General features: G+C 36.4%; 4 protein-coding genes across 5 annotated transcripts in view; 2 read left to right on the forward strand and 2 right to left on the reverse strand.

Moving 5' to 3' along the window:
• LOC107647457 (vacuolar-processing enzyme-like) overlaps nucleotides 1–4,300 on the forward strand; it is a 6,660-nt gene extending 2,360 nt beyond the window's left edge. The window contains exons 4-8 of the mRNA XM_088489303.1: nucleotides 383–561; nucleotides 1,154–1,202; nucleotides 2,671–2,883; nucleotides 3,845–4,054; nucleotides 4,169–4,300. Coding sequence (XP_088345429.1) covers nucleotides 383–561; nucleotides 1,154–1,202; nucleotides 2,671–2,883; nucleotides 3,845–4,054; nucleotides 4,169–4,300 — 783 coding nt within the window. The remainder of the gene's footprint in view (nucleotides 1–382; nucleotides 562–1,153; nucleotides 1,203–2,670; nucleotides 2,884–3,844; nucleotides 4,055–4,168) is intronic.
• Nucleotides 4,301–13,901: 9,601 nt separating this feature from the next.
• On the reverse strand, nucleotides 13,902–14,346 carry LOC107647458 (uncharacterized). Its single transcript, XM_016351531.1, has 2 exons — nucleotides 14,197–14,346; nucleotides 13,902–14,120 (listed from the first exon to the last, which is right to left on the reverse strand). The coding sequence occupies exons 1-2, from the start codon at nucleotides 14,344–14,346 to the stop codon at nucleotides 13,902–13,904; spliced, it is 369 nt and encodes a 122-aa protein (XP_016207017.1).
• Nucleotides 14,347–21,353: 7,007 nt separating this feature from the next.
• Nucleotides 21,354–26,825, forward strand: ATE1 (ATPase E1). Of its 2 annotated transcripts, XM_016306815.3 has the most exons (4): nucleotides 21,354–21,857; nucleotides 23,777–23,833; nucleotides 24,438–24,795; nucleotides 26,204–26,825. In XM_016306815.3, exons 3-4 carry the CDS (start codon nucleotides 24,486–24,488, stop codon nucleotides 26,404–26,406), a joined length of 513 nt encoding a protein of 170 aa, XP_016162301.1. In that variant the 5' UTR covers nucleotides 21,354–21,857; nucleotides 23,777–23,833; nucleotides 24,438–24,485; the 3' UTR covers nucleotides 26,407–26,825. The 2 variants fall into 2 exon arrangements, with proteins under 2 accessions (XP_016162301.1, XP_016162303.1); XM_016306817.3 differs by lacking the exon at nucleotides 23,777–23,833 and having other exon boundaries at nucleotides 21,359–21,857.
• Nucleotides 26,826–27,558: 733 nt separating this feature from the next.
• Nucleotides 27,559–31,226, reverse strand: LOC107605075 (pectate lyase-like). The gene is made up of 3 exons (XM_088491740.1): nucleotides 31,072–31,226; nucleotides 28,925–29,665; nucleotides 27,559–28,133 (listed from the first exon to the last, which is right to left on the reverse strand). The coding sequence occupies exons 1-3, from the start codon at nucleotides 31,170–31,172 to the stop codon at nucleotides 27,773–27,775; spliced, it is 1,203 nt and encodes a 400-aa protein (XP_088347866.1). The 5' UTR covers nucleotides 31,173–31,226; the 3' UTR covers nucleotides 27,559–27,772.
• Between the last annotated feature and the right edge of the window lie 40,863 nt (nucleotides 31,227–72,089).

Raw genomic sequence — 72,089 nt, forward strand, 5'->3', positions numbered from 1 at the left:
AAGTTTTTAAAAAAAAAAAACATCAAATTTGGTCTCTAATATTTTTTTTGGGATTGATTAGTCCTGTGCCAAAAAAATAATATTAATTTTTTTTGTACAAAAACCTTATTGTCCTTTCGAAGTAATTGTCAGGAGTCAGATTGAAATTTTTTTTGTCAAAAACTTCATTATCTTTCACAATAATTATCAATTTTAAGATAATTATTAAGGGCTATTTTAGATTTTTCTCTTGTTATTTGATAAAAAAAGAATCTTACATTTCCCTAGAAAAATCAACTAGATCAGATTTTAGTAAACGTAGAATTGTTTCAAGCAGCAAGTTCCATATATAAGATATTGAATTTGATGCATTAATTCATTTTACTGGAAAACAAATTAAAAGGTGATATACTTGGAAGCATGTGAATCTGGGAGCATGTTCGAAGGGATTCTAACGAATAATTTAAACATATACGCAACCACTGCTTCCAATTCAACTGATCCGAGTTTTGCTGCTTATTGTGATAATGAATATGACACTTGCTTGGGCGACGTCTATAGTGTTTCATGGTTAGAAGACAGGTACATTTAATAATGTTTCAATTTACAATATGCTAGGTCTAGGTAGGTGATTCATTTTTTCTGTTAATATCAGTTAATTTTTTTAAATTATTTTATTTATTTTAAATTTTAGATTTTAAATTATAAATCTAAACTATACAATTAGTTAATATTATCTAATTAAAAGTTCATTCTCTATATTTTTATCCTGAATTAATTTATAGTGCTTGGTGACAGGGGATTTCTAATAATATAAAAAAGTTACAATAAATAATAAACCACTAAAATATTTTCAAAAAATTTAGGTGTCAGACGAAATATATTGTAAAGAAATTTAAAAACATATAATAAAAATAACAAGAAAAGGATATACTTTTCAAATAAGTGATAAATAATTTACACATCTAATCTAATTTTTGTTAGAAATATTTAGATAATTATTTAAAAATAAAACAAAATTGATTCAAAAATATTTTTAGTGATTTACGCTAAACTAAAAATTTTTAAAATTAGTTCTTCACATAGAAAGAGCATAGCATCGGTTGATCTTTGTCCATTATATTATATAATATATATTATATTACCCATTATTTCGATTGTTTTGATGAGGCAGTGACAAAACTGATAGGAGGAAAGAAACTCTGAAACGGCAATATGAAAGTGTAAGTCATTATCTAAAGTTTTAAACTTTATCCATATGATGAATAAAATGGGCATGGTATAACGGCAAAAACATTTGCATATGATTTTTGGGTGGTGAAATTTTAATAATTAGGCATTGTTAGTGATCTTTAAAAATATAGGAATAAATAAAATTTAGTGAAAACTTACGCACAGTTGTCTTCATATGAAGTTAATAATTAAGAGTAATTAAATAACAATTTAATCAAATATATCAAATTATTTAATGATTTATAATTAACAACTTCATATAAACACAACTGTACTTAAATTTTTGCTATAAAATTTATCATTGGTAAATTATAATTTTTAATTTAAAATTTTAAAAATTGAATTCACCGATAGCTTATTGTTAATTTGTCATTGGCAAAAATTGCCCTTTTTTATTTTTAAATTTTTGAAAGGTGAATTTGTTGATAATGAATTTTTTTTTTTTTTTTTTTGAAAATACAATACACCAATAGCAAAATCTGATAATCATATTTCAGTAAATAACGATATTACACTATTCTTTTAAAAAATTACAAATCTCAAAACTATATACAAATTAAAAAATATGATATAACATAGAAAATTTTATTAAATATTTTAAAAAATACTTGATGTTCTAATAGCGTTAACCTTTAGTTTCAACTATATATATATATATATATATCTTATAATAAAAATATTATTTATATTTTAAAATTAGCCACTAAAATTAGTTATACCGTCATATATTTATATACAAATATATGAATTGTTTAACTCATTTTTAAAGTATATTTTATATTTTAATATATATATATATATATATTAAATACTGATTTTAATATATAACTAACAAAATTTTATAATAGGAATTAATAACTAAAATCACTAACACATCAATATTACCATAACACTGTGATAACCTTGCTATAACATATGCATATATAAGTTTGGAAAATTTTGAAATATGCCGTCGTATCGGTATTTCAGTAATTTTTAATTGTTGATATTAATTATAAAAAATATATATATAATATATATAATTATCAATAATTTTTAACCGTTAATCTTAATTATATATATTAATATATTTTTTAAGTGTACACCGGTACGACGATACACTTAAAAATCTTCCTATAAATTTACCTGCATGCACAATCTACGCTTTTTCTTTTTTGTGTGTGAGAGAGAAGAGTGTATTTGAGAATCATGAGAGAAGAGAAGTGTTTGACATTGTTATGGGAGCTACATATTGGTGCCTTCGATTTGTTTTATTTTTAAACAAACAATCACAAATCGGACCGTCTGATTTGTGATTTCGAAAATAAAAAAAATTTTATTGCTGAAATCGGACCGTCCGATTTGAATAAAACACCATATAAAAAAACACCTAATCTTTCAATAGCAATGTATTACACATATATTTAATCAATATAAAAAAAAATTAGCCCACAATCTATATGTTAATATAATATGTAGGTTAGAGAGAGAACATTACATTGGGACGATGGCTCCAGTTCTGAGGTCATGCAATATGGAGATAAAATGATCAGCAATGATTTTCTGGATAACTACATTGGTGCAAACCCTGCCACCAACAAGAATAGTAAAACGAATAATGCATATTTTTTTGATGCTCCAACAATATTTGTCAGTCAAAGAGATGCTACTATTCTCCATCTAAGGCACAAGGTTGGCTTTGTCGGATATCTTATTTATCTTATTTATATGAAAAAGTATATTTGTAATTAATAATTATTAATCTTATATTTTAAAAAATAAAATTTAAATAATTATTAATTAATATCAATTAACTAATATAGAATGCAGTTAAAAAATATTCGTTGGTATTACAAATTTTTTTAACCTTTTCTTAAATTTATTTCTTATATCTTATAATAAATATAATTTTTTTTTAAATTCTTTGTGTGCATACCACAAACCCACGTGGTCATTTCAATTTTTTTTATTATAAATATGAATAATCTAGGTTTTATTACAATTGTAAATTTTGGTTCAATTATAACATGTTCTCCATTCCTATATTTCCCCGCACCTTCTTCATTTTTCTCTCTTTATTTTTCTTCTTGATACTCAAATTAGATTTGCTATTATAATCAAATATTTATAGTAGGTGATGTAGTTGCTAATCTTGAGATAGATCGATGTTCATGTGGCACCACTCAAAATTTTTATATAAATATCTAGCTAATCACATATTTCTACATCAATAGATATTATTATATATTTATATATAGTGTGTTACAAATAAAAAATTACCTTTCATCATACCTTTTTACTTAATTGTCATATAAATGAACTAATTATTTTACATGATAATATAAAAAAAATGACTATGCTATGTGTACACTAAAATGAGCTACCAAAGTCAGTCATCAGTATAAAATATATGTTAGAATACAAATATACATTGAAAATAAATTAAACCACACATGTATTTATGTACAAATATATTAGTGGCTGATTTTAGTGACGGATTATAATGTGCAAATAGCATTTTTGTAAAAAAATTATACACTTTAATATTTACGTCAAAACTAAATTATTTATCTCGTTCTATTTTCACTTTGTACTTGAAATTGGAAATTAAATGTTGAAGATCAGAGAAAAATTGTTTGTTTATGATTTCAAGTTGAGCATTGCTCCAGAAGGTTCGAGTGAAAAATCAGAAGCTGAAAAGAGATTATTACTTGAAATAGCTGAGAGGGAGCAAGTAGACAATAACATAAAACGTATTGTAAATATCTTATTTGGAGAAAAGAGTGGCTCTGAGGAGGTGATCACTAATGTTCGTTCAGCAGGACAACCTCTTGTGGATGATTGGGATTGCTTCAAGAATTATGTAAGTGAACTTGTACGAGGTTTATTTGGCTATATGATGAGATGATAGGAAATATATTTGTCTCTGTTAAATTAAATAATAATCTTTAATTTCTTCCACTTGGGTTTCATGCAGATGAAAATTTATGAGAACCATTGTGGCACTTTATCAACTTACGGGAAAAAATACTCGAGGACTTTTGCTAACATATGCAATGCTGGCATTTCTGAAGAGCAAATGATTGTAGCATCAGCGAAAGCTTGTTAGATCATTAGGAAAAGCTAGCATGATTCTTAAGTTCGCTCATCTCAATCATTTATTGATGTCAATAACGTATTAATGATTGGCGGGGGAGATTCTCAAGTATAAAAATGTACATTAAAGAAGGACCTATTTTTATAAAGACGACTAAAATATTTTTTTTTTAAAATAATTTTTAATAATTAAAATTTAATATATATAATCGATTAAATCATGTTATTTTTGTTAAAATTAGGGCAGATAAATTAATTTGATCGAAAAATAGTTAATCAAATTTTGAATCGGTCTAAATAAATATTATTTTTTATAAAAATTTACTATAATACTCCTATTATAGAAAAAGACTAAAATACTCTTATTATATATATTAATTTTAAAAATTCTAAATTTTAGTCATTTTTTCTGTAGTTATAAGATTAAGATTTATAATTTTTAATATATATATAATAGGGGTATTTTAGTTAGGGATATTGTAGTCATTTTTACAAAAAAAAATATTAGTTTAGATTGGTTCAAAATTTAATTTATTAATTTTTTGGTTAAACTGATTTGTCCAGTCTAATTTTAATAAAAATAACATAATTTAATTAATTATATGTATTAAATTTTAACTTTTAAAAACATCTTTAAAATAAGATATTTTTAACATCTTTATCTAAGTAGCTCCATTAAAAAAATGGTCCAAAGATAGACTGTCTTTTCATAATTTAAACATTTTAATTAGTTTTCAATTATTCAAATAACTTAGTTATGCATGATTTTTGATATATTCTCATATTACTGATTATAAAAATCGTTTAAATTAATTACTTAGATTATTCGAATTCAATTAAAAAATTTTAAATTATGAATAAATATTTAATCCTTCAAACAAATAATCAGAATTAAAAAAGACGTTTATTTATTATTTAATTATTATATTCATCAATATTAACATCGTAGTTAAAATGGGGTAAGTATTATTTTGGTCCCTAACATTAAGGATTAGAATTGAAACCATCCCTGATCTAATTTTTTATTTAGAATGGTCCTTAATATTACATTTCAATTTAAAATCATCCTTTCTAATAATTTTTTTTTTATAAATGACGAATGTAAGGCCCATAATTTTTATAAAATCTTATTACGAACTAATTTCGATTTATTTATTCATTAAGTACTTTAATCTCAAAAGTTATTTTATTAAAGATAATTAAAGTAAATTTTGATTAATTAAGATTTCAGAATTTAATACTTTAATTTTTATAGATAAAAAAAATTAATTATATTATCTCTAATTTTAAATTAAAATACTTGATTGAAAACTAATTAACAAATTGATAATTAAATAATATCTTTAAAATAATTTTAAAGAATTAAATTAAATTTTTTATTAATACTTTATACCCCTAATTTTATTAAAATTTTTTAAACGGCTCTAACTCTAACCTTCTACTCCACCGCCATCCCCTTCCCCAAACCAAACACCCAGCTACTTTAGAAAACAAAAAGAAGAAATGGAAAGAAATAAATGTGAAGGGAGAGAGAGAAAGAGAGAAACGGAGAAAGAAAAGAGAGAAGAAAGGGCTGCGGCGTGAACGAAGGAGGGAGACCGCGTCCCGCTCGTCGCCGCCGCCACGCCCTATCACCATCGAAGCTGCGTTCCGTCGTTGTCAAGCACCACGTCTAGTCAAGGTCGTCGCGTTCCTTCCTGCCGCCGCCATCGCCATGCAGTTGCTGTCTAATCATCATCGTCGTCGCGTTTACCAGAATCGAGGCAGAGAGCAGCGCCGAGAAGAAGAGAGGCCATCATCCCTGTCATTTGTGCTCGCCGAGAGGAAGCCAATGGTCGTCATCGCGTCTTGCGCCACTAGCTCCGTCGCGCTTCCGTTGCTGAGTTGTTGTCGTGCATCGTCTCCGCCGCTGCCATGGTTGTCAGCGAGTTGCACGATATCAATGAAGATTCATAGATTGGGATTTTCCAAAATCAAGGTTTGGAATTTGGTGAAGATTAGTTCAGTGTTTGAATTTTGGAGGTTGCTGTTGCGGGAGTCACTGCCAGAGGAGGAGAAGGCCGTGTCACCATGATCCTGGCCGCCGGAACCACCGCCGAAGCTTCCGCAGTTTGGTTCAGTCATTACTCCTTTGTTACGGTAAGCGTTTTTATTTCGAAACCTTTGAAAATCAGTATTCTGTTGTGTTTAGTTAGAGATTCTGAGGTTTTGATAACGTAGAATCGAGTTCTGGTTATTGCGAATCGTGATTGAAGCTGTCACTGCTGCGGGCTGAGAGGAAAAAGAGTTTTGTCGTGTAGTTGAGTCGTGATCGAGGTAGGGGCATTTTCATTAAACTCATTTTTATTCTCAAGAATTGTTATAAATCGATATTGATGCAAATAAATATTTCTAGTGATTATGGATTCTTATGAATTGAACTGAGTTGTCTTGAATGACTTGGGTTTGAAACCATAGGAAAGAGTTTAAGAAAATGTTGGTTGACTTTGTTGGAAAAGAATTGAGAGTTGGAAAGGATTTTAATATTAGAAATGAGCTTGATTTATTGAAAAATGAATTTAAATTGAGAATGGTTTGAGATATTGAAATTGGTCTGATTTTGGAATTGAGTTGAAAGGAGTTTGAGAAATGGTTTGGTTGGGATCCAAAAAGGGTGGAAGAATCCAAGTTTTAGAGGAGATACTGCCCAAATTTTTATAAAATTGGAGATTTTGTTTGAAGTGCTTGTCAGAACGCTTTGGATTTTTAAAAGGATTTTATAATTTGAAAAGGGATATGTTTTGAGTTTTGCTTTATTTAGAAACGAATGAATTGTGGTTGATGAAATGATATTGAATGTGATTCTGATTGTGATACCTGGGTAGTAGCAAGGATGGTGGTTCGTCCCACTTGCTCCAGGTTAATGTATGAGATTTGATAATGATGATGCTTGATGTAAAATGAATAAATGTATGTTTGTGACGCCTGGGTAGTAGCGGCAGTAGTGGTTATTTCACTCGCTCTAGGTTGAGGTTTTAAACACCTGCCTGGGTAGTAGCTGCAGTAGTGGTTATTCCACTGGCTCTGGGTTAAGCGGGTAGTAGTAAGGAGGTTGTAGCTCAAACCCACTTGCTCCGCATGGGTGTTTCAGTCCACGGTTAGCTACCAGGACGTGTCGGGTTGGCTATATAACCGACAGATGATATCATCAGCCATAGGACAGGCATGCATCATATGCATTTGTATGCTTTGTTTGGGTTTGAATTTGTTTCGGTTTGCCTAATTTCTAAACTGTTCTTAACTGCTATTTGATCTATTTGCTGTAACTGTTATCTATACCTGTATTTTTCTTGTCTCTTTTGCCTATGTTTGCTTCTGATGTGGTACTTTTGAGATTGAGTATTGATGATGAGATGATGATTGCGTTGATTGATTATGTGATGGGTTGAAGGCCATGATTGGCTTCTGATTTGATTGGTTTCTGATTGAGATATTAGTAAAGTATGGAAAATCAAGTTGGTTCAGCATAGACTTAATGAACTTATGCTTGGAACAGGTTAGTTATTCATACCGCCTAAGAAACTGATTAAGATTTTCTTATAAGAAAATAAAGGTTTTGGATTTCTGAAAAATTAAATATTGTTTCTTTGAAAAGGTTTTGAGTGATTAGCCGTTGGTTATTAAAAGATTCATAAGACAACGATAATCACTGAGTTTGAAAACAGTTTTCTTATTAAATATCTTCTTATGGAAATTCTGAAACTCCGTGGTGAGACCATGTGGTTAGGTTCTCACGCCCCTACAGTTTTACCTTTTCAGGAATCGGATGAAGGAGCTTTATGAAGAGTTTTACTGCGTTTTGGTTTATATGATGTTGTATTAGTTAGATAATTTTTCTTTCCATGTCTTTGTTATTATAATTTTGTAAGAGGGATAGGAGTTGTATGTTTTATATGTATATTATATTATAAGCTATTATGTAAGGAGTCTTGTATATGAATCTATGCCAGTTTATTTTTTTTAAGATAAAGTATTTATTTTCAGTTTTCAAAGAAATCAGCGATACGGTGTTGAGTCAAAGGCTCCTATTTTAATATTAAGTATATAAAGTAGTCGTAATACTTCTTACTACCAGAGTGGCACAGCCGGAAGCGTAACATTGTAGTAGCGAGGGTGTTACAACGAAGCTACCCTTTTCAGCTTTAGTGTTGCGCGCCAAACACTTTATGTCTTCAATTCGATGTAAACCCTCAACGTTAACCACAACATTAATCACAGCGCTTCGTAAACCAAACCGATTGCAGCATGCCCTAACCCAGAAGGAAAGGACGGAAGTTGTTGTTGGACTGAAGAGAGCAGGCGAGTTCGAGCAACTGGAAGGAAGGGGCGCGAACAGTCAGTCAGGCAGTACTCGCAGGGTTTGCGTAGGTATGATTTTCCTCCTTCCTTTGACTACAGTAGCTCTCCTCGTAGTGGTTAGTTTCGGGTTAGAAGGTTTAGGTTTTGGTAGTCTGTTGATGGTTGAAAAGAGACCATGTATGTTGAGACTAGGAATTAGCATTACTGTGAAATAGGGAGGTCTATGTGATTCGTCTTTTTATTTTTTTTCTATTGTTGCAATATGGTAATGTGATCTGATAGTAATTTACTCAGGGTGTTGGAGAGGACAATGGGTATTTTAAAGTGAAAGTCTACCATGGAGGATGGTTTACTTATTAGAACGGTCCATTACAGTATGTGGGAGGAGAAACAATAGTGATAGAAGAGATTGATGGTGATCGGTGGTCCATATTTGAAGCCTATGCGGAGCTAAAGCAGTTTGGTTACGTGGAGGAGAATATCCCATCGTTGTGGTTCAAGGATCCGACACATGAAGATATGGAGGAAAATTTGAAGTTGTTTAAAGGTGATGCGGATTTGATTGCCATGTGTAAAATAGCAGAGTTGAGAGATTATGTAGAGTTGTATGTTTTTCACAAGGTTGAGGAGGAAGACGTGTTTCCTGCTGCTGGCTACATTGATGTTGGGGAGAAACATGGGATGGTTGACATATGTGAGGGGCAACAGCTGGTTGTGTATAGTGGAGTAGAGGAAGGGCGAAACCAATATGAACCAGGTGCTGCTAATTTTGGGGCAAAGCAGAGGGACAACGAAGTTAATAAGGAAGTTAAGTGTGGTAATTCTGGTGATAGTGACAGTCTCGATTCAGAGTATAAACCATCTAGAGAAGAGGACGACAGTGAAGATGATTTGCACTTTACCACAGTGATGATGAGCTTGATCCTGATGTAAGTAGGTTTCAAGATGTGAATGTCATGAATAAAAAGTGCAGGGCTGTGAAAAAGAAGGGTGTAGCAAATGAGGACTTTGAAAATGACGATGGAGGAAACAGTGATGAGTTAGATTTGGATCACGAAGTTGGGGCTGAGGGGTCCGATTTAGAGCAGGGAGTGAGGTATCTAGTTCACAAGGCACAAAAAGATATGAATTAATACGATTGGGAAGTTGGCACTGTGTATGCATCTCGGGAGGAGTTCAAGGACTCTATGACTGCTTATGCTGTGCAAACCGCAAGGGCAATCAGGTTTAGGAAGTGTGATATGAAGATGGTTAGGGCTGTTTGTTCGGGATACTTGACAGCTCCGCAACATGAATTTGACTCACACATGTACACAAGCACACAAGGTGGGGATTTTACACTCGAAATGGCTTGGCAAGGTGTTTAAGAAGAAGGTTGAAGCAAATCCTAAGGTGAAGATAAGGGAGATGGTTTCAAAGGCTCAAAAAAAGTGGAACTTGACTGTCACTAAGTCAATGGCAAGTAAGACCAAGCAGATTGCACTAGATAAAATTTAGAGAACCTTCCGAGAGCAGTATAAGAGGATTTATGACTATGGACAAGAGCTCTTGAGGGCAAATCCAGGATCCTCTATTCGCATACAAGTGCAGAGGTCCCCAGATCTTGATAATGAAGCACCAGCCTCATCTATGACCAATTACTGCATCTTCCAGAGGATCTACGTGTGCTTGGAAGCATGCAAGCAGAGCTTCCAGCATTGCAGGTCCTTCATTGGTCTAGATGGCTGATTTTTGAAGACACCCCAGGAAGGACAATTGCTCACTACAATTGGTTGGGATCTGAATGATCAAATGCTACCCATTGCATATGTGGTTGTAGAGGCCGAGACCAAGAACTCGTGGACTTGGTTTCTAAATCATCTTACATCTGATATTGGGCTTGAGAAGATGGGAAGATCCACCTTCATGTCTGATCAATAGAAAGTAAGCATACTTCATTTCATTTACATTGTGAATTATTGCAACTCAAGTCTCCCTAACTATATGCTCATTGATTTCATGAGTGCAGGGTTTGTTGCCAGCATTTGGAAGAGCTTTTCTGGAGTTATAGAAGTTCAAATAGAGCGTTCTCAAAGACTATGGAAAGCTGCCTTCCAGAGCTTTCCAGAAATATATAATTGTCTATACTTTGCTTCGGATTAGAAAGTCCAAAACTGGCATTTAATGCCAGCCATCTGACTAGTTCTGGTGTCCAGCGCCAGAAAAGGATTCCAAGCGGGAGTCCAATACCCAAAAAGGTTCCAGGACTGGAGTTCAACACCCAAGAAAGCCTAAGTACATGGATTTCATCAAAACTCAGCCTAAACACTCACAAAGTGGGTCCCAGAAATGGATTTTAGCACTAGATAGACTGTTTTACCCTTACTAGTCATCTGTTTAGTATTTAAAGTGTATTTTACATAATCATTTGAAAGGAGGGAGACACTTTTTACCATATTTTAGAATTCATGATTGTATTTCCTTTCAGTATGAGTTTCTAAGCCTCCTAGGTTGAGGGGAGGAGCCCTGCTGAGTCCTATGAATTAATAAAAGCATTACTGTTTCTCTTCGATCCGGGTTTGATTAATTTTAAGATGTATATTCGTTCTTCATCAATATGAATGCGTTGAAATGGCATAAGGTTATCACATTCTACATGGGTTCAGAGTGCGTCTTTCATCGGATAATGATGAACCACTAGCTTGAATATACGTCTCTCAGACGGCTAATCCACGACTTCATTGGGGACTTCTCGAGACATTAGTTCAGCCAATTTCTGGGGAGATTAGGGTCTCTATGGTAGAGGCTAGAACCCAAGGTGCAACATTCTCTGATCCAAAAGATTTGACCTTGTCTTTGGCGTTTTGAGTAGAATCATTAAGGAGAATGAACTGTATGAGCTTCACCCTCAATCAGAATGGATCCGCACTAAACCTGGGGTTCAGATCTGGAGGAGTATTGGCAGCTGCTCAAACCAGTGTCAATCACATATAGCCTGCCATTGAAGAAATCACTCACAAGCAAAGAGAACAGTAACACTAGAGTTAATTTAGAAAGGCAAAGCAACTCCAATCCTTTACCTTATCCCTATCACTGATTCCCTTCTAATATACAAAGTATTTTCTACCCCTTTTGCTTTATTCCTTTTATGGTTTAACCAAATTCAATCCAACAACCTTCTGATCTGCCTAACTAAGACCTGCAGGATAACCATAACTTGCTTCAAACCACAATCCTTGTGGGATCGACCCTGACTCGCTCAGGTATTACATGGATGACCCAGTGCACTTGCTGGTATAGCTGTACGAAAGTGTAGGGATTCGTGCCGCCATTAACGGATTAGACAAGTTTGCTGTTGACTTAGGCACTCATGAATGTTCATATAGAAGGTGGCAGATGAGTGGCATACCTTGTAGCCATGCTATTAGTTGCATCAAATTCAAGGGGATTGACTTGGAATCTTTTGTGGATGGCTATTATAAGAAAGAAGTGTACTTGAGGTGCTACAAGTCAGTCATACACCCGTTGAACGGACTAGATCTTTGGGAGAGAACAACACATCCTGATGTTATGCTATCTCCGTATAGAAGGCCTAGTCATAGGCCAATGAAAAAGAGGAGACCAACTGTTGGAGATGAAGAACAGAGCAGCCACACTCACTTGTCAAGGAAGGGGGAGAAACAAAGGTGCTCTATATGTGGGTCTGTTGGACACAACAAATGCAGATGCCCTAAACCTGTTGAGGATTTGGTATGATTTTTAATTTTTCTTCCTGCTAGGTATTGGTCTGTCTTAAGTATAATATTATTATGGTAAATTGCAATTGTTTATGTGGCCCAGCATTCAAAGAAGGTTAGCAACAAAGGCAAACAACAGAAGGGAAGCACCAAATCACAGCCTCCAGCTGCCGAGGGAGGAAGGAAGATTGCCTCTTTCCAGCCCATTCCTAAACTAGTTGTCAATAGGAAAGCTGCTTTAGCAACACAGCCACTATCTTCAACCCAGTCCAACAATGCAGCACAGCCAAAAAGGCCTAGAGGCAGGCCCAAGGGAACCACTAAGCCCAATTGTTCAACCAAACATGATCCACAGCCTAAGAAGCTTGTTAGCCCAATAAGTTCAGCACCTCCTTCATCCTCATCACAGCCAACCACCAAAACTCTTCCCTTATCTCAGCCAACCCTTGTCACATCTAGGGGTGGCAATGGGGTGGGTAGGGGCGGGTTTTTGCTATACCCGACCCCGCCTCGCCGTACAACAATCCGCATAGAAACCGCCCCGCTTCTACCCGCGGGTAGTAAAACGTTGAACCCTAACCCGTCCCTGCGGGTACCCGCCCCGCCCCTACCCACCCCTACCCGCCCCTATAATTATTAAAATCTAATAAATAAAATTAAATTTCAAAATTTATATAATCATCATCACATACATAACATAAATTAAGTAAAAATTTAAATATGTACAATATTATTAATCATTTACTAATTATTTTACATATATTATACATATTATATATTAAAATTATATATATTATATATACCGGGGCGGGTATTACCTAAACCCGCCCCGCCCCGCCCCTCCCAAGAACCCGCCCCGCTAAAACTCGCCCCAAGCGGGTAGGGGTGGGGTGGGTACCCGCGGGTTCTGGTGGTGTTGTCACCCCTAGCCACATCTTCAAGCCAACCTGTTGGCCACTTCTCTGCTAGGCTTTTTGGAGCACCTCACGTTTCTCCAAAGAAACTGAAGTTAATGGCAAAGTTGCCTCTAAGGAAATGGGAATTGCTTTAGAAAAATGGAAAACTTAGCATCGTATTGTCATGATTGTATATAATGCATGTTGGCTTATTTTGAGATATGTTTGTGTTAAGTTTCTGGTACTGTCAGTGTGGACTTGTTAGCTACTTTTTGTTGGTGATATTTTGCTTATGAGCATCTGACTGTTGTACTTAATTACTGGCTTAGACCAGCCAAACATTTCAGGATTAATTCTGGGTGTGAAACACTGTTTATTATGTATGTTATTATGACATTTACCATGTTGAGTTAAGTTTGTCTTTGTTTCATGTTTATGACATTGTTATGGAATTATTCAGTAATGGAACTTAGGTATTTGCCAACCAGAAATTCTACTCACATTTCAAGAACCAACCATGCTTACATAATTGTCATTCATACATGTTGAAACCAATTCAACATAATAGATTCAGGGAACCCACCTAATAAATAAACCCTAGCACAATTTACCTACAACAACAGCATCATACTCCTACACCCTTTTCATACCAGGTTTAATGAAATTACACATTGTGGCCTTGCCATAGAAAATTCTGCAACAGCAAATACAAAAACCCAACCCACCCAAAAAACCCTAACATAGCAACAACCATTAGCTTCCACTCTGCCGCTTTCGTTCTTGATTTCAGCGAGAAAACCTTCCTCCTCATTCTTGCAATTTCTGAGTGTTCCACCTCTGTCTCTAGATCTGCCCAACGAAAGAAGTTGCAGCCTTGATGCACCTACACATAACCACTATGTTCACTCTCCAATTCATCACCCAAACTGCTCAATTCAGAAGAAAAGCAAAAAACAAACCTCATAGTAAACACAGCCCCAGAATCTGCGACCAAGGTTCTCCTTGGTTCCCGAGGTTTGCAACACCGACCTCTCACTATGGGAACAAAGTAGCAACCTACCATGCGAGGAAGATTTGCTTCGAGACGAGGTTGAGTTTTGGGCAGCCATGGCGTTCTCCCTCCACGAGGTCGACGATGGTAGAATCTGCAATAGTGGGAGATTCACATCACTTTACCCTTTTTTTCCATTAGATATGTATTTATAATGCTTTTTCTTTTTTTATTATACATATTTTTATTATACTTGTTTGTTGTGATAACTACCCGTAATGATGAAAAGGGCATTTATGTCCGAAAAAAATAGAAAGAATGATTTTAAATTGAAATGCAACATTAAGGACGATTCTAAATAAAAAATTAGATCACGGACGATTTCGATTATGACCCTCAATGTTAGGGACCAAAACAATACTTACCCCTAGTTAAAATTGTGCGAATAAAGTACCAAAAAATTGTGTGAATAAAAAATATTTAAATAGTTTCTCTTAATCTATCGATGATTATAAAAAAATATTTTGTAAATATTAAAAGTAATTAAAAAATTATTCATTATGTATTTAATACATATTATTTTATATATCTTTTAATAAAATAATTAATTGTTAAAATAATTAAATTTATTATAATAAAATAAATAAACGTTTCAATAATTATTCTTTTTTGAAATAATATGAATAAACTTTAATAAGCACAAAAAATAGCCATTATTGTAGTTTTTAATATTTCATGCACATTTTGCATTGTTTTAAAAATTAGACCAAATCTGGCAAACCGATTAGTTCAACAATTCAAAATCCAGTTTACAGTTGGAAAATAACCTGGGAACCGGCAAACCGGACGACTCGAAGGATTCTTGGGTTTTTCCCAAAAATTGAAGGCCTGTTCCACGACATTGTTTTGGACCGACAAAAAGGAATGAACCAATCCTAACCTATAAACCTTCGAATCCCAACCCATTCTCCCTCCATAAAAACTCTCTTTTCTGTCTGTTTGAGCCGGCGCCTTTCACCCCGTCATCTCCTTGCTTCTATCGTCGCTCGTCTTCGACGCTTCCTCCTGTCACTTCGTCTTGTCATTCTTCTGCCGCTGCCTTAATCCCGGTAGGTCTTCTGTCCTCTCGGATTCTTGTTTTATTATTATTATTATTATTTTAATTTGCTTTCTGGAACCGTTACTTGTAATTTACTGTGTTTGAGTTGTTATTGCTGCTGCTATGTGTGAGGTATCAGAACTCTTTAGAGAAGAGAATGTGAAACACCAGTGGAGAGAGAGAGAGAGAGAGAGAGAGAGAGAGAGAGAGAGAGAGAGAGAGAGAGAAAGTTCTAGAAAACTCTTTTCATAGAGTGTGAATCAGAGAAAATAATTTCATTGACTGATTATTACATTGACTCTTAGTCTTATATAGTAGCTTTTATAGTAACTACTAACAACCACTAACTGTTCTCATAACTGGCTAACTAACTCTGCCAGCTCAGCTTACTGGTTCAATTGCTATTTATCCCTAACATCGCCCCTCAAACTGAGGAAGGTTGTGAAACCAATCTCAGTTTGGACCTGAGACATATAAATGCATCATGAGATAGAGGTTTTGTAAGGACATCGACAACTTGATCAAAGGAGGGAATATGCACAACATATGCCTGCTGTTGAACAACCCTATCCTGAACAAAATGCAAGTCAATTTCAAAGTGCTTTGACCTGCTGTGAAGTATTGGATTTCTACTCATTAGTACGGTGCTCTGATTATCACAGTACAGTGTAGGTGCTGGACCTTGAGGAAGGTGCATTTCAAGGGTACTCCTTAGCTTGAGGAACCATGCACGTGGAGCCTGCTTGAGGCCGTATAGTTCTTTCTCTAGCTTACACACTAAATTAGTGCCAAAATTGTAGCCGTCAGGTTGCACCATATAGACATTTTCAGAAAAATCACCATTGAGAAAGGCATTGTTAAAGTCAAACTGATGAAATCGCCACTGTCTCGACAAAGCAACTGCCAAGACAGCACGGATTGTCGCAGGTTTAGCCACTGGACTGAATACTTCCCCATAATCAAAGCTTTCTCTTTAATGAAAGCCTTTTGCCACTAGCCGCACCTTGTACTTCTGGATACTTCCATCTAATTGTCTTTTAATGCGGAATATCCATCGACATCCAATTGGGTCTGCTGCTGTTGAGGGATCTACAAGCTTCCAAGTTTTGCACTTCATTAGGACAGCATGCTCTTCGTCCATAGCTGCCTCCCACTGTGGTAAGGTAAGAGCCTGAGCAACTGAAGAGGGCTCAACTTGTGTGAGATCAAGTGAGGAGGAGCAAAGCTGGGAAGAGTATGTCATGGGCTTGAAAATACCCTCCTGACTTCTAGTTATCATAGGATGAGTGCGTCCAACCTTTGCTTAAGGCGTAGGAACAGCACGTGATGATTGTTCGGTTAACCTTGCATTACTTAAGGGAAACTCAAAAGTAAAGTTAGAGATACAAGTGTCAGCAGTGAATGGGCAAGAATCAGTACAAATAGGACTAGCAAATGACTCAATTATGGTTGGTGGAGAGGTTGAGGTTGGCTCGGATGAAACTGGAATTGGAGGAGGAAATATAATAGTGGCTGACTCTGGAACTCTTCCTTGATGAGTGGATGAATTAGATTGAAGAGGTGAGGACTCACGGGAACTTGATGAGGGTACTGCTGTGGCTGGGGAATCTGTTGAGGGTATTAGTGTTGTAGGTGCTGGTGTACTAGGGGGTGACTCATGAGGAATTTTGATAGGTACTGGTGGATGGCGCACATGAATAAGAATAGTGATAAGTTTGGTTGTATGAGGAACTGACGCCTTTAGATTTGAGTCCTTATTAAAAAATAGCAACTGAAAAAGGAAATTCAGATTCGTCAAAGACTACATGCCTTGCAACATAGAGTTTTCCAGATGGACAAAGGCACTTGTATCCTTTGTGGTGTGGTGAGTAATCCAAAAACAGACACTTGTGAATTTTAAAGTCAAATTTGTGTGGTTGGTAAGGGCGGAGATGAGGAAAGCATGAGCATCCAAAGATTTTAAGGAACCTATAGTCTGGAGCTCTATTGTTCAAGAGTTCATAGGGTGATATGTATTGTGTGGTGGCAGAGGGCAGCAAGTTAATGAGGTGAGTTGCAGTGAGGAAGGATTCATCCCAGAATTTTAAAGGCATGGATGCTTGAGAAAGAAGGGTTAGAGCAGTTTCAATGACATGCCGATGCTTCCTCTCGACTTTCCCATTTTGTTCATGGGTGTATGGGCAACTAAGTCTATGTGCAATCCCATTCTCAATCAAAAATTTAGTAAAAGCTTGTGAGGTATACTCTTTGCCATTGTCAAGTTAAAGTGTTTTAATCTTATGCCCAGTTTTGTTTTCAATCAATAACTTGTATTGGACAAATGCTTGCAGGGCTTGGCTCTTATTTTGGAGAAGATACAAATAGGTATATCTGGTTTTGGCATCAATAAAAAGAATGTAGTATCGAAATCCCGAAACACTGGTAATAGGAGAAGGACCCCATATATCTGAAAAGATTAACTCTAGAGGGTGGCTATAGACTATTTGAGAATCAGAAAAAGAAAGATTATGGAGCTTGCCTTGGCAGCACGCATTACACAAGTAGTCTTTAGGTAAAAATTTGCTTTTATTCATATAGCCAACATTACAACTTTGTAATACTTTTTCAACAATTCGTGCACTTGGATGACCTAGCCTCTTGTTCCATATATCAAACTCATACACTGACTTAGCATTACAGACAATGCCTACATTATTAGTGTTACTTGCTACTGTGGAACTAGATGTAAAAGTACTGAGGTTACAGACTCTATGAGTGGATGACAGATGAGGGTTCTTAGACCTCGAATTGCCTGATTTATTGCTTGACGGTGCTGCTCGTGCAAGCACTTCAACATGCTCAAAATGGTATAACGCTCCTCTAAGAGACCCCTTTAATAGAATTTCCTTGGTCTCCTGACATTTTACAAAACAATCAACAGGATGGAATTTAAAAAACACATGATTATCAAGAACAAACTTGGCCACACTTATTAGATTTTTGGTGATGGAAGGTACATGAAGCAGATTTAATAGTTTAAAGTAGTGAGAGTTGGTCTCATTGAACAGTATAGTTTTGCTAATACTATTTATACTCATACCTTGGCCATTACCTGTTAGCACTTGATCTGTTCCTGCATACTCTGAGCCTGCAATCAAGTTGTTTGCATCAAAGGTCAAATGATGTGAAGCTCCGGTGTCCAAGTACCAGGCTTTGTCAGTGAGAAGTGTTGTTGCAGGTGTAGTGGCTAAGAGAGCTTGAGCTTGCTGGTCTTGTTGTGGTTGGTGGAAGGAAGGGGGAGGTGGTGCTGGTGCATTACCAGTAGTTTGATGTGGATTCTGGAAATTGTGATTGAAGCGGTGGAACCATTCCCACACAGTGTGCCCAAATCGATTGCAGAGTTGACACTGTGGCTTAGAGTTACCATAGAAATCTGATCTGCCACCTCTAAAACCACCTCTTCTCCAAAATCTTCCTCTAAAATTCTGACCTTTACCTTGAAATTGTTGTTGCTGTTGTTGAAAATTAGGTTCATACATTTAATAGCTAGGTTGCTGACTTTGTGACCTTAGATCTACATTTTGTGCTAAATTCACTTGCATTGTCCCTAAAACAGTCCTTTTAAAACGCTCTACTAGTTCTTCCTGACCCACTAGTAGCGATTCTACTTCACTCTCAGTTATTTCATCAGCTCTAGCATTAATCATGGTTATAAAAACACTATAATCCTCATTCAAACCTTGAGTCACAACTTCTACAAATTCCTCACTTGAAAGAGGTGCACCTAGGGCAGAGAGAGCATTTGTTACCTTCTTGAGCTTAGACATGTACTCCGTTACAGAACCTTGTAGCTTGATGCCTTTGATCTGTGTTTTGAGTTACTTCATCTTTGATTTCAGCCGTTTTACAAAATATTCCTCCAATTTGTACCAGATCTCAAACGCAAATTCACAGTTCGCTACTTGACTTGTGAAGCTTGGATCTATTGAAGCAAACAGCCATGACACCAAGAATTGATCGTGCTGCTCCCAATCGAGGAACTCCTGAGTCTCGATCTCTGCTTGGCAATCTCCGTCGGTCCTGAATCGCTTCGGTATCTTCATCGAATTGAGGTGTTCCTTGAGTTTGTTGGATTTGATGAACGCCAGCGCTTGCCGTCTCCAAGGTACGAAATTATCTTCATCCAGCTTGAATGACACTGTGTTTATTGCTTGCGCACTTGAGGTTGCGGAAGCTTGAGGCTCACTTGGAGTAGCCATGGATAAGAACCTGAAAGCTCTGATACCATGTCAGGTATCAGAACTCTTCAGAGAAGATAATGTGAAAAACCAGCGGAGAGAGAGAGAGAGAGAGAGAGAGAGAGAGAGAGAGAGAGAAAGAGAGAAAGATCTAGAAAACTCTTTTCATAGAATGTAAATCAGAGAAAATGATTTCATTAGCTGATTATTACATTGACTCTTAGTCTTATATAGTAGCTTTTATAGTAACTACTAACAACCATTAACTGTTCTCATAACTGGCTAACTAACTCTGCCAGCTCAGCTTACTGGCTCAATTGCTATTTATTCCTAATACTATGTTTGTTGAGTCGTTTTTGCCTCAGTTGCTTTTTGTAATTTTTTGTGTTTTTGTTGCTATTGAATCTGTTGCTATGTTGTCGAGTTTTTGTATTTTGAATCTATTGCTATTTAAGCCTTTGATTAAATTATCATATCAAATAAAAAAGCCTAAGACATACAATACAAACAATTGGAAAATCCAAAAATGGACTCGTGTAATTTAATGAGTTAATATTCAAAATGGCCCCTGAAATTTGACTTCAATTTAATTTAGTCTTTTAATTTTTAATTGATCCAAATTGTACCATAAAACTTTAAAACGGGGCTCAAGTTGGCTCCACCATCCATTTCTGTCACAAAAAAGATGATGTGACACGATTAAACGATGTAATTTTACTGTTTGTGCCTAAACGACGTCGTTTTACCCCTCTCCCTCTCATTCTTCTTTCTCTTCAATGTCTAAACCTTCCCACCATTTTGTTGCCACCACCTTCAATAATACTTTTTTAACCCCACTATCTTCACTACCACTATCCCCTCCTCCTTCTTCTCCTCACCTCCTCCTCATCTATCACTCCACTGTCACCCCCACCATTTCTTTTTCTATCTCCTTCTTCCACCACCTCTTTAGCCAGAGAATACCACAAAAGAAATTCGATCATTCAAAAACTCTCACTCTCATTACAATCAAGAAAATCGATGACGAGTGAAGATTCAAAACTCAATCATCATCGTTGTCATCATTATTAGTTTCACCTGCATGCTCCACCACCCCAACAAGTAAAAGCAGTGGCAAGTTAAAGTGGAAGTAGGTTAAAATTTATTGTTGAAGCCATAGCTATTTGAGATCATAGAATCAAATTGTTCCATTTGTCATTGTATTGACTGTGTGAGAAAAAGAGAAGAAAGCAAAAGGGAGAGGGGAATTTACTGATCAAATTGAGGAGGAAGAAAAAGAAAAAGGAAGAGGTGAGGAGGAGGAGGAGGATGGTGGTGAAGTTGGGAAGGTATGATTGAGGGTGGTGGAAAGTTCAAACATTAAGGGGGAGGAAGAAGAAGATGAGGAGGAGTAAAACGACATCGTTTTGGTGCAAATAACAAATCACGTCGTTTAATCGTGCCACAAAAATTTTAGGGTACAATTTGGATCAATTGAAAATTAGATGGCTAAATTGAGTTAGGGATCAAATTTTATGGGTCATTCTGAGTATTAACTCGTATGATAAAGGAGTAAATTTATTAACGTGAGGAGAAAGCGGAGTGATTCTCAATATCTTCTATGATATTCCTGATTCATGGTTCTGGAAATCGAATTGAACCGGACCGACTAATCAAACTGATTCGACCAAAAACCAAACACTTCTACGGTTTGGTCCTAAAAATCCGCTATTTTAAAAACCATTTATAAATTGTTGAATCGGTCAAGAATCGGTCGGTTAGACCGAATCGGAATCCGGTTTATAGAAAGCGCGACGTTTTGAACTTAAAAGACCAAGAGAGAGATCAGAGTCCCTTCCTTCCCCATCTCTGCAGTTCAAAATTCACAAAGCTCAAAGTCCTAACCCTGAAACCTAGCTTTTCCACCACCGCCGCAAGGACTGCCGCCGCCCGTCCCGCTCCGGCAACGCAGTCGTCGTTTGGTTGTCCGCTCTTCTTCCTCATTCAAGAATCGCACCTTATTCCTCGAGCTGGGCGTCAGTCCCTGGTCTTTGTCTGCTCCGTCGTGCTCCTGCCGTCGTCCGTCGCGCTCAGGCACCACTGTCTTCGTCTGGTCGTGGTGCTCGAAGTTTCCAACCCAACAATCGCAGCTTCTTCCTCGAGCTCGGCGTCTTGGAGTCTGCCCTTCGTTTGCTGAGCCGCAGCACTTCCAATCCACCACTGTCTTCGAGTCGTGATCGTCGCCTGGCCTTCGTCTCCGTCGCGCTTCTGCCCCTCTGATCAGAGTGCTCAGAAGTCAGAACGAAGGTTTAGGATTTTGCTAGTGCTACTTAGGTTTGTTTCTTCGTTTTTTTTTTTTTTTAATTTTTCGTTCTTGGTTTTTTGTTCTTCGGATTAGGATTCTACTCAGATTGAATTGTTGAATGATTAGCTCACTGCTACTGTGCTGTACTCTGTTTTGTTGCCTTTTTTTGGTACTGTGCTGAGAGCCTGAAACCTTGATAATCCTTGTTAATCTTTGAAAAGGTTTGTTGCTGCTGTCTAACTTTTTATTGTGTTATTGTGATTTAATTGTTGGTGTTGTTGTTATGTAACTTTTAGTTGTTCCTGTTGTCCTTGTTGCTTTCTTTTAAATTTTAATTGGCGTTGTTGTTGTCTTATAATCTACTATAATTTGATTTGGTGTAATTTTCCTACTGTGTTGATCTTTGTTTTAATTGTTCAGTTATTCTCTGTTTATTGCTTTAACTGTTATTGTGAACTTGTTAATTTGCTAATTGTTCTTGTGTTGTTGTTCTTTTGTTATCTTTAATTTTTTTTTTGTTTTTGTTGTGATTTTCTGTTCTTGAATTTGTTAAGTTGATAATTTGCTAAATTGTTGGGTTGCTGTTGTTTTAATTTGCTAAATTGTTAGGTTGCTGCGATTTAATTTGCTGGATTTTCTTGTTTATTTGCTATATTGTTGTTGTGTATTTATTGTTGTCTTTGAGATTATTGCTGGATATTGGTGATCTTTGATTTATTATATGCTTCATGTTTTCATTGTTCTGTTCTTATGAAGAAAAAAACCTTTGTTTTCATTGTTTTGTTCATTGTTTGGTTGCACTGTCCCTGCTCTCGATCTCCGCTGACTTGCTGCCTCTCCTCTGTGTTGGATTTTTTTGTTTCAGGCTCTATTATGTGTTTGTTGTGCAACACTATCATTTTTTGTTTTACTTTTTGATTCAGCTATATTAAGGCAATATTCTCTATCTTTAACTTGTGCGTTGTGATTCAATCCAGCCATTTTTAATGGAAGTATAATTTTGTCAATTGTCTACAAATCTACATCAAATTTTTGTAGATTTTGATGATTGATGACAAACTTTCATTCATATTTGGATATTTTCTTTTGTTATTTTACTTTTGTTTGTACTTTAATAAGATTATAAGATTTTGGTTGATGATATTTCATGTAGTGTTTTAAATTTGGAAGATATTTTAAGATTTATATTAGACTATAGTTATATTTAAGGGTGATTATTTATAACTTTATTATAAAACGGTTTTTCTGGTTGAACCATAATTGAACCGGTTAGACCAATAAACCAGTAAACAGTAACTAGAGCGGTTCGATAACTGGTCCAGTTTTCAGAACCTTGTTCCTGATGCTCAAGTGCTGGGGAAATGTGAATGAGAATTTGACCCAATGACTAAACTAAGTGTATATAATCCTTTTATTTTAAAGGAGAACCACCTTTGTTATTTATTTTATTTTTATTCTCTTTGGATTTTTCACATGTTTATATTAAAGGAGAGGAAATTCTTGAAATGTAATTAGGCCATTTCCATGTGTTTGGCATGTTAACAAAACAACGAATTCTACTGAAATATGTATACCGTTTTACCTTCTTGTGATATGTCAACCTCTGAGATGTATCTCCTTTTCCCTTTCTGGGTTTTTTTTTGTCTGAGTCCATGCTTATCTATATGGGATTAAAGATTGTGGAGTGGCATCAGCCGTGTCTTTTAGTTTGTGATCATGCACACGTATATTTTCTAGTCAAGCATCTTATTGAACATCCTTTATGTTTATCTGCATTGCAAAGCGTTCTTCAAAATTTAAAGCTTACAGTTGAAAATTCATCGTATGTCTGTATCCTATCCTTTATTATGTATCATGATGCTCAAGGAATTGTTTAATTTTCTTTGCTCATGGAGTTCCCTAGTTTTCATTTTTTCTTGAATGCTAATATGCATCATTTTTTCCCCAGCTGTTCTGATATAACAAGAACAACAGTGACATGTTTTGCACCTGACAACCAACTTAGGTAAGTGTTAAAATTGTGAAGGGTATCTGTGTTCTAAGAATAGGAAACAAATACAGTGATGTTGACTTTCTATTTGTGCATTTTTTGGATTTACGTTAGAATATAGTTTTGTTTTTGTGTGATTATTTATGATTTTATTATAATTTACATGGCATTTTTTTTAATAGAGTTTTAATTCTACTTTCAATTATATATGTCATGTTTGAGTGTTTGCCTATTAGATTGATTTATTATTTTTCAGATTGATTGTGTGATTGCATGAAGACAATGAGTGGAATGAATGTTGTTGGAATTTTTGGATGTTTCTGGAATGTGCTATATTGTTTGTCTATTTTCGAATGCTTGCCCTTTTTTTGGAGGCGTGTTCATTTGTTAGGAGTATGAACTAAATACCATTATATATGTTTTAAAGTTAAGTACTAAGTAGTAATTTGGCCAGGCTTGAACACTATGCATTTTGAGCTATTATAACATAATAGTATTTTGATATTTCGTAATTGTGATTATTTTCTCTATTTGTGTTATTATGAGTCCTTGTAGGTATTTACATTTTGTTAGGCTCCTATTTTCTTCTTTCCTACGCTCCTCTTTTGTGCCTGTGTAGGAACTCATTCTTGACAACCTTGCAAGTCACCAAGAGAGGCAAGAAACAATGGCAGCAATGATGCAAGGAGTGCAGAAGAACACTCTATATGTGGGTGGTTTAGCTGAGGAAGTTAACGAGTCCATACTTCATGCAGCCTTCATACCCTTCGGGGACATTAAGGATGTTAAGACCCCACTTGACCAGGCAACGCAGAAGCACAGGTCGTTTGGCTTTGTTACATTTCTTGAGAGGGAGGACGCTGCTGCCGCCATGGACAACATGGATGGCGCTGAACTCTACGGCCGTGTACTCACTGTTAACTATGCCCTCCCTGAGAAAATCAAGGGTGGTGAGCAGGGCTGGGCCGCTCAACCAAGTAAGCTTACATTACACGTCACCTCTCTCTCTCTCTCTCTCTCTCTCTCACACACACACACACACACACACACACAAAAACACCCCCCTAGTTCCAGCATGGCTATCAACTATTTTGATTCATATGTGATATTTAGGTTAAATTGAATAATTAGTAAGTATATTTTTGTGGTGGAAGCTACCATTTTTCTCCTAACTGTAAGTTCGGAACTTATTCTCATAATCTGAAATAAAGTCCCAATTTTGATTCTGAGTAGGAGTCTGTATGAAAAGGTGTCCCCCCCCCCCACTTTCTTTTAATTGTAAAAATAATAGGGGTTTGGAACAAATGTACCTTTTTTTTATTGAAAAATACGGGTGACTAAAGAGGTTGATGATTTTATGCTGGTTGGCTAGATAACAATAGGTTGGTCCTTCATGGCTGTGTTGCTGTTAGTGGAACCTGCTAAGATTGGATCATTGAAAATTTAAAATGTGGCTGGGAAAGTGATGCTAATATTAAACGTGTCTGATCTGAACTGAATTGCTTTTGGTGGTGGCAATCGATGGAGTTTAGCTAGGTACGGGTTTGGATGTGCATTGGCATGATCGATTTAGTGAAAGAAAGAGGAGGAACGAGGAGAAGAGAAAGGGATTGCTTTTGGTGGTGGCAATCGATGGAGTTTAGCTAGGTACGGGTTTGGATGTGCATTGGCATGATGGATTTAGTGAAAGAAAGAGGAGGAACGAGGAGAAGAGAAAAGACGCGGGGGGGGGGGGGGAGGAATAGGGTAAACGTTATGACTTGGTATTGATTGCTTATTCTCAACTCTCAAGTTTAGTAAACCTGTATTTTGTCAAGACCTCTTTGAATAAGATTTCTCATTTGTAGATTTTTAGTTTCCTATTCCATAAACATGTTATTACAAGCCATGATTTTAGGTGTGCCTCTCTAGTAACTAATGCTTACGAATAAGAAGGGGTTAAGGGTGGTATGGAGGAAAGATAACCCTAATATGGATGCATCAGGTTTCACCTTACCATATTCACCATTGTGTTTTTATCAGTATGTTTTAAGTCATGACCCTTGTTTGCAAAGTTATCGATGGATTGGAGACTATTCCAAATGATGTAGAGAGAGAATAATCAATGGTGAAATATACACTTTTTCAATACGAATCACGTCGAATCAAGAAAGAAGTGGCAAAGTGAGAATGTGTTTACACAATTCTTTGAATTTATGTTGAGTTTGGTAGTGTATTATGCACAAATATACACAATCCTTAAGTAGATAAACATTTAATTTGTGGCATTCTGAACTTTAAAGCTGTAGATAGGCAGAAATTGTTTGAACCCTCTTCGCATATCATTGTGGTAGCATTCCTGATCCAATTTCTTTATCTGTGATGACTCTGCATTTTGAATTTCAGTTTGGGCTGATGCTGACACCTGGTTTGAGCGGCAACAACAAGAAGAAGAGATGCGTCGTCTTGAGGCAGAGAATCGAGCTGCAAATCAGGCAGCAGAAGACCTGCGCAGGAAAAAAGCTGCCGAAGAGCGGGAAGGAGAAAAAGAAGACGAAATTGATCCCATGGCAAAGGCCGAAGCAGAGGCTCTGCAACAGAATAACTAGTTACTAATCAACAACTTAACAAAGAGGAAAGCCCTTGAGGAGGAAAATTGCATCCCTGATGTGTGATATCTTATTGGTTTATGGAGTTTTGAATTCCTGTATGATTCTGAAACGGCGTAGTCATGAAAATTCTTGGTTAAGTATTTGGCTTGTGTTAAAATGTTTTATTGCATATCCTAAGTTCGGAGTCGTGAATCAAGCCAAATTTATTTATTGATTCCGTTTGTATATTATAAGGTTTGGTTGAATATGTACCTTCTCAGACCTGAAAAATAGTAGCAACACCTCACACATCACAGACTAGCCTTTGAGTGTTTTTGACAATTTTGTTAACACCCAAAAATAGTAGTTAGCCAAGGTACCATTCTGTTTTGGATAACAATTTTCAATATAAGTTACCAGTTGACAATTTGTACCAAGTAATTTACACCGTTAACTCTATTAAGGCAAAAAGCAGCTCAAATATTAAATACTTTTTAAATTAATGATTTCATAACGTGTTTTTCTCATTTACTTATAATTTGACAGATATTTTCCTTCTCTCTCATAACTCATAAGCACTGTTGCACTGGCAATATTTTAGTCATGAAACATAGACTAAGCAAATATACTCTGCTATGATAATTACAAGCCTTATAAATACGGACCTTTTGTTCCCCCCACGAGTCAGGATAGCAAGTTTGATTTAAAGGAATGTCAAACTCAGGCTATTTTTAAGATTTTTCAGATGATGGAATCGAGTGTAGTTAATAAAATAAAAGAGATAAGTGAAGAGTGAACTAATGTGTCCACTAGAAACACTAACGGTAGCTTCAGACCTACATTTCCTCTCTAATTTGGCACTCCCTTTCACCGTTGCCTTCTCTACCATCATTCCCAAACAGACCGTATATATTTTCTCAAACTCTGAAAAGCAACAATCTTCATTTCAATTTATCCAAATTTTTGTATGCTTATTAAGTCTTCATGAGAGGGTGATGCATTTTTTTTTTCTGTAGAGCAAATATACCTTATGATAAGAGAACCAATTTGTACTTTTAAGATGAGACTTTTGTCATAGTCGTGTTTAATTTATGGGGACAACAGGACGAGTTAAAGACCACGTAGTTATATGTGACTCATTAAGTCATTATTAAATTCTATAAGAGGCCGTTTCAAGAATTGGAGTAACGTATTATGTATACCTTGGTATGGTGATAATTTTAAGCTGACTAAATAATATAATACTAAACTTATAAAATGCAAATGCATGCCCATTGTTGGATCTTGTGTTAACTTTGTTACATGATAAGTTTTTGTTTGCACTATTTTTGCCCAGCATGTTCGATTTTGCAACAAAAGTAACAACCAACCATTTAGGGATTAATCAGCAGCGGTTACCCTTCTTACAGTTGAGTGCACCAGCAGTGGTGGTCATTGATTCAACCAAAGAAGATGGCCTTGCACTGAGACTCAATGCCCTAGCATAGGTATAAAGAGCACCTTCACCAGATTCTCGGAAGAATGCTCCATTCAAGAACATGTCCCCCTCCGATCTCCAGTTCCAGTTCTTCCATTCCTTCTGTGCCGCAATCTCGTGCTTCGTCACCTCCTTGCTGAACCTGTTATCCGGTGCCAGAAACCTGTTCCCTTGGCTTATAATGGTTGGGTTAGCACTCCCGCCAATAGCGTACATTTCCCAGTGAGTATAGGCATTATTAACCACGTGAAAATACCCATGTCTGCACCTGCAACATCATTATATTTAATTAACCATATGTTATACCAACATCATAATAATGATTCTATATATTTTCTTTGAAAAGTACGTAACAACCTATATATAAAGACATGTATACGTTCATTGCGATATCTTCAATCTTATATAAAGTTATTTAAAGGTATTGAGCCATCAATACTACCTGCATATTTTTATCACAAATTGACTAATATACCCTTATTACCATTTTTTTTTATATATAGACACTGTTATATTACCAAAGATTGTAAGAGTAGATAAACAGTGATCCTATTTTAATTATCCATTTAATTTATTTAGGGTGGAGATTTAGAGTTTATACATTTGACATTTTTTAATTATCAACTTTACGTGTATATATAATATGCCTGTGTGTGTAAATTTTCACCTTTTATTAAACACTGACATTATTTTGATGGTTAAGATCACATATGTAAGATGAATACAATTTTGAATTTAAGTATACTGTTATAATAAGAGTACTAATAGGTAGACATTTATATATATATATTGATAATTAAAAATAATTAAATAATTTAGTTAAATATATCAAATTATCTAATTAATTTTTATATAAAAACAACTGTATATAAATTTTTACTTTATAAAATTTAACACAAAAAAAATAAATATTAACATATAATTATTTTTATATAAAATTAATAATTAAAATTATTAAATAATTTAATAAATTTAATTAATAATTTTTAACTATCAATTTTACGTAAATAGAATTGAATGTTAATTTAATAATTAAAAAAAAAAGGTAGCGGTACCCACCTTGGCATCCTTTGAACGAGGCCTTCTCCAAAATGATTATAGGCTATTGTGACTTGCATGTCCTTGTCTTGAGTGTAGTCGTCACTATGACCCAGCAGCATCACCTTGTTATGATGCGTCATGTAATTGTTGGATATGGTAATAGCCGTCGATCCATGGATGGCATCAATGAGACCATCATGGCAGTTAGACAGCGAGCAATGATCAACCCACACATGTTTCGAACCAAAGATGGAAACTCCGTCTCCGTCCGACACCGTCCACCACCCATAATGGCTTGGAGAGTCTCTTATGTACCCATGCCCAGTTGGCACACAATCATGGATGTGAATACCATGAATGATGATGTTACTCACATGATGTATGGTGATGCATCCACCATTGGCAATGTGAACACTAGCACCTCTTCCGTCAATAGTCTTGAAGGAATTCATAACAAGCTCTTGTTTCAGATTAATCACCATGTCTCTCTTGAAAATGATCCATAGTGGCTCGTCTTGAATAACTGCGTGTCTTAGTGTTCCTGGTTTTGGGTTCACAGGATCATCATCTCCAGAGTCCGTTACTACATAGATTTGGCCGTTTCTTCCTCCGGTTGCGTCCTTGCCGAACCCGATGGCGCAATCTGCGAGTTTTTGACGGTTATTTTCCCAGTTTGGGTCACAACGCCAGCAGTCGTCAATGGGATTACCAGTTCCACATGAAAAGTAACCCAAGTTTCTTCTTGACCCATTCATGCCTCTGCAATGAGGTTATAAATCAAAACTGAATTGAGACATACATTTCTTAAGAGTTTCATTAGAGCTTGAATTACTTTTACAACAAATTGTAGGCCATCAAAATTTATTTGTTTTACCCATCATTTAGATATCAATTTAATTTTTTAAGTGAACGAGCCACTCGACATTTTTATTACTGTTATATTAATCAATTATATTAATGAGTTTAAATGACTATTTAAAGAAGAAATTTATGAAGTAGTTATTTTTATCTACATATTTATATATGATTAGATATCAGCTTAAAAATTCTTTTATGCTAGTTAATTGTGCATAAAAATAATTCTTTTTTAGTCATCATTATTCTTCCTCCTAATTAAACTTCATGTAATATATAAAAATATAAAAGTTCAATAAGTAGGAAATTTTTTTGGTCAATAAAAGCTTCAAGGATTTATTTTTTTATTTTTTTTTAAACCTACATAAAGTAGAGGAATGCAAAAAAGAGAGGGAGAGTGGAGAAAGAGAAAAACAAAGACAATTGTTTGGATAACCTCCGAAAAATAGAGGAGACATTACCTTTTTTATGTATATTATTGGATAATAGATTTGTTTTGCACATTTTTAACATATGAAATAATCACATTTAACCAATTTAAATTTGGATAAAAAATGAACTTAATGTATGCAAATATTTAAATGGTTTTATAGTAATACGAAAATAAAAATAATACAATAAGCTAATTATCTAGAATTTAATTTAAATATGCTATTTTATATTCAAATAAATTAAAATATATAAAACAAATTATTTTATGTGTTCAATACATGTATAATTAGGATTACTATGCTATAGTATATATGAGAGAGGATAATTTACCTATTAATTTTCGGAAGATACCGAAATAATTATCAAACACAAAACTGGCTTAATTTTGGAGAGAATGTGTTTGTGAGGTTCATTTTGGAGGCAAGCATAGAAGGGCTTGAGATTGAGCTAGAAACTTGGCATAATAATAAGTAAAACTTTATGTAATTACCTACTTTCTCTATTTTAAAATTTAAGTTTCTTTTATTGAAAATATTGTAAAATTAATATATTTAGACATATTTACTTAAATATATTAAAATTTTAAAATTATTCGAATATCTTAATTGTTTAATTAAGGCACTAAAAATAAAAAAATCACTTAGGGTCTATTTTGGTTTAAAACCCACATTCTATTTTTATTATTTTCTATTTTGAAGAAGCTGTCAGAAAAGAAAAAGAAAAAGTAAATATAATAAATTTTTTTATTCGTTTTTTTATTTATAAAATAGAAATTTTCTGAAAAAAATTAAGAAAATAAAAACATAAGCATATACATAGGTGCATATATATATGAAGTGAAGAATATAAGTTTAGGGCTTATTAGTAATTAAGTATACCTGTCTATATCTTGTACAACCAGATTAGAGTCTTGATGAACTGCCGAGGAGGGAGTGAGAAATGAGAGAGCTAGAACAACGAAGCATGAAAAGTGACCCATTTTACTCAAAAGAACGTTAATAATGCATGAGACGTGGGGGATAGTGGAGGAACATAATTACATGATAAGGGTGAAGTAGTGGGGGTTTAAAAGGATTAAAAGCCGAAAGTAATGGCGTGATTGTTACTTCAAATTGGGCTCCAGACACTTCATTTTTTTCTTTTTGGTGAATCGGTAATTTGTTAAAGTATTTTTTAAAAAAAATATTATTTATATACTAAATTAATTATTAAAATTAGTCATTATATATTTTTATATAAATATATATAATTTAAATTATTTTTAATATATATTTTAGGTCATGAATTTCTTGCTCCCATTTTTATGTGAAAGTATCATTTAACTCACCTAAAAAATTTATAAATTGAACCCCATTTTTTTTTTGAAAATATTCATAACTAGATATTGACCCCTCAATTTATTTGTATTTGGCATTTTTTTTTTCCTTTTGATTCCAAATTTAAAAAAGGGAGAGAAAAATCTAGCAACCTTCTTTCAATCACCGTCGTCGTTCTCTCTTCCTCTCCCTCCTCGACTACTCGTTTTTCTTGCACCGTGCTTACTCTACTAGGATTTTTGTTTCTCTTTCACTCACTGTTGCTTGTTCTATGTTCCTCCCCAACGGCGGTCTCGCTCTTTCTTTGATCCTTGCTGCCGCAACACGGTTTTGCCGCCGCGCCGCATCACTCGAGTCTACCACTTCATTGGTTTTTGTCGCCTCTCTGTCCCTCTTCTTCACTAACGACTCTGATATTTATCCTTCTTCCTCCACCTCTACCTTTGCGACCTACTCCTTTAAGGTTCCATTTTATTTTTTATTTGATTTATTTTCTTTTCTATGAAAAGTTTAAGGAAAAGCATAAAATCACTCTGTTCTTAAATGTGCCATTTATCTTAAATGCATGAAATTTTTAATAAAATAAAACTTCAGTAGATAAATAAGTTACCCCTAGATTAGAAAGGTAGATGACTGTAAGACATTTACTCAATTCTGTTGAATAGTTGGAGCTTAAGAAAATAAAGCAACTACTTCACTTCAATGGCAGATTAAGGGTGGAAAAGGAAATGCATTGCCTTAACTGAGCATTGCAATTAGCAACAAGCACAATGGAATTTTTCTTTGCAAATTTGTGATATTGTGTGAAGATTTCAGATCTCACTTGACTTGAAAAATTTTTTCTGGAAAAAAAAAGTCTTGTCCCTTTGATTTAACCAAACCAACTCAATTTAAATAAGTACAATTTTCTCTTCCCTTTGTTTTGTTGAATCAGAACTTTGCATCAAATATAACAAAACCAAATCATATGTATAATTTTTTTTAAGAATTTTTCTTTGCCAATGCTGCATAATTTGGCACCCCCAAAAAGTATATTCTTACTGATGATGCGTCAACTCGAACAATTGGCAAGTGTCTATCTAGCATCAATGTTGAGAAAGTTGAAACTAATTGGCGGACTGTCAGGGAGCTCCTCTTCTCTTCTCTCCTGGAGCTCTTCAGTATCTCAATGGAGTTATCCTCTTTGAGGAAACTATGTCTTGTTAGCTTAATATGTGTTAAAATAGTTTGATTCATTGTGATTCTATGAGCATTGCATCAATGACTTTTAACATTCATTATCTACAAGTTGAAATAATTGTTTTTTGTAGATGTGTTCTATATTTTTAAAAACTTGGTTAAGTGATTTTCTTTTGGTGAGGTTGTTTTCCATTTCATCTAATTGTGCTGTCTTACTTGAGCATGCACTGCTATCTGATTGTTTTGTGTCAGTTTCAGTTACTTGGGTAAATAATTTTTGGTGGGGTTGTTCTGTATTGAATCTACTTTTTCTGTGCTACTTGATCATGCACTGTAAATATCTATGCAGATCAATTAAACCAAAAATGACCAACAATTTTTCCATAAAAGTAAAAATACAATAAACATAAAATCAACAGGTCAAAACTGAATTGCACTCTCAATCTTATGAACAATAGATTTTTTTGCTAATTTCTTGCTGTAATACATTTTTGTCTTGTCCCACACTTTTGTATGAAAGCATGTAAATATATAAAAAAAAGCATTCAAGATTTTCTAAATCTATTAGTAAGGGAGAATTATTAGTAAGAGTATTAGGGGGATTAATCATTTTTCTATAGAATTTTCTATGGCTAATTGCTACTACTGTTAAGGACTTAAAATTGCATAATTGTATATCTCATTCAGAAGATCTTTTTATCAATTTTATCAAGCAATATAATATCATATTTAGTGGCTTATAAAACTTGCTATTCTGCATCCATATTTTAAAATAATTTTGTTGTAATTTTTCTTTGTTGTAGTTAGACTGACTAAGCTAGCTGTTGATAAGGTCATGACTGCACCATGCGAGATATTGGTTTTATATCCAAAGCATGGTGGAAATCTGCACTGTCTCACAGCAATAACACCTTGTGCTGTGCTAGACATTCTTTCACTTCCTGATAGAGAAGATGAAGGAAGGAAGTGTACTTACTATCGTGATTATCCATATTCAACATTCTGTAAGTAACTCTTCGAACTATCACTTATATTCCATGCATCATAAGATATAGCATTGGTACTCGGTAGTAGGAATGATCTTAGAAGTTCTATAAACTCAATTTGCTCTCTTTCTTGAGTTTTGAAGCCTCTGATTGAGGATTTATAAGTTTAGTTTGATTTTTAGGTTTTCCCCCTTAGAAAGTTATTATCCTTTTCAAACTTGCAAATCACTTATAAATAGATTTATAGTTTTTTTTTTCTTTTGAAACTGCTCTATCTCGTAACATTTCTTATGAATACCAACTCAAATATATTTTCCAGGGGCATCAAGAAATAGATAACTGCTATGGTCGAGGATCTACTTTCTTTCTGGATTCAACCATTAAAATCTACATTAGGCAGCTTCTGTAGCAGTTGCAACTTGGTGAGCATGTAAGTACTTTTGTAAAATTTTGCATTGCGGTATTATTATTTTGTGTCAATCTTTTCTCAAGCTAAAGTTGTCCCTTTCGGTTCTGTTTTTGAAGTTAAAAAGGAATAATACATCATTGTGTATTTATCAAGCAGGTTATGATCATTTTCCTTTGTGTGAAGCCCAAGCAAACACTTTTTGGAGAGTCCCTCTACATCACAATTAGTGTATTAACCTGAACAAATGAATGATTGGATGGTTAAATTCTTTTCTGGTTTACCTGGAGTTCTTCACTTATAGTCCTTCAACTTTGAGGTGTGATTGCAATCTGAGTTCTCTAGCCAAAAAGTTCGTAACCAACGACCGTCTATTGTATCATTGATCTCACCATTTAGTTTATGCGTTTATATTCTTGTACAAGAGTTCTGCATGTATGCTAGTAGTGCTTGTAAGTTTTGAGACTTGTTTGTAGTTTTGATTTGGAAAATAGTGAAAACTTTTACCTTGCCGTAGGTTTTTTTTATCTCTCATATTGGGAGGTTTTTTTCCACGTTAAGATTTGATGTTCTGTTGTCTAATGCTCATAACAACTACACTCACAAAATGACAAGCACTTAATTTATGCTGGGGCCATAAGTTATGATGGACCAGAATGAGACAATGGTAGTTTGATACTATAGTTTGAGCAACTTGAAAATATAATTTTTTATAAAACACTTGAGCTACTTTTGTCTTATAAAGCAGAAGGACGACATCAAAATTTTGATTTTTTAGTAATAATGAATGAGTATACAACGAATCCCAAATTGTGGTGGGAGGAAAAATTATGCAGCAAAAATAGACTCATTGCATGTTGTCCAGATTGAGGTAGAAATTAATATAGGTAAACTACTAAAGCCAAAAATAATAAATACATAGCTACATTTACCATTTAACAACTATCATCTCAACCTAGTGGGATAGACAAGATTTTTACTGCTATTATCATCTTCACTTCGATCAGTGATCTCTCTACCTATTCGCTTTCTACCTCTACTAGAGTCCTTTTGCTCATGATGATAATTGCGATGGGATCGCAACGGTTTCCCTCCAGTCCTCCGTTCCTACAAGAAAGAATGATAAAATAGTGATAAATGAGAATCAGATTATAGTAATGCTGAATCATCTTGCTTTTGCTCTCCAGTTATGTATACTGCAGAGTTCAAGGGAAAGAATATACATCACGGAATAGGATCTCGTCGGCCTCAAGCATGTGGATTATATGTCCAATTTTATGTCTCTTTGTGGCATCTGGATCAACACATTTAAGAGCACCCAACAGAGCAAAGCTTAAGGGCCTTTGAAAATGGCTTTTCAGGAAGGTTCGGATCGATGAGTTCCTCTGATTTTATATTGCCAACCATAATTCTCAATCACTCAATTAAATTAACCTGCAAATATACCAAATTCTAGTTAGGAAAACAGCAAAAGAGATAAAATAATCAACATAGAACAGTGTAAGAAGATTAAAACTAAAACTGTATACTATTATTGGTTATAGCCTCTAACCTCTCCGTGGGGTTTACTATAATCAACGGGACTTCTTTCGGTAATTATTTCCATAATAAGTATCCCAAAGTTATAAACATCACTCTTCTCAGTCAGCATTCCAGTGCATGCATACTCCGGTGCAACATAACTACAGAACAAGAAAAGAGAGAACATGAACTTTGAAACTTGAAATATTTGAGTATAGAAAGTGAAACTAACTGATAAGGGTAAATATTTAGTTAACTCATACTAACCCAAATGTCCCCATCATACAAGACATTATGTATTGTATTTTAGTTCTTCACAATCATTGCCCTACTTCTACAAAAAAGTAGGAATCTCATTCAATTAGAAATAAAAAGAGTTACTACCAACCAAATTACAACAATCAAATTCAATCATTCAAGAATAATCAAGGATTCCTAATCCATTTTGAAACTTTTCACTAGTTTATTATCAAATTCATTTGAAATCAAAACAACATTCAATATTCTGTCAAACGAAGAACATTCAAATTCACATAAAATTTTCATAGAAAAAATTACAATAAAAATAAAAACAAAATAGAACCTTAAAAGGAGTAGGTCGCAGAGGCAGAGGTGGAGAGAGAAGGACAGAGATCAGAGTCGCTGGAGAAAAAGAGGAATAGAGAGGCGACAAAAACCAATGAAGTGGTAGACCCAAGTTAGCGGCGGCGGCGGTAGCGTGTTGCAGCGTCGAGGATCAGAGAACAAGAACGATGCAGGGGAGAACGAGCAATCCTGCGGATGGAGAGGATCAGAGAACGACCACGGCGCAGGGAGAAGATCAGAGAGCGAGCTACCGCAGAGGGGGAGGAACAAAGAACGAGCGACATTGATGGGAAGCAGAGAGAGGGGGCAAAAACCCTAGCAGAACTCTGAATTCTACTCTTTGAAACTCAGATTAAAGGAAATAGGAAGAATGTGTAAAACAAAAATATCAGAGGAAAAATGTTTAATTATTAATTCATTCAAAAATAAAAAATGGAGTTTATTTTGTAAATATTTTAGTAGTGGTTAATTATACTCCCACAGAAAAGTAGGAGTAAGAAATCCGTGGCCTATATTTTATATTTTAATATATATATTTTACACTAATTTTAGTCACTAATTTTAATATACATCTAAAAAATTTTTCTACAAGCGGCATCCACGTACTATATTATCAACCAGGCCTAATAACCTAATCGAACTTCTCCAAGTCTCTACCAAAGATATTAATTGCTACTGTATTTTGAAAATTAAGTTTATTAAAATAAAATATCTTAAATTTTAAATTTTTAAATATAAAATCCTAAAAATTTAAATATAAATTATGAATAAAATATAATAAATAATAAATAAAAAATTAAAATTTGTTTAAAAAATATTAGAAGACCAACTAGATTTATTATTTTTAATAATTAATATTTAAAAATATAGATTAAAAATATATTATTAAATTGCTAAGCTAAAAAAATTTGACTAATAACTAAAAGTACTGCAAAAATTAATAAAATTTGCTAGTCATTAAACTTTTTTTCTTTGTTTAATAATAATAAAAAATATAATACTCTGTATTTTGGATAAAAATAGTATAGCAAGAATCCAATTAAATGTTCTTCATACATTACAAGCTTGACACAAGGGTAATGCATATTAGAGAAATAACTGGAGTCGTAACTTAAAAATATGATAAATCGCAATACCAAAACGTATACTCAAGGTCGTAAATGCCTAATGGTCTCATAATAGCAGTATAATACAGGAAAAAGGGAACCTACTCGAGGTAAGACACATTTCATCACTACAATAATTCTAAGTGCACAATTGACTTAAGTTTGGAGTGCCTTTGTAGGTTGCCCTCCCCGCCTGGTGTCCGCACAGCTCACATTAGGGTCCCGAAAACTTATAAGCTCGTAACCAACCAAAGGTACGAATGTTTGGCACCGTCTGTAGGGACCTCGAGACACTTAGCACCATGGCTGATCACAAAACACAATCAACCATCAACCTAAACACGCCTCATAAGAAAATGCTTCACGAGGATGGGAACATAACTGATCCTAATACAACGGATGAACATCAAGTTCCTTCAGGTTTTAGGCAGCATCAAGACCATAACATGAAAGCTCGACACTTCATTGGCCTGGGACCGGCAGATTACGTTCATGAGATGCAAGAAATGCATCATACGATGCAAGAATTAGAGCGTAGACTTGAAGAACGTTCGCAATCTCAGCGATCTCAATCTCGGAGAACACATTGATGCCTTTGAGGTACGAATGAACTTAGAAGGTGTAAGGAATTCTATAAGATGTAAGGCATTCCTGGTTATTTTATCTGGGCCAACGATGATATGGTTTAATACTTTACCTTCTGGTTCTATCTCCTCGTTTCATGATATCAAAATAAAGTTTCTTGCTCATTTCACCACAAGACGAACTCAAGCCAAGCATCCCATCTCATTACTTGCTGTGGAGAAAAGATCTGGAAAAAGCATCTAAGATTACCTAAATTGCTTTAATAAAGCGCTCTTGGAGTTAACACACGAACTCTCAAGATTGTGTGTCTTTGTCTCATTGCTGGATTACTTGAAGGAGGTTTTAGAAGGCATCTCACTTATTAAAATGTCAAATCCATGGAAGAAATTCATCATATTGCTCTGGAATACACGAGGAATAAGGATGTTTTTAGAGAAATTTCGATGAAACGAAATAATCCAGCCCCCTCACCTAATAAGGTTGGGAGCTCGGGTCAAACTACTCTGAAGTCATTAGTTCCTCGCGTAGTAGGGAAGTTCTCCACGTATACCCCTCTAGTTGCGTCATTGGCAGAAATTTATCAACAAGTATCACATACGGGCTTACTTCCCAAGGCAAGACAAATACGACCAAGGGCTTCCTTGAACAAATCACAATACTGTAATTATCACAATTCACAAGTCCTACAGTCATAAAATAGAAGACTATATAGATCTAAAGGATGCTTTAGAATAGGCTATTCAAGATGAAAATCTTTCCAAGATTGTTCAACACATTAGGCCGTCTTGATGGCACAGTGAATGATAAATACCAGGAAGCTAGGAACCCTAGAGATACTAAACCCAGTGAAAACCAAGACATTGTTGCTCAAGTAGTAATAAACGTGGTAGTACAAAAGAATGGATTAACGAAATCCAGGAATGCATTTAAGAAGGACATTAAAATTGCAAGTTCCAAAGTGTTGAGGGTGCAAAGTTTTCCAAATGTTCAATTTAATTCAGAAGACTTTCAGCACGCCACATCTGATGATGATGAGCCTTTAGTGACACTATAAGATTTCTACTTATTTATGGGATTTTTTGTGTGGAAATTTTAGAAAACCTCGATAATATATTTTATTTATAGCAAAATATAAAACTCTCATTGATTAATACTAGTATAAATTCCTAAGCCCAATTGTCCAAACAAATACAGACTCTATCTTACTCTATTAAACCTAAATAAATTTTACTCCAAACAAAAACTTTTTCAAAAAAATTTAGAACAGAAAAAGTGTGAGATCTGAAACCCTAGATCTACTTGCCGCCACCACATTCATCACTTTGCCATTGTCACCATCAAGCTTTTCGTAGCGTATGAGATCAGAGGGAGAGTATGCTCGCTACTACTGCCATTCATGTCCTCGTCGTTGCCACCATTAAGCTTCTACATCAATGTGTTATCTCCTTCATCTACACGCAATAATTTTTTAGATCAGAAAAAGAGTTGGTTCATAGCTACTGCCGGTGCCACCATCATGCTTATTGATGCTTAGACATCTTTAGTAGTTTTTAGGTTTATTTTTAATTTATTTTCTTAGATTTTGATCAAAATTTTTATGTTTTCAAGTGGAATTTTAAAACTAATAAGGTATTTAGAGTTATTTTAGTATTATTGTGTTTTTAGGAGTTTTTATTCTCAAGGTAATCAAGAATTAAAATATTTTTAACAAGAAAATACAAGTACAATCCAAGAAAGGCCTAACCAGGACCCAAAACACCAAGACTGGACACCCAAAACATCAAGTCAAGTGGCCAATCACCAGTACCCATCATCGACGCCCAGTGGTCCTCGTCCCCTGGAGGCCATTTTAGGCCAACGCCCAAATTCAAGAAGTGGCCCCAGTGCCTCAAGCTCCAAACTCCCAGGGATACAATACTTGTCAAGGTCCAATTTCAATATGCACTCCTCTAAAGCTCTAATCTCAACCGAAGATTCAAGATTCAATTGATTAGTTAATATTAACTCCTTCTTGAAAGATAAGATTTGGTTGTTAGAATTTGTTTCTAGATTAGATTTGAACTATTGCTTTAAGATTTGATTTGAATTTAAGTAGGTAGTTATCTTATCATTCCTAAAGATAAGGTAAGATAAGAGTTTGTTTTTGAATTTGAATTTTAGATAGAACTTAGCATATAAATAAGTGAACAAAGTTCACAAGAGAGAGCATCCACGAAGCTACATACGTGCGTCTTTCTCATCTCTTTAGTTTTCTTCATTATTATGAGTAACTAAATCTCCATTGTTGAAGGTTAGGAGCTCTGTTTGATTTATGGATTTATAATGTGAGTATTTTCTTTATTTTAATTCATATTTTTCTATTTTTCAAGATTGAGTTTTGTTCTTCATCACTAATGGTTAGAATTGTTGAAAAATATTCTAATTCTGTCTTGGATTCTGTTATTACTTCGAAAAATTAATTTTGAAATTAGCTTGAGACTCATATCATAATCTTCAATTATTTAGAATTAGTCTTTGAATACATGACATATAATTTAGCTAGGAATAGTTCTTGAATATTGTGTGGCTTAAAATTGAAATCGTTATTCACCTCTTCTCTTAATTACTTGACCAAGGGATTGATGATTAATTAAGTTAAGAGAAATTAAGTTACCAAGAAATTAAAATTTGATTATAAATAATTTGCTGTGAAAAGATTTTTGCATGAGTTAAAATAAGAAAACACAAGCACTGTTCCTCCTAAGAATCAAACATCTCTGAAGCCTTCAACATTCTCATTCATTGATTACTTCTTAATTCTCTAAACCTTCTCTCGCCCAATAATCAAAATAAAATCAATTTTCTCTTATCTGTTCTTTCTTTTCTTTATGATCCACAATCCTCTTGCCAAGGTCTGATTGATCTAATTAGAGATTTAATTAGACGTTGCTTACCCCAATCCGTTAATCCTCGTGGGAACGATATCTACTCACAGTAGTATTACTTGAATGATTTGATACACTTTCCAATATCTGAGTACATTAATTTTTGGCTCATCAAGTTTTTTGTGTCGTTGTCGGGAATTAATTGAAATTGACAACATACGTCCAGTTAAATCACTAACTTAGATCTTGTTTTATTTTATTTTGTTTTTTATTTCTTTTCTTTTTTTATTCTGTTTAATTCATCCTTTATTCTTGGATATTAACTTGTAGTCTGGTAGTGATTTGACGTTGTTCAATTCGTGGCCCTTTTTTTTTAATTTGAATATTAACTTTGTGGGGATTTTAAACTGCCACAAAAATGACAAAAACTGTCGGAATCTATTAACTCAAAATTTCCACAAAACTGCCGAAGAACCGCTACTAAATAACGTCCTGACGGTTTTATAAAACTACCACAAATAAGCTCGTGACACCTCCAATTTTGGAGATTTTAGAAACTACCACAATTCATTTTATGGGGTTTGAAACTGCCATAAAATGGGAAAAAAGTCACCACAAAATGGTGAGAATCTTACAGTGTGGTCACTGCTAAGTTGGGAAATGGAATCGTCAGGGATCCTGGTTGAAATAGGGATAGATTCAAATTTGATTTTCAAAAATGCTTTTGATGTGTTGGGTTTAATGGACCAGCACCTGAACCACATCTTCTCGGTGGGGGTGGGTTTGGGAGATCCTTTCATCAAGCCCGATGATGCGGTAGACCTCCTTTTTACTCTGGGAAAAGCAATCAATGTTTGGGTGGAGCAAGCTGAGTTTGTTGTTTTAAAGGATTCCACAGCTTACAATGTGATCCTCGAAAGAAAAAAGCTCAATGATCTTTGCACATTCATCTTGAAAAAAATTTGTATCAAGTATTTGACCACTGAAGTTCGTGTGACTACAATCTGCGGAGATCGGATAGCCACTATCAGGTGTAATAAAGCAAGCTTGATTTTGAGGGATAAGGCCAAAAACTCTACAGGAGTATTTTTGGTGGACTTGAACTCCTGTTCAGAAAAAATCAAGGCTTTGCCTAATGGTAATACGGAAAAATTCTAGATTGGGAAAAGTGTAAAAAAATACACCATTGATAAATAAGGACCTACCTTATCCCCTTGTAGTCGAAACTCTAGGATTTTCTACGAGGTAATGAAATTTATTTACTTGGGAACCATCCGATATACCGAGAATCAATCATGTCTTCATGTCCCATCAGCTTGCGATTGATCTCAAGTTTAGGCCGATCTCACAAAGACGTCAGAAGATGTCACAAGCCTGTGCTGACGAGGTCAAAAAGCAAGTTCAAGGGTTACTGGATGCTGGGTTTATTAGAGAACTCACTTATTCGACATGATTATCTAATATTGTGATGGTAAAGAAGGCTAATGAAAAATGTGAATGTGTGTAGATTATATTGATTTAAATAAGGTCTGCCCCAAGGGTGGTTTTCCTTTACCAAACATAGATAATATGATCGATTCAACATCGGGTTATCGGATTTTAAGTTTTTTGGATGCATATAGTGGTTATAATCAAATACCAATGCATCAACCAGATGAAGATAAAATTGATTTTATTATGCCAGAAGGAATTTATTGTTATACTGTAATGCCTTTTGATTTAAAAAATGCAGAGGCCACTAATCAAAGATTGTTGGCCAAGGTATTCAAGCACCAAATTAGGAAGAACATAGAAGTTTACAAAGACAACATGTTGATAAAAACTAAGATAGATGTCTATTTAATCACTGATCTGTGTGATATTTTCATGAGCCTCTGACTACATGGGATGAGATTCAATCCCGCAAAGTGTGCATTTGGTATTTGGTGAGGAAAATTTATGCGTTTTATGGTTACCCAAAGAGGTAATAAATCCAACCTTGAGAAGTATCAAGATATTTTAGATATGGCAAGCCCTCAAAACCTCAAGAAGGTCCAGAGTCTTATAGGTCGATTAGCGGCTTTATCCAAGTTTTTGGATGCTTCTGCTGAAAAAGCAAAGCCTTTTTTCAATTTAATAAAAAATGGAGTAGCTTTCGCATGAATAAAGGAGTGTGAAAATGCTTTTAAACATTTTAAAAATTTATTGTCATCCCTTCCTGTCCTAGCAAAGTCGAAACATGGGAAACCATTATACTTATATTTGTCAGTAACTCATTATGTGGCTTTGGCTTTAGTATTAGAGGATAAAAGTAAGCATCAACCACCTGTGTATTTCATCAGCAAAGTACTTCAAGGACCAAAATTAAGATACACAAAACTGGAAAATCTAGCTTTTGCATTTCTAACGTCGGCGCGTCGATTAAGACAATATTTTCAAAGTCACCTAATAATTGTTCAAACCAACCAACTAATTAAAAAAGTCTTGCAAAAGCTAGATTTGGCAGGGCAGATAGTAAGTTGGTTGATTAAATTATCACAATTTGATATTCAATATGAGTCACGCTCTGCCATTAAGGCCAAAGCAATGGTTGATTTTTTAGTTGAAATGACTTATTCGACTACCGATTTCCCGAGATGGGAGCTTCATGTAGCTGGAGCTTCGAATGTGAAAAATGGAGGTGCCGATATTATCCTCACTAAGGGGGAAGAAATGGTTATTGAAATTTTCATTAAATTTGATTTTTCCATTTCAAACAATCAAGCTAGGTATGAATCCTTAATTGCAGGATTGGCGTTAGTCTGGAAAGTTAGCATAACAGAACTCATAGCATACAATGATTCTCAGATTATAACTTTTCAAGTAAATGGCGAGTATCAAACTCCGGATTATCTAGTTATACCTAAAAAAGGTACAAGATGAGATTTCACATTTTAATTCCTTTTGCATTAAGCATGTGCCTAGGGAACAAAATGCACAGGTTGATGTGTTATCAAAACTAGCAAGTACTAACCCCAGAAGTGGTAATCAAACTTTGATATAGGAGGTGCTTTTAGAACCTTCTATTAGCATCTCTGGCGTCATGATTTCACACTCTAGTAATCATGATACTTGGCTAGACCCGATTTTCATGTATCTGGAACATGGGATTTTATCTATTGATTCCAAAGAAGCTAAAAAGTTCCGAATAAAAGCAATTAATTATACCATGATTAATGGTCAGCTATATAAAAAGGGCATTTCACAACCCCTATTGAAATGTTTGACACCCCAACAAATAATGTATCATGTATGTCTTGTAGGAGATTCATGAAGAGTGTTGCGGTCATCACATAGGGGGTAAATTGTTAGCCCAGAAGGTTGGTAGAGCCGGATACTACTGGCCAACAATTATAAAAGATGCAATCGATTATGTGAAAAAGTGCCAAAAATGTCATCTCCATGGAAATCTTCATCAGGCTCCACCTCAAGAACTCGTCTCTGTATTCTGACATGGTCTTTTGCAAAATGGGGAGTAGATCTTTTGGGCCATTTTTCCAAGGACTTGGACAAGTCAAATTTTTTATAGTGGCAATAGACTATTTCATCAAGTGGATTGAAACTATGTCATTGTCAAAAATAATGGTAGCTCAATGTCGAAAGTTTATATGGCATGATATATTGACGAGATTTGAAATTCCAGGGGTAATTGTTACGGATAATAGAACTCAGTTTGTAGATGCTAAGTTTCGTGACTTTTTGAGTGGGTTGGTAATCCATCAAGTATTTATGTCAGTAGAATACTGGTGCACAAAATTGTGATTACACTTTTCACAACTCCACACAACTAACCAGCAAGTGCACTGGGTCGTCCATGTAATACCTTACGTGAGTAAGGGTCGATCCCACGGAGATTGTCGGCTTGAAGCAAGCTATGGTTATCTTGTAAATCTTAGTCAAGAGATTAATGATAAAAATGATTTTGTTTATGAAAAGTAAATAACATGAAATAAATGGTACTTGTGATTCAGTAATGAGGAATAGGTTGAGGTTTTGGAGATGCTCTGTTGTCTGAATCTCTGCTTTCCTACTGTCTTCTTCTCCAAACACGCATGGCTTCCTTCAATGGCAAGCTGTATGTTGGTGGATCACCATTGTCAATGGCTACCATCCGTCCTCTCGGATGAAAAATACCAGGCACGGTTTCTGTACGGCTAATCAACTGTCGGATCTCTCGTCTCGGATGAAAAATACCAGGTATAGCTACCGCAAGGCTAATCATCTGTCGGCTCTCACTTGTGTCGGAATAGGATCTCTTTATCCTTTTGCACACTATCACTGTGCCCAACATTCGTGAGTTTGAAGCTCGTCACAGTCATCCTGTTCTAGATCCTACTTGGAATACCACATACAAGGTTTAGACTTTCTGGATCTCAGGAATGCTGTCAATTGGTTCTAGCCTCTACCACGAAGGTTTTAATCTCACGGACTCGGTCCGTGGATTAGAGACCCAAGAGATACGCACTCAAGCTGTCACCCAATGATTACGTTGAGCTCAGATAGAACGGGAGTGGTTGTCAAGCACGCGTTCATAAAGTTGAGAATGATGATGAGTGTCACGGATCATCACATTCTTCATATTGAAGTGCGAGTGAGTATCTTAGAACAGAAGCAAGTGTAATTGAATAGAAAATAATAGTAATTGCATTAATCCATTGAAACACAGCAGAGCTCCTCACCCCTACCTATGGGGTTTAGAGACTCATGCTGTAGAAGATACAATATGAGATGTAAAATGTCATGAGTTACAAAATGAATCTCCCAAAGTAGTTTTTATTCTAAACTAGTAACATAGATTTACAGAAAATGAGTAACTAAGTGCAGATAGTGCAGAAATCCACTTCTGGGGCCCACTTTGTGTGTGCTTGGACTGAGCATTAAAGCTTTCACATGCATAGGCCATTCTTGGAGTTAAACTCCAGCTTGGGTGCCAATTTGGGCGTTTAACTCCAGTTCTGGTGTCAGTTTTGGCATTTTATGCCAGAAAAGGGTCTCTGGCTGGCGTTTAACGCTAGTTTGGGCCATCAAATCTCGAGCAAAATATGAACTATTATATATTTCTGGAAAGCCCAAGATGTCTACTTTCCAATGCAATTGAGAGCGTACCAATTGGACTTCTGTATCTTCAGAAAATCCACTTCGAGTGCAGAAGGGTCAGAATCCAACAGCATCTGTAGTCCTTTCTCAGCCTTTGAATCAGATTTTTGCTCAAGTCCCTTAATTTCAGCAAGAAAATACCTGGAATTACAGAAAAACACACAAACTCATAGTAAAGTCCAGAAATGTGATTTTTTCATAAAAACTAATAAAAATATAATAAAAAGTAACTAAAACATACTAAAAACTACCTAAAAACAATGCCAAAAAGGTATAAATTATCCGCTCATCATAACACCAAACTTAAATTGTTGCTTGTCCCCAAGCAACTTAAAACAAAATAGGATAAAAAGAAGAGAATATACAATAAATTTCAAAAATATCAATGAAGATTAGTTTCAATTAGATGAGCGGGACTAGTAGCTTTTTGCTTTTGAACAGTTTTGGCATCTCACTTTATCCTTTGAAGTTCAGAATGATTGGCATCCATAGGAACTCAGAATTCATATAGTGTTATTGATTCTCCTAGTTCAGTATGTTGATTCTTGAACACAGCTACTTTATGAGTCTTGGCCGTGACCCTAAGCATTTTGTTTTCCGGTATTACCACCGAATACATAAATGCCACAGACACATAACTGGGTGAATCTTTTCAGATTGTGACTCAGCTTTGCTAGAATCCCCAGTTAGAGGTGCCCAGAGCTCTTAAGCACACTCTTTTTTCTTTGGACCATGACTTTAATCACTCAGTCTCAAGCTTTTCACTTGGACCTTCATGACACAAGCACATGGTTAGGGACAGCTTGATTTAGCCGGTTAGGCCATGATTTTATTCCTTTGGGCCCTCCTATCCATTAATGCTCAAAGCCTTGGATCCTTTTTACCCTTGCCTTTTAGTTTAAAGGGTTACTGGCTTTTTCTTCTTACTTTTTCTTTTTTTTCTTTTTTTTCTTTATTTTTGCCTTTTTTTTTCTGCAAGCTTTGTTTTTCACTGGTTTTTCTTGCTTCAAGAATCAATTTTATTATTTTTTAGATTGTCAATAACATTTCTCTGTTTTCATTATTCTTTCAAGAGCAATCAATTTTAACATTCATAAACTTCACTATAAAAAATATGCACTGTTCAGGCATTCATTCAGAAAACAAAAAGTATTGCCACCACATCAAAATAATTAAACTATTTTCAAGATAGAATTCGAAATTCATGTACTTCTTTTTCTTTTTCAGAAAATAATTTTCATTTAAGAAAGGTGAAAGATTTCTAGAACATTCATAGCTTTAAGACATAGACACTAAACACTAATGATCATGTAATAAAGACAAAAACATAAACATAATATAAAGCATAAAAACCGAAAACAGAAAAACAAATAACAAGGAGATTAAAGAACGGGTCCACCATAGTGATGGTGGCTTCTTCTTCCTCTTGAAGAACTGACGTTGTGATTTTTGCTAGTAAAGAATTTTAATAAAACAATCTCTTTGTAGATATAGTTTCTAAACCAACAAAAATCCCTTCGTACAAACGTTTTGGTTGTCACAAGTAACAAACTCCTAAATAAATTGATAACCGAAGTATTCAAACCTCGGGTCGTCTTCTCAAGGAACTGCAGGGAAGTATGTTCTTATTATTGGCTATGGGGATTGTAAATTAGGATTTTGAGAATGAGGAGTGAATAGTTTAATTGGCAAATAAAGTAAATGAAGAACAAGTAATTTAAATAGCAAGTGAAATAAAGAAATGACTGTAAATAAACTTTTGGCAAGGTATGAGAAATTAGAGGTCCTATCCTGGCTATCCTTATCAATGATGACAATAATTGAATCTTAATTCCACTTTGTTAGCCTTTACTAAGATAAAGGAAGGTCAAGGGATTAATTGGATTGATCTTCGGATCCTATTTATTTCCTAAAAAAAGATTGGGATTATTAAAGTTCAATTCAATTAGCAAAGATAACAATTATCAAGCATGTTTGAGTTTGATAACTCCTGAGTTGCTGATTTCTTAACCAAAACCAAAAGGAGAAAAGTAAATCTACTGGAATAAGAATGTCTTCAGATTGGGAATAATTGTAACTAATAAATAAAAGAAAGCAATATTAACTGAAATACCTCAAATAACATTAATCCAAAATATTGATCTGTAACATGGAAGAATTCATAAATTAAATTGCAAAAGTAAATAATCAACTAAAGTAATGAATAAAAGTGAAAGAGAAGCTTAAAGTAAAGGAACATTAAACCTGGGATTGAGAGCCACTCCTAAAACTAAGAGAAATCCTAAATCCTAATCCTAAAAGAGAGAGAGAATCTCTCTCTAAACTAAATCTAAATCATGAAAACTAAAACTAAAGTCGTCTCCCTGAATGGATGCATTCCCTCACTTCATAACCTCTGGTCTATGCCTTCTGGACTTGGAATTGGGCCAAAAAGGGCTTCAGAAATTGCTGGGAGCGTTTTCTGCAATTTCTGGTGCGTGGCCTCTGTCACGCGTCCGCGTGGGTCACGCGGTCGTGTCATTCGGAGCTTTTCTTGTCACGCGGTTGCGTCAGTCATGCGGCTGCGTCGCTGTTGATTCGCGCTTGGCATGCGTCCGCGTCGCCCATGCGATCGCGTGGATGCCAGTTTCTTTAGAAACTCCGTTTTGTGCTTTCCTTCCATTTTTGTATGTTTCCTTTCCATTCTTTAAGTCATTCCTGCCTTAAAAGATCTGAAACTACTCAACACACTAGTCACGGCATCGAATGGAATTAAAGGTAATTAAAATAATTAGTTTTAAAGTATAGGAAACATGTTTTTTCACATACATCACATAATGAGGAAGGAAAAGTAAAACTATGCAATTAATATGAATAAGTGGGTGAAGGATTGAATAAATTATTCAAACTAAGCACAAAATATATCATAAAATATGGGTTTATCAACCTCTCCACACTTAAACAATAGCATGTCCTCATGCTAAATCCAAGGTGAAAAGTAAGCTTAAAGTGATGGAATGTCATGCAATGCAATCTAATCTAAATGCAACTACCTAGATGAATGATGCATCATGCAATTCTAATTTTTATTCACTTGTATATAAAGCTTGCATGTAATTGAATTAACTCACATTCTCAAGGAATCATATATATATATATATATATATAGCCAAGCCTTAGATAGTGATAAAGTGCCTTCACAATTAAAATGGGAGAGAAAAACATTTTAAAAACTTGCAAGACAATTAATAATTTAAGCAGAGATATATGTTAATGAGCTATTGAACCCTCACTGGATTTTGTGTTTACTCTCTAATCACTCAGTGTTTATTGGGTTAATCACTCTATTCTTCTTTTTATTCTTTCTTTCTATAACTTTGTTCTTCATCTAACCAATCAACAATTATAGAATATAGACATACCAAAAATCATGAGGTCTTTAATTAAGGTTGTAATGGGGCCAAGGTAAAGGTAAGGGTATATGTATAAGGCTAAGTGAGCTAATTAAGTGAATCCTTGATTAGTCTAAGATCTCACCTAACATACATATGTTGTAAAGCAAAGCTTCTTTACCTAATTTCCCATGTTTTTCTCACTTTTGATGTTACATGCTCATGCCTTAATGTTTATTTTCATCCCATGTGCATTGCCTTATTTTGCATTTGGAGGATTCTTTTATGTCCCCTTTATTCAAATATTGAAAAATAATAATTTTTTTTAATGCACATGGTAATTTAATTTCTTTAACTTCACATGAGCATGTTTCCCAAAAATTCTTATTTTGAAACATCTTTATTCTTTTTCAACCTTCTACCCTTTGTTTCTATCATCCATGTTCCCAATAGGTTTCTCCACATTTAAACAATTACACAATTTCTATCTTAAGCTAACCAAGGATTCAACTTGGGATTTTATTTTGTTTTTCTGCTTAAGGCTAGTAATGTGGCTAATAGAATAAAAGGGGATTTAAAGGCTCAAGGGGGCTAACAAGGGTGATGTATAGGTAGGCTATTTTGGGATAAGTGAGCTAAAATCAAATAATGGCCTCAATCACTCTCTTGGTATGTATCTACATTCTATAATCGGACATATAAATTAAAATAAAGTAAAGAACATCAAAATATAAAAGAAGGGCGGAACACACAGGAATAAAAATTATGGTTTGAATGTAACCATACAATTAAGCTCAAAACTCACAGGCTATGTGTTCTCTAGCTCAAAAATCATTTATCAATTATGTATGTCATGCAGGTTTAGTTAAAAATTCCCATTATTCTCAATGTAAAACTTAAGGTGGCTTTAAAGTTCTAGTGTTTCTCCTTGATGAAATGTTGTTTAATTAACTAACATGTAATGCTATATATACAAGGTGTGGGTTGTTTTGATTCTGTTAAAGTCTCTAGTTTACTTCCTTTTTCTTTTCAATCTATTCCAAGTTATCTTATGCTAAAAAGGGTAAACTATACTAATTAATCCACAATTTCTATAACTAATAAGTTAGAATTGCAACTAAACTAAGTGGCTAAAATATGAACTAAAAATGCAAAATACAGAAATAGAGTATAAATACATGAAAATAGCAATGTATAAGTACTGCAAAATAGAAATAAAAAGAAAAATACAGAAAAATAGCAAAATAAATAAAAAGAGTATGTAGTGGTTCACCAAAAAAGAACGCCAGAGATGGCGACCTCCCCACACTTAAAATGTAGCATCGTCCCTGATGCTCAGTCAAGCAGGGTGTGAAGGGGTGTCATCACTGGAAGGATGAGTAGCTAGGGTCTCTGAGGTGGTGATCTGAGGGTCTGACTGCTGTGGAGGAGGTGCTGACTGAAGAGGGATTTCAGGGTCTACAGCCTGAATCTGAGGCGGAGCCTCCTGCTGGTGGGCTGCCTACTGGGTGCCTGCCTGCGCTGCCTCCTGCTGTGGATGAGTCTCTGCCTCGGACGCATCTGCCTCCTCCTCAGATGCCTCGGATGGTATGTCGGGCTCGGAGGGGATGTCGCCAGATCGTATCATCATCTTCAGGTGCTCATAGCATCGCTTGTTGCGACGCTCCATCTGGTCAAGCTGTCGGAACAAGCGGTGCACCAGATGATAGATGGGCTCTGGGGCAGGTGGAGGGGCAGTGGGGGTGGCAGGTATAGCTGTAGAGGAGGAGGGGCCGGTAGATGGTGTGGCAGTGTCACCAGGAGCAGTGGGAATGGAGGTCTGTAGCCCAAGGCCAGAAAATTCCTGCTGTGCGGGATAATCTTCTTGCATTCTGCAGCAGGTGGCCTCTCATCAGCATCCTCCCAAGGCACGTCAGCTCGACGGCCTAGCTGTGTGATAAAATATGGAAAGGGAAGAGTGCCTCGGACGTGGACCCTGGCCATGTAGAACCGGATAAAGCGTGGCAGGTACAGGTCCTTACCCTCCATCACACACCATAGGAGGGTGATCATAGCGGCAGGTATATCTGTCTCGTGAGTACTCGGCATAATGAAGTTGCTAAGTATCTGATGCCACAGCCGAGCCTCATCATTCAAGTATGCCCGCTTGATTCCCTTGGGCATGGTGGTGTTCTGACCCATAATCTAAGGAACGGTCGGGTCAAGGGCTATCCGGGCCTTGACTGCATCCCAATCAAACTTCAGAAAGCGCATGTCTTCCTCAGCTTTCTGATAACCATCTGGCTGATCAGATTTAGGCAGAAGCTTCAGAACATCTTCAATTGCCTCTTCAGTGACCAGAATCTGCTTCCCCCTAAGGTTCACTGCATCTAGGGAAGTCTTGAAGTAATTGCAGTAGAATTCCCTTACCCAAGATGCATTGACTTCAGACAGGTTTCTCTCCAGAAAGAACCAGCCTCTCTGTTTGATTTGATCAGATGTGTATTGCTAGAGTTCTTCTGGGATCTTCAGAGTCCTCTCCAGGTATAGGTTCCTGGAGTTTGCAAACACCGGATACTTCAGCTCACAGTATCGGTTTGCAAACTTCACTGGGTCATTAGCAGGGAGCAGCTGGTCGGCCTTCTCCTGCGGGGTGAAGTTTTTCTCCCGCCAGGAGGCATCATGCATGATATCTATGATAGACATAGATGATTCTCCTCTTTTACGTTTGCCAGTGGTAGCCTTTCCTTTTCCCTTTCTCTGGGCATCTGACATCCTGAAAAATAGAAAACCAGGATATAATAAAAATAGGAAAACAAATAGGCAAATAGTAAAAAAAAAACACAAAGTGGCAAAGGAGAATTAGAATGAGGTAAATGAGTTAAGTAAATGTGCATTAAGGATTGAATAGGAGTGAAAAGTTCGAAAAGAAAAATTTACAATCCAAAATGGAATAGAATTCATGTGAAATAGAAAAATAAACATCATGCCTTGGTTAGAATGTTAAGAAAAAGTGAAAGAAAATCAGAAAAGAAGTTTTTGAAAGGTTAGGTTGGTTAGAATCGAAAAAGAGTTTAGGAAGGGAAAGTTAGTGAGTTAGTAGAAATGGGTTAAAGTAAGTGGCATAATGAAAATATTCCAAGTAACAAGTATTCACAGTTAGAAGCGATAAGTAACTCATATCCAAACAAGTAAAACAGTTTGATGATGATTCAAATAGATATAGAGAAAGCAGAAATTTGGAATCAAACATCAAAAATGCAGTGTAGGAACCAGGAAATCAAAAAGGATAAGAAAACTTGCCCGGGCATTCATGAATGGTTTGGTTAAAGCAGAGTAAAACAGATTTCAAAATGGCAAAACCAAAACATGAATGGAAACATTTTACAGAAATTTGGGCAGCATTCCGGCTAAAATTGGATTGTCCCAGAAAAAGAAACAGCAGTCAAATAGTTCATATGAATCAAAATTAAAGCTGTACTTACATATAAGGAATATAAACATGAAAATTCAGAGTAAAGAGCAGCATGAAACAAGAAATTATAGCATATGAACAAAACTAACAGCACAGCATCAGCAGAATTGCGAAAATAGTGAAACAAGAGACAAGAATAGTGCAATTAAACAGACCTAAATCCACTAACCACATCCTAGGCTACCTAACATCCTAAAATCCACTACAACATGCATATCTAACTAGCCTAAAGATGAACAATAACGGAAAAAAATAGGAACTAATGACGGAAGGAGAAAAGGGTGGCGTTCGGCGGAACCTGGTAGGCGAACTAGGGAGAGTGGGCAGAAAGGTGGCTGGAGGGTGGTGGTGACGGCGTCTGGCGCGACGGAGAAAGGTGGCGCGGCGGCGGTGATGCTGTTCGGAGGGGCAGGGAGGGAAAGTAGGGGTAATGGGGGTAGGGGGAAGGGGTGGGTGGCGGATGTGGGGCGCGGCTGGGATGGGGCAGCGGCGGTGGGTGGTGGTCGTGGAAGGGGGGCAGTGGCGTTGGAGGGAGGGAGGAGAAGGAGGAAGAAGAAAGAAGGGGGGATGAGGAAGGGGGGTGGGTGGCGACGGTTGCTGGGTGGTCGACAGTGGTTGGCGGTGGTGGCTGGGTGGTGATGGTTGGCTTGGAGGAGAAGAGAGGGAGAAGGAAGGTTTGGGGGGGGGGGCGCGACTGGTAGGGTTTGCGTGGCTGGGGGTTATAAATTTGAATCCACGCGGCCGTGTGGGGGACACAGTCGCGTGGTTGGAGCGAAAAATGGTGTGACGCGTTCGCGTGGATGACCCGATCGCGCGGAGGGCAAAAAGAGTGAATGACGCGATCGCCTGGGGCATGTGATCGCGTCGCTGGAATTTGTGCTAAACGCACAAATCCAGAGTCGTTTCAGCGCAACTCTCTGTCTCCTTTTGGGGTGTGGTGCAATCCATGCGACGCGATCGTGTCGCTTACGCGATCGCGTGGGATTGGTATTGTGCAAGTGATACGATCGCGTGAGTGACGCGATTGCGTGGGTCAATTGTGCGAAATGCATAATGGCCGCATGATTCCAGCCTAACTTTCTGGACGTTGGATCTTTACGCCGATCTCCAGGTCACGCGGCCGCGTGGATGACACGGTCGCGTGGGTAATGTTTTACGCCGTTTGACGCGAGCGCATGGATGATGCGGTCGCGTGGATCACCTTCTTCTTTTTTTTTATGCAGTATGCAGAATGCAATGATTAATATGAATGTGATGCAAAATTTCAGGTTCAATATTATAAAATAAAATAAAACTTGAAAACAAACAAAACGAAATAAAAATTGAAAAATGGACGATCATACCATGGTGGGTTGTCTCCCACCTAACACTTTTAGTTAAAGTCCTTAAGTTGGACATTGGATGAGCTTCCTGTTATGGCAGCTTATGCTTAAATTCATCCAGAAATCTCCACCAATGCTTGGAATGCCAATAGCCTCCGGGGTCCCAAACTAGGCACGTGAAGCTTCTGAGCAGCTTCAAATAGATTCTCAGACTCCCGGGGTAACGAATGTCAGCATAGATTCCAGGATCCCAAACTTTGCTATTAAATCCGCCTTCATCTTGATCTATACTTTCCCATCTGAGCGGTTTAGAGATTAGATTCTCACCAGGATAGCCAAACGTTTTCCGAGATCCATTCGGTTGATCATGATGCCAATCCGTGCACTTCAAATTGAAGCGTAGAACCTTATCGAACCTTCTGCACCAGCTCTGAGCACGAGCCATTTCCCTCTTACTCTTAAAGCCGCAGAGAGCTCTAAGCTGGCCATCTGTTTCAAGCAAACCATATTCAAGTGAAAAAGTAAAGTTAAAGGTTAAGGATTGTACCCACTTAAAGCTTGTATTGGGTGGTAATGGCCTTGGGGTAGGTGTTTCTGGTGGTTCTATAAGTTCTACTCCCTTGTGCTCTTCTGTGAATTTCTCCACTTCTTTGCAAGATTCTTCAAATACATCTGTGTCCCGGTCAAAGTCTTCTATGTCTTCCTCATCACTTGAGTCATAGATTGGAGGTTGAGAGAAATCTACATCTGCATCATCTTCGTATTCATTTGGGAAAGATTCTTCGATCTCAGAGAATTCACTTGCGGATGCAAGTTCATTACTAAGAGAACTTGACTTGTGACTATCATCATCAAGGGAATTTGTGTCCTGGGTTGTTCCGTCTAGTTCTTCATAAACGACTTTCCTTGGGAATTGTGCACTGTCCTCCTTAGCATCAACTGTAACGTCCTTGACGGAGTTCTCCTCAGCTCTGGATTCCCATGGAGGTTCAGCGTCTCCTAGATCTTCAACCAACTCTTCTTCTTGCATAATGACAGCTTCTTCTACTTGTTCTAGTACGAATTCATTCTATGTCTTGTCCACTGGAGTTTCTAGTATTTTCTTCATGCTATGCTCTTCATTAGATTGTTCACATGGGGCTGTGGTTGGTCCTTGAATGTTCGAACGTCTAGAAGCTAATTGAATTACTGCTTGCTCCAGTTGTCGAATGGTTGCTTGAAGTTTATTTACTATTTCCTTGAGGCAAACCTCTGATTCTCGGGGTGATGGATTTGGACATGAAACATGGGGAAGTGGTGGTGCTTGGGAGTGAGTGGATTGGAACTGGGGTAGGAAAGGATCATACGGTGGCGAATGGTGAAGAGAAGCTTGTGAGTGTGGTGGTTCGAGGTTATGTTGAGAGGATGGTCTATAGGCACGGGGTGGAGCTTGTTGGTAGTTACAAGGTTGACCACCATATCTATCAGCTGGGTATGCATTGTAGAATGATCGTTGTCCATGATATCTTGGAGGGTGTTGTTGCCTAAAGGGTTGATTAGGTCCTCTTGACTCCATCCATCCTTGATTGGTCTGACCTTGATGCATATTTCTGCTGTGGCTTCTATTTCCTTCAACAAAGTTAGAACCTAACTCAAAGCGAGAGGGGTGAGAGTTCATAGTAGCAAATAAAATTAAAAAGGAAAAACAGAAATAAATAAACAATTAAAAGAAAAATATTCACAATAACCAATAATAAGGCACACGTTAGCAGTTCTCCAGCAACGGCGCCATTTTGACGTTGTGATTTTTGCTAGTAAAGAATTTTAATAAAACAATCGCGTTGTAGATATAGTTTCTAAACCAACAAAAATCCCTTCGTACAAACGTTTTGGTTGTCACAAGTAACAAACCCCTAAATAAATTGATAACCGAAGTATTCAAACCTCGGGTCGTCTTCTCAAGGAACTGCAGGGAAGTATGTTCTTATTATTGGCTATGGGGATTGTAAATTGGGGTTTTGAGAATGAGAAGTGAATAGTTTAATTGGCAAATAAAGTAAATGAAGAACAAGTAATTTAAATAGCAAGTGAAATAAAGAAATGACTGTAAATAAACTTTTGGCAAGGTATGAGAAATTAGAGGTCCTATCCTGGCTATCCTTATCAATGATGACAATAATTGAATCTTAATTCCACTTTGTTAGCCTTTACTAAGATAAAGGAAGGTCAAGGGATTAATTGGATTGATCTTCGGATCCTATTTATTTCCTAAAAAAAGATTGGGATTATTAAAGTTCAATTCAATTAGCAAAGATAACAATTATCAAGCATGTTTGAGTTTGATAACTCCTGAGTTGCTGATTTCTTAACCAAAACCAAAAGGAGAAAAGTAAATCTACTGGAATAAGAATGTCTTCAGATTGGGAATAATTGTAACTAATAAATAAAAGAAAGCAATATTAACTGAAATACCTCAAATAACATTAATCCAAAATATTGATCTGTAACATGGAAGAATTCATAAATTAAATTGCAAAAGTAAATAATCAACTAAAGTAATGAATAAAAGTGAAAGAGAAGCTTAAAGTAAAGGAACATTAAACCTGGGATTGAGAGCCACTCCTAAAACTAAGAGAAATCCTAAATCTTAATCCTAAAAGAGAGAGAAAATCTCTCTCTAAACTAAATCTAAATCATGAAAACTAAAACTAAAGTCGTCTCCCTGAATGGATGCATTCCCTCACTTCATAACCTCTGGTCTATGCCTTCTGGACTTGGAATTGGGCCAAAAAGGGCTTCAGAAATTGCTGGGAGCGTTTTCTGCAATTTCTGGTGCGTGGCCTCTGTCACGCGTCCGCGTGGGTCACGCGGTCGTGTCATTCGGAGCTTTTCTTGTCACGCGGTTGCGTCAGTCATGCGGCTGCGTCGCTGTTGATTCGCGCTTGGCATGCGTCCGCGTCGCCCATGCGATCGCGTGGATGCCAGTTTCTTTAGAAACTCCGTTTTGTGCTTTCCTTCCATTTTTGTATGTTTCCTTTCCATTCTTTAAGTCATTCCTGCCTTAAAAGATCTGAAACTACTCAACACACTAGTCACGGCATCGAATGGAATTAAAGGTAATTAAAATAATTAGTTTTAAAGTATAGGAAACATGTTTTTTCACATACATCACATAATGAGGAAGGGAAAGTAAAACTATGCAATTAATATGAATAAGTGGGTGAAGGATTGAATAAATCACTCAAACTAAGCACAAAATATATCATAAAATATGGGTTTATCAAGAACCAATGGAGTTCTTGAGCTCCTCTATGTCTCTTCCTTGCCTTTGTTGAGGTCCATGAGTGGACTCTCTTGTTTGCTCCATCTTCTTTCTAGTGATGGGCTTTTGAGATGAATCTCTCCATCTCCCATGACTCGGAATTGGAAGCAACTACCTTCCCTTTCCTCTTCCTAGAGGTTTCTCCAGCCTTAGGTGCCATTAATGGTTATGAAAAAACAAAAAACTGAGCTTTTCCACACCAAACTTAAAAGCTTTGCTCGTTCTCGAGCAAAATAAGATAGAAGATAATAGAAGAAGAATTATGCAATTAATTTTGAAAACTTATTAATGTATACAGAAAAATTAAAAAGAGTTGAGAAGAATTTGAAAAGATATGTAAGTTTTGAAAACGTTTTAGAAGGATTTGAAAAAAATTGAAAAAGAATTAAAAAGAATTGGAAAGATTATTAATTTTTGAAAATAGAAATTGAAAGATGAACGTTTAAAATATGTTTGATGCAAAAAATTATGAATTAAAACATGAAAAATAAAAAAATAAAAAAATAGGATTGGGAACAAAATTACCTCCCTTGTGTCATCCTGGCGTTAAACGCCCAGAATGTTATCCATTCTGGCGTTAAATGCCCACTTGACTGCCTCTTTGGGCGTTTAATGCCCAGCCAGATGCCCTGATTAGCATTAAACGCCAGGAATCCTTCTTTACTGGGCATTTTTCTGAACGCCCAGAATGCTGCCTGCATGGGCGTTAAACGCCCATTCTGCTATCCTTACTGGCGTTTAAACGCCAGTTGTAATACCCGGTCTAACCGAAATTAATTAAATAATAAGTTAAATAGGAGCGAATATGGTTAGAAGATTTGGCAATTGGAATTTGATAATTTAAATATGATATTTGGATTCAGTGAATTTTTCCGAGTTGGAAAATATAGTTTTCTGCGTAAAAGCGCGCAGTGAAATTTTGACCGGCAGTACCGGCTGAGATCTGTCTGGTACTACAGCTGAGAAAATTTATTATGGGTAAATAAGATTAAGAAATGAGGAATTATAATTAGGGAAGGTAGAAATATTTAAAGTGCGATTTAGAGCGCTAATCTTAAAGGTTTTGGCCCAAAATTGGGCCAATAGGCAAAAATAAGTGAACCGGGCCTAAGTGGGCCCAAGATCCAACATATATAAACATTAGTTGTGAGCATTTCAGCCTATTTTACCTTAAAAAGAAGGGTTGCGGCACTGATTTGAGAAGAGAGAAGAGAAGAGAGAAAACCTAACTCTCTTTGATCTTCAAACCACCATAACTTGAGCTACGGAGCTCCGATTGATGAGCCGTTTGCGGCCACGCATCGCTCTTCTCATCCTCTATAATTCTATCTAAGTTTGGTGGTGAGTATTCCATTTATCTCTGCCCAGTTTTCGAAATTCCCCACTATTACACGTTTTTGGGTAGTTAGTGTTGAAATCTTGTGATTTTGGGTGTTTAGGGATACTCCAACATAGATTCTAAGTGGGTTCTATCCCTACTTCATATGGGCTGAGGTAAGAAGTGCTCAAACCCTTGTGATTTGTCATTTTTATGAGCCCTAGGTTGATGTATGTATGTGATATTGGTTATGTTAGTGTATTTGGTGATGTTGGTGCACAATTGGGAGATTGGTATTGCTTGAGGAGCTTTGGTAAGGCTTGGAGCTAAGGTTGGTGAAGAATTCCAAAGAAGAGGCTCAATTGGTTTGGCTATAAGAGGTACGGTTTAAGTTTCATTTAAGTACCGTATGTTGTGATGAGAATTCCTAGGCTAGATGCCCCTAGGATTAAGTTTGGATTGTGTAAATGGTTGGTGCTAATATACATAGTTGATATGTAATGTGAATTAATGATTGGGTTGAGAATTGTGTGACCTTGTATGCTTGGTGTATTGAGAATTTGATGTACTGGGTAATGAGTATTGATTTGTAGTTTATGCATTTAAATTGTGAAAATTGGGCTGGAGGCCGTGAATTTTGGGCCGGAGGCTGAAAAGAGGTAAGAAAGGTAAGTCGATGTGTGCATTGTATGATGGCACAAGTGATTGGATGAATTTCAGATAATGAATATATGAATGATTAGGTTGGTTATTGAATAATAAGGTTTGAGAAGTTGAAGTATGGAATTTGGTAATTTTGGGTGAAATTATGTAGATGAGGTATGTTTGGTTCGGTTGAGATATATTATGTGATCATATATGTGATTATGATTATTGATGCCTTGATGGTATGATGATGCATTAGAGATATGTATGTTGTGATATATGCTTGGGGAATGATTAAGGTTGATTTGTGGGTGAAATCACGTGATAGTGAGTATGATATTGATTATGTATAATGATGGTTGATTGGAAATGGCATTATTGGAAATTGGGATGAGGAAGGATGTATGACATGATATTGTGTTTGTCCTTTAGCCATTTGATTGAGAAGTGTTAAAATGGTTGGATGTGGTTTTGGAAATTTTTGGTAAAATGTCAATGTGTGAGTTGAGGATGGCTTGATGTGGATTTTGGTACATTTTGATTGATTTCAAAAAGGGTTGAAATTGGCATGTTTTGGTTGATTTTGAAAAGAGTTGAAAATGGCTTGTTTTGAAAATGGCACCTTGTGGTTTTGTATGAAAACATGGTTTTTGGGCATACTTTGACGGGACATAACTTGGACTACGGGTCTCTGTTTTGTGCCAAATCTATTTAGAAATGAAATTGGATCCGGGATGTCCATGCCATTCGAAGAACGGGTGAAAAATGATTTAAAATGAGAAAGTTATGTCCGTCGGAAGATTGGGGGTTGAATCTGTAAATTCTGCAGCTTTTAACTTAGAAAATTTTTAGCAGAACGACCCTCCGCGCGTAGGCGCACTTGGCGCGTACACGCCGTTCTTCAAGAAAACACCATCCACGCGTGCGCGTGGTGTGCGCGGGCGCGTCGATGCGCTGCACCAAATGCCCAGCCATTTTCCCGAGAGTTGTGCCAGTTTTGTGCCTGGGGCACAAATGTATCCGCGCGTACGCGTGGCTGACGCGTACGCGTCGTTTGGCAAATTTTCAATCCACGCGTCCGCGTGCATGACGCATATGCGTCGATGAGTTTTGTGGCCATCCATGCGTGCGCGTGGAGTACGCGTACGCGTGGCCCTGTTTTCATGCCAAAGTTGATTTTTGAGTTTTAAAAGCCAAATCTCATACTTCTAAGCCTCCGATCTCACGTCTTATGTATTAAATCATTATGATATGCCTAGCAATGAGAAAGGAGCTAGGGGATGTGGTAACTTGCGAGCGAAGCAAGGGGAAAAGTTATGATCAATGATGATCAAAGATGATTATATGAGATATGGAGGATGACGGTGGAAGTACCGTGTATGCCATGAGCCGGAGGGCTATATTTATTGATAAATTGCCAGTTCTTGATTGGACCATGAGCCGGATGGCTGAGTTATTGCCGGGTTACGGCAAAGCCATTATTGTTTATCGCTGAGTATAAATGCATATATGATTAATGAATGAATATGTTAAATAGATAATAATGAAAAAAAAACATTGAAATGTGATGTGCGACCCCGGGTAGTAGGCAGTGGCGTTGTCCACTTGCTCCGGGTATGAGACAGGAAAGGAGGATTATGATAAACGAGTTTAATCATGGAGTTTTGAATAAATGTGTATTTGTGATACCTGGGTAGTAGCAAGGGTCGTGGTTCGTCCCGCTTGCTCCGGGTCATTGTCTGAGAATTGATAATAATGAAGGGTGATTATGAATAAATGTTTATTTGTGATACTTGGGTAGTAGTAAGGGTTGTGGTTCGTCCAACTTGCTCCAAGTTAATGTTTGAGATTTGGTAATAATGAATGTTGATAATATGAATTGAGATTGAATGAATATATGTTTGAGATACCTGGGCAGTAGCAAGGGTTGTGGTTCGTCCCACTTGCTCCGGGCCAATGCTTGAGATACCTGGGTAGTAGCAAGGGTTGTGGTTCGTCCCACTTGCTCCAGGTCAGAGATTGTGACGCCTGGGTAGTAGCGGTAGTAGTGGTGAATCCACTCACTCCAGGTTGAGCTTTTAAACACCCGCCTGGGTAGTAGCCGCAGTAGTGGTTATTCCACTGGCTCTGGGTTGAGCGGGTAGTAGCAAGGGGGTTGTAGCTCAAACCTACTTGCTCCGCAATGGGTGTTTCTGTCCAATGGTTAGCTACTAGGACATGTCGGGTTGGCTATATAACCGACAGATGATATCATCAGCCACAGGGCAGGCATTCATCATTTGCATATGTTTGAATTGTTTGGGTTTGCCTGTTTGTTTTGGATTTCTACATCATATATGCCATGTTACCTGACTATGTGCTACTTGTTCTACTTGTACCATATTTGTGTATTACTTGCCTGTATTGCTTGTGTTTGTACAACTGAGAGGCCCCTCATGCTGGTGTCGGTGGATGTTGAGGGCTGTTTTTGATGAGATGAATTGATGATGCGATTGCATGATGATGATGATTATTGAATGAGATAATTTGAACTCCCTGGGTAGACGTAGTGATGTGGTTTCACTAGCTCCAGGTGAAGGTATGATGTATTGATATAGAATTGTTGAGATAGAACAACTGGTGATGGTTTTGCTTATGATTCTGAGTCTGATTCGTGGAAGAGTCAGTGAGTTGGGAAACATGTGAAACATGAATTAGATTTAGCACTCCCTTATGACAGTTGCCTATTCATGGATTAGCGAAAACCGAAGATGAATAATTGGTGAAGAAGTTTATGATGCTTAGTGAGTTTTTATTGCAGTACATTGAATTTATTTGACACTTTTACCGTACTGGGAACCCATGGGCTCGGGGTTCTCATTCCGTATATATCTCTTGTTTTTCAGATACAGGTCCAGGTGCTCAGAAGTGAGTTGTGGGTTGTCTGAGAGATGGCGAAGATCTTTATTTCCTCTACTTTGTGTTTTGATTAGAATCTCTCCACCTTTGTTTTGGAAAGTTTATATTATGTATTGAACTCTTTGAATTTGCCTATAGAGGCTCTCATGTTTCCTTCGAGAGAGATTAGGATATACTGTTGTCAACTACTTTCATACTGTACCCTAGCCGACCTAAACTTCGCGGGTCGCGACTAGTGGCTATTTACTTATGTTATATATATCTATCTGTTATCTATCTCTTAATCTCCTCTACGCCTTGTCCGTATATCGTTTTCGGCTTCACGGTTTATCTTTTGGTGTCGAAACGTGATAGATACGTCTTCGCGATTTTATTTTCTACTCTTTTTAGGCTTCTCGATTAATACTCCTTTCGAAATTACCTATATTTATTTATTAAAAATCCACCTGAGAGTCGTACCACCGTAATATCATTGACTTATGACTCGAGCATAAGGATTTGAATATTAGGGTGTTACACCAATAAGCATGTCCTCCAGGGTGTGCTATTTTTTATGCTATTTTTTATTCTACTTTAATTCTACAGCTGCTTTTTGTGACTCCACATGATCATCAACCTAAAGAAAACATAAACTAACAATGGCAAATGAATGAAAAAGTAATTAACATAGATAAATAAGATTGGGTTGCCTCCCAATAAGTACTTCTTTAATGTCAATAGCTTGACAGTATTGAGCTTTAATCTAGTCTCAATCTTGAGCATTCTTGCTCAACATTGCCTTCAAGATAATGCTTGACTCTCTGTCTATTAACAATGAACTTTTTGTCAAAGTCAATATCCTGAAGCTCTACATATCCATATGGTGACACACTTGTAATCACATATGGTCCCTTCCACCGGGATTTCAATTTCCCAGGGAACAATATGAGCCTAGAGTTAAACAGCAGAACCTTCTGTCCTGGCTCAAAGACTCTAGATGACAGCTTTTTGTCATGCCATCTTTTTGCTTTCTCCTTGTAAATTTTAGCATTTTCGAAAGCATTGAGTCTGAACTCCTCCAGCTCATTCAACTGGAGTAATCTTTTCTCTCTAGCTACCTTAATATTAAGGTTTAGGAACCTGGTTACCCAGTAGGCCTTGTGTTCCAGTTCCACTGGCAGATGACAGGTTTTTCCATACATAAGTTGGTATGGAGAAGTCCCTATAGGAGTCTTGAATGCGGTTCTATATGCCCACAGAGCGTCATCCAGACTTCTTGCCCAATCCCTTCTACGGGTAGTTACAGTCCATTCCAGGATTCATTTTAGTTCTCTATTTGAGACTTTAGCCTGCCCATTTGTCTGTGGATGATATGGAGTCACCACTTTGTGGTTAATTTCGTATCGGACCAGAGCAGAGTCAAGATGTTTATTGCAGAAATGAGTGCCTCCGTCACTGATCAGTACCTTAGGGACACCGAACCTGCCGAAGATGTGCTTCTGGAGGAACTTTATCACTGTCTTAGTATTATTAGTGGGTGTTGCAATTGCCTCTACCCATTTAGATACATAGTCTACTGCCACCAGAATATAAGTGTTTGAATATGATGGTGGGAAAGGCTCCATGAAGTCAATACCCCATACATCAAACAACTCAATCTCTAAAATCCCTTGCTGAGGCATGGCATAACCGTGAGGCAGATTACCAGCTCTCTGACAACTGTCACAGTTACGTACAAACTCTCAGGAGTCTCTATAGAGAGTAGGCCAGTAGAAGCCACATTAGAGGACCTTTGTGGTTATTCGCTCACCTCTGAAATGTCCTCTATATTGTGATCCATGGCAATGCCATAGGATCTTCTGTGCCTCTTCTCTAGGCACACATCTACAGATTATTTCATCTGCACATCTCTTAAAAGAGATATGGTTCATCCCACAGGTAGTACTTTGCATCAGAAACTAATTTTTTTGTTTGCTGCTTACTGTACTCCTTGGGTATGAATCTCACAGCTTTATAGTTTGTAATGTCTGCAAACCATGGTACTTCCTGAATGGCAAAGAGTTGCTCATCCGAAAAGGTTTCAGAGATCTCAGTATGAGGGAGGGATGCTCCTGCTACTGGTTCTATCCGGGACAAGTGATAAGCGACTTGGTTCTCGGTTCCTTTTCTGTCTCTTATTTCTATATCAAACTCTTGCAGAAGCAACACCCATCTTATGAGTCTGGGTTTTGAATCCTGCTTTGTGAGGAGATATTTTAGAGCAGCATGGTCAGTGTACATAATCACTTTTGATCCTACTAAATAAGATCTGAACTTGTCAATGGCATAAACCACTGCAAGCAACTCCTTTTCTGTGGTTGTGTAATTCTTCTGTGCGTCATTTAAAACACGGCTAGCATAATAAATGACATGCAGAAGCTTATCATGCCTCTGTCCCAATACTACACCAATGGCATGGTCACTGACATCATACATTAGTTCAAATGGTAATGTCCAGTCTGGTGCAGAAATGACTGGTGTCGTGACCAGCTTGGCTTTCAGAGTCTCAAACGTCTATAGACACTCTGTGTCAAAGACAAATGGTGTATCAGCAGCTAGCAGATTGCTAAGAGGTTTTGCAATTTTTGAAAAATCCTTTATAAACCTGCTATAGAATCCTACATGCCCCAGAAAGCTTCTGATTGCCTTAACATTGGCAGGTGGTGGTAATTTTTCAATTACCTCTACCTTAGTTTGATCTACCTCTATTCTCTTGTTCGAGATTTTGTGCCCAAGGATAATTCCTTCAGTCACCATAAAGTGACATTTCTCCCAGTTTAAAACCAGGTTAGTCTCTTGGCACCTTTTTAGAACAAGTGCTAGATGGTCAAGACAGGAGCTGAATGAGTCTCCAAATACTGAGAAGTCATCCATGAAGACTTCCAGAAATTTTTCTACCATATCAGAGAAGATAGAGAGCATGCACCTCTGAAAGGTTGCAGGTGCATTGCACAGACCAAATGACATCCTTCTGTAGGCAAATACTCTAGATGGACATGTGAATGCTGTTTTCTCTTGGTCCTGAGGATCTACTGCAATTTGGTTATAACCTGAATAGCCATCCAAAAAGCAGTAATATTCATGACCTGCTAGTCTCTCTAGCATCTGGTCTATGAATGGTAAAGGAAAATGATCCTTTCTAGTGGCTGTATTGAGCCTTCTGTAGTCAATATACATACGCCACCCTGTAACTATTCTTGTAGGAACCAGTTCATTCTTTTCATTATGAACCACAGTCATGCCTCCCTTCTTGGGGACAACTTAGACAGGGCTCACCCAGGGACTATAAAAAATGGGATAAATAATCCCAGCCTCTAGTAGCTTAGTGACCTCTTTCTGCACCACCTCCTTCATGGATGGATTCAGCCGCCTCTGTGGTTGAACCACTAGCTTAGCATCATCCTCCAATAGGATCTTGTGCATGTATCTGGCTGGGCTAATGCCCTTAAGATCACTTATGGACCACCCAAGAGCTATCTTGTGTGTCCTTAGCACCTCAACTAATGCCTTCTCTTCCTGTGGTTCTAAAGTAGAGCTTATGATTACCAAAAAAGTGTCATCTTCTCCCAGAAATGCATATTTCAGGGAGGGTGGTAGTGGTTTGAGCTCGGGTTTGGGAGGCTTCTCCTCTTCCTGAGGAGTTTTCAGAGGTTCTTTTGTTTTCTCTGGTTCCTCCAAATCAAGCTGAACATCTTTAAAAATGTCATCTAGCTCTGATTCGAGACTTTCAGTCATATTGATCTCTTCCACCAGGGAGTCAATGATATCAACGCTCATGCAGTCTTTTGATGTGTCTGGATGCTGCATAGCTTTGATAGCATTCAACTTAAATTCATCTTCATTGACTCTCAGGGTTATCTCCCCTTTTTGGACGTCAATGAGGGTTCGTCCAGTTGCTAGAAAAGGTCTTCCTAGAATGAGAGTTGCACTCTTGTGCTCCTCCATTTCCAACACTACAAAGTCAGTGGGAAAGGCAAATGGCCCAACCTTGACAATCATGTCCTCAATTATGCCTGATGAAATTTTAATGGAGCCATCAGCAAGTTGGAGACACATTCGGGTTGGTTTGACTTCTTCAGTCAAACCAAGCTTTTTGATAGTGGATGCAGGTATTAGGTTGATACTTGCCCCAAGATCACATAGAGCTGTCTTGGTACAAGCATCCTCTAATGTGCATGGTATCATAAAGCTTTCAGGATCTTTAAGCTTTTCTGGTAAGCTTTTCAGGATGACTGCACTGCATTCTTCAGTCAGAAAAACTTTTTCAGTTTGTCTCCAATCCTTCTTATGACTTAAGATCTCTTTCATGAACTTAGCATAAGAGGGTATTTGCTCAAGTGCCTCTGAAAATGAAATTTTTATTTCAAGAGTCCTGAGATAGTCTGCAAAGCGGGCAAATTGTTTATCATGTTCCACTTGGCGGAGTTTATGAGGATAAGGCATCTTGGATTTATATTCTTCAACCTTAGTTGCTGCAGGCTTACTTCCTATAGAAGTGGTTGGAGAAGCCTACCTAAGGGGGTTGTTATCAGCACTTGCAGATGTCTGATCCCCTATTGGCGTTTGAACGCCAGAATTGGGTGCTGTATGGGAGTTTAACGCCAGATTGCCATCCTTTTCTGGCATTTGGACTCCAGAATTGGCCATCCACTGGGCATTTAACGCCAATTTTTCACCCTTTTCTGGCGTTTGAATGCCAGAATCATTCCTCTCATGGCTCTTACTGTCCTCAGAGGGATTTTGGGTAGTGGCTTGGTCATCCTCTGTCAGTTGTTCCTTTCTTGACTTTCTGCTGCCTTGAGTTGAGACATTCAATGTCTTCCCACTCCTTAAATGAACAGTTTGGCACTCTTCTGTTATCTGTTTAGATAGCTGATATCTTTTCTGATCTAATTGTGCTTCCATATTCTTGTTAGCTGATGAGCGGATAATTTATACGTTTTTTGGCATTGTTTTTACATAGTTTTTAGTATATTTTAGTTACTTTTTATTATATTTTTATTAGTTTTTAAATAAAAATCACATTTCTGGACTTTACTATGAGTTTGTGTGTTTTCTATAATTTCAGGTATTTTCTGGCTGAAATTGAGGGACTTGAGCAAAAATCTGATTCAGAGGCTGAAGAAGGACTGCAGATGCTGTTGGATTCTGACCTCCCTGCACTCAAAATGAATTTTCTGGAGCTACAGAAACCCAATTGGCGTGCTCTCAATTGCATTAGAAAGTAGACATCCAGGGCTTTCCAGCAATATGTAATAGTCTATACTTTGCCCGATTTTTGGCGACGCAAACTGGCGTTCAAATGCCAACTTTCTCCCCTATTATGGAGTTAAACGCCAGAAATAGGTTGCAAATCAGAGTTAAATGCCAGAAACAGGCTACAACCTGGCGTTTAACTCCAAAAGAGTCTCTACACATAAAAGCTCAATGCTCACTCCAAGCACACACCAAGTGGGCCCGGAAGTAGATTTCTGCATCATTTACTCATTTTCTGTAACCCTAGTTACTAGTTTAGTATAAAAACAACTTTTAGTGATTTATTTCACATCGTTTGATCATTTTTGAGACTATCTTTGTATCACTTTTGATCATTGATCACGTTTAGGGGGGCTGGCCATTTAGCCATGCCTGGACCACTTTCACTTATGTAATTTTCAACGGTGGAGTTTCTACACCTCATAGATTAAGGTGTGGAGCTCTGCTGCTCCTCATGAATTAATGCAAAGTACTATTATTTTTTTATTCAATTCAAGCTTATTCCTATTCTAAGATATTCGCTTGCACTTCAACATGATGAATATGATGATCCGTGACACTCATCACTATTCTCAACCTATGAACGCGTGCCTGACAATCACTTCCGTTCTACCTTAGATCGAGTGTGTATCTCTTAGCCTCCATTCCGAAAGATCAGAGTCTTCGTGGTATAAGCTAGAATTATTGGTGGCCATTCCTGATATCCGGAAAGTCTAAACCTTGTATGTGGTATTCCGAGTAGGATCTGGGAATGGATGACTGTGACGAGCTTCAAACTCGCGAGTGTTGGGCGTAGTGACAGATGCAAAAGGATCAATGGATCCTATTCCAACAGGATCGAGAACCGATAGATGATTAGCCGTGCAGTGACAGCGCATTTGAATCATTTTCACTGAGAGGACGGGAAGTAGCCATTGATAACGGTGATGCCCAACATACAGCTTGCCATGGAAAGGAGTATGAATGATTGAATGAAGGCAGTAGGAAAGCAGAAATTTAGAAGGAGCAAAGCATCTCCATACGCTTATCTGAAATTCTCACCAATGAATTACATAAGTATCTCTATCTTATTTTATATTTTATTTATATTTTAATTATCAAATCTCCATAACCATTTGAATCCGCCTGACCGAGATTTACAAGATGACCATAGCTTGCTTCAAGCCGACAATCTCCGTAGGATCGACCCTTACTCACGTAAAGTTTATTACTTGGACGACCCAGTGCACTTGCTGGTTAGTTGTGCGGAGTTGTGAAAAAAAATTGAGATTATTAACGTGCATACCAAGTTTTTGGCACCGTTGCCGAGGATTGTTCGAGTTTGGACAACTGACAGTTCATCTTGTTGCTCAGATTAGGTAATTTTATTTTAATTTTAAGCTTTTTGTTTTTATTGTTCTAATTTTCGAAAAAAAAAATTCAAAAAAATAAATTATTCTATGACTTCAAAATTTTTAAGAATGAATTCTAGAGTTTCATGATGATCTGTTGAAATCTGGCTAGCTGTGAAGCCATGTCTAATCTTTTGGACCGAGGTTTAAACTCATCATCACAAGAGCTTTTTGATTCTCATCAATTCAGCTGTTGTATGTAATGTTCTGCTGAAGCTTGGCTGGCCATTGGCCATGTCTAGTGTTTTGGACCGAAGCTTTCACTGAAAGCTTGGCTGGCTAGTAAGCCATGTCTAATTCCTGGACCGGAGTTTTAGACTAACATTGCATGATTCTTGGAATTCTCATTAGAAATTTTAAAATCCTTATTTTTCTTTTCTAAATAATTTTCGAAAAATACCAAAAAATTTTAATAAAATCATAAAAAAACCAAAAATTTGATGTTTCTTGCTTGAGTCTAGTGTCAATTTTTAAGTTTGGTGTCAATTGCATCTTTTTAATTTTTCTAAAAATTTTCGAAAACTCATGCATGATGTTCTTCATAATCTTCAAGTTGTTCTTGATGATTTGCTTTGTTTGATCTTTGCATTTTCATGTTTTGTGTCTTTTCTTGTTTTTCATATGCATTTTCAAATTGTTAGTGTCTAAACATTGAAAATTTCTAAGTTTGGTGTCTTGCATGTTTCTCTTTTCTTAAAAATTTTCAAAAATAAAGTTCTTGGTGTTCATCTTGACATTCAAAGTGTTCTTGGTGTTCATCTTGACATTCAAAGTGTTCTTGCATGCATTGTGTGTTTTGATTCATAATTTTCATGTTTGGAGTCTTTTTGTTGTTTTCTCTTTCTTCATTAAAAATTCAAAAATAAAAAAAATATCTTTCCCTTATTTCACTCATAATTTTCGAAAATTTGGTTTGATTTAGTCAAAAGTTTTAAAAATCTAGTTGTTTCTTATGAGTCAAATCAAATTTTCAAATTAAAAATTCTATCTTTTTCAAATCTTTTTCAAAAATCAAATCTTCTTCATTTTTTTATGATTTTCGAAAATTTTAAAAATGATTTTCAAAATCTTTTTCTTAATTTATTTCGTAATTTCAAAATCTTTACTAACAATTAATGTGATTGATTCAAATTTTTTTTTTTAAATTTGTTACTTGCCTATTAAGAAAGGTTCAATCTTTAAATTTTAGAATTATATCTTTTAGTTTCTTGTTAGTCAAGTAATCAACTTCAATTTTCAAAATCAAATCTTTTTGAATTTCTTTTTCAAATCTTTTTCAAAATAAATTCCAATCATATCTTTTTCAAAACTTAATTTCAAAATCTTTTCTAACTTCTTATCTTTTCAAAATTGATTTTCAAATCTTTTTCAATTAACTACTTGACTTTTTGTTTGATTTTTAAAAGTTTTTCTATTTCAATCATATCTTTTTCAAAACCACCTAAGTAATTTTCTCTCTAATTTTCGAAAACTCCTTCCCTCTTTTTCAAAATTCTTTTTTAATTAACTAATTATTTTAAATTTTAATTTAATTTAATTTAATTTAATTTTTCTTTTTAAATTTCGAATTAGAACTAATAGTTAAAATAAAAACAAAAATATTTTTATTTCATTTTATTTAATTTTTGAATTCTTCCCCCTCTCATCTCTTTCTATTTATTTATCTACTAACACTCCTCTTCTACTCATAATTCGAACCCCCTCTTCTCCTCTGTGTTCGAGTTCTTCTCTTCTCCTTTTTCTATTATTCTCTTCTTCTACTCACATAAAAGAATCTCTATATTGTGACATAGATGATTCCTCTTCTTTTCTGTTCTCTTCTTTTTCATATAAGCAGGAACAAGGATAAGAACATTCTTGTTGAAGCTGACCCTGAACATGAAAGGACTCTGAAGAGGAAGCTAAGGGAAGCTAAGGCACAACTTTCTGGAGAGGACCTGACAGAAATTTTCGAAAAAGAAGGAGACATGGCCGAACCCAATAACAATGGTGGAGATGCAAGGAAGATGCTTGGTGACTTTATTGCACCATATTCTAACTTCTATGGAAAAACATCTCAATTCCTGCAATTGGAGCAAATAACTTTGAGCTTAAGCCTCAATTAGTTTCTCTAATGCAGTAGAATTGCAAGTTTCATGGACTTCCAATGGAAGATCCACATCAATTTTTAGCTGAATTCTTGCAAATCTGTGACACTGTCAAGACCAATGGAGTTGATCCCGAGGTCTACAGGCTTATGCTTTTCCCTTTTGCTGTAAGAGACAGAGCTAGAACATGGTTGGATTCACAACCTAAGGAAAGCCTGAACTCTTGGGATAAGCTGGTCAGTGCTTTCTTGGCCAAATTCTTTCCACCTCAAAAGATGAGAAAGCTTAGAGTGAAAATCCAAACCTTCAGACAGAAGGAAGGAGAATCCCTCTATGAAGCTTGGAAAAGATATAAGCAACTGATCAAAAGGTGTCCTACTGACATGCTTCCAGAATGGAGCATCATATGTATATTCTATGATGGTCTGTCTGAGTTGTCAAAAATGTCATTGGACCATTCTGCAGGAGGATCTCTTCATCTAAAAACCGATGCAGAAGCTCAAGAACTCATTGAAATGGTTGTAAATAACCAATTCATGTACACCTCTAAGAGGAATCCTGTGAACAATGGGACGCCTCAGAAGAAGGGAGTTCTTGAAATTGAAACTCTGAATGCCATATTGGCTCAGAACAAAATATTGACTCAGCAAGTTAATATGATTTCTCAGAGTCTGAATGGATTGCAAGCCGTATCCAACAGTACTAAAGAAGCATCTTCTGAAGAAGAAGCTTATGATCCTGAGAACCCGGCAATGGCAGAAGTGAATTACATGGGAGAATCCTATGGAAACACCTATAATCCTTTATGGAGAAATCATCCAAATCTCTCATGGAAGGACCAACAGAAGCCTCAACAAGGCTTCAACAATAATGGTGGAAGAAATAGGTTTAGCAATAGCAAACCTTTTCCATCATCTTCTCAGCAACAAACAGAGAATTCTGAACAGAGCCATTCTGGCCTGGCAACCATAGTCTCTGATCTATCTAAGACCACACTAAGTTTCATGAATGAAACAAGGTCCTCCATTAGAAATTTGGAGGCACAGGTGGGTCAGCTGAGTAAGAAGATTACTGAAACTCCTCCCAGTACTCTCCCAAGCAATACAGAAAAAAATCCCAAGAGAGAGTGCAAGGCCATAACCATGACCAACATGGCCGAACCTGGAGAGAGT

This window comes from Arachis ipaensis, chromosome B6, assembly GCF_059453495.1.
Source record: "Arachis ipaensis isolate K30076 ecotype BB chromosome B6, ASM5945349v1, whole genome shotgun sequence".
NCBI classification, from domain to species: Eukaryota; Viridiplantae; Streptophyta; class Magnoliopsida; order Fabales; family Fabaceae; genus Arachis; species Arachis ipaensis.

Coding starts and splice junctions, on each gene's coding strand:
- LOC107647458 (XM_016351531.1), bottom strand. CDS start 14,346: ATGGCTGCCCAAAACTCAACCTCGTCTCGAAGCAAATCTTCCTCGCAT. Junction 14,121..14,196: donor GGGGCTGTGTTTACTATGAG/GTTTGTTTTTTG, acceptor GGTTATGTGTAG/GTGCATCAAGGCTGCAACTT.
- ATE1 (XM_016306815.3), top strand. CDS start 24,486: ATGGCAGCAATGATGCAAGGAGTGCAGAAGAACACTCTATATGTGGGT. Junction 24,796..26,203: donor GGGCTGGGCCGCTCAACCAA/GTAAGCTTACAT, acceptor TTTGAATTTCAG/TTTGGGCTGATGCTGACACC.
- LOC107605075 (XM_088491740.1), bottom strand. CDS start 31,172: ATGGGTCACTTTTCATGCTTCGTTGTTCTAGCTCTCTCATTTCTCACT. Junction 29,666..31,071: donor GTTGTACAAGATATAGACAG/GTATACTTAATT, acceptor ACCTCATTGCAG/AGGCATGAATGGGTCAAGAA. Junction 28,134..28,924: donor CTCGTTCAAAGGATGCCAAG/GTGGGTACCGCT, acceptor ATGATGTTGCAG/GTGCAGACATGGGTATTTTC.